At 35.4% G+C, this 72,089-nt stretch overlaps 6 protein-coding genes and 1 pseudogene across 16 annotated transcripts; 1 reads left to right on the top strand and 6 right to left on the bottom strand.

Moving 5' to 3' along the window:
• Positions 1 to 6,214: 6,214 nt before the first annotated feature.
• LOC110720985 (vacuolar protein sorting-associated protein 22 homolog 1-like) lies at positions 6,215 to 12,073 on the bottom strand. The gene is made up of 7 exons (XM_021900095.1): positions 11,892 to 12,073; positions 11,678 to 11,788; positions 11,012 to 11,147; positions 10,573 to 10,727; positions 10,049 to 10,156; positions 6,785 to 6,874; positions 6,215 to 6,696 (listed from the first exon to the last, which is right to left on the bottom strand). The coding sequence occupies exons 1-7, from the start codon at positions 11,940 to 11,942 to the stop codon at positions 6,586 to 6,588; spliced, it is 762 nt and encodes a 253-aa protein (XP_021755787.1). The 5' UTR covers positions 11,943 to 12,073; the 3' UTR covers positions 6,215 to 6,585.
• A 430-nt stretch (positions 12,074 to 12,503) lies between these two features.
• Positions 12,504 to 18,771, bottom strand: LOC110720986 (annotated as a pseudogene).
• Positions 18,772 to 21,658: 2,887 nt separating this feature from the next.
• On the bottom strand, positions 21,659 to 24,865 carry LOC110720987. Its single transcript, XM_021900097.1, has 2 exons — positions 24,495 to 24,865; positions 21,659 to 22,112 (listed from the first exon to the last, which is right to left on the bottom strand). Exons 1-2 carry the CDS (start codon positions 24,673 to 24,675, stop codon positions 21,832 to 21,834), a joined length of 462 nt encoding a protein of 153 aa, XP_021755789.1. The 5' UTR covers positions 24,676 to 24,865; the 3' UTR covers positions 21,659 to 21,831.
• A 3,654-nt stretch (positions 24,866 to 28,519) lies between these two features.
• On the bottom strand, positions 28,520 to 35,147 carry LOC110720988 (cyclin-dependent kinase F-4-like). Of its 4 annotated transcripts, none has more exons than XM_021900101.1 (16): positions 34,931 to 35,147; positions 33,301 to 33,555; positions 33,147 to 33,198; positions 32,531 to 33,063; positions 32,367 to 32,445; positions 32,221 to 32,289; positions 32,043 to 32,132; positions 31,811 to 31,949; positions 31,279 to 31,381; positions 31,125 to 31,177; positions 30,918 to 30,984; positions 30,696 to 30,804; positions 29,743 to 29,808; positions 29,586 to 29,654; positions 29,164 to 29,449; positions 28,808 to 29,019 (listed from the first exon to the last, which is right to left on the bottom strand). In XM_021900101.1, exons 4-16 carry the CDS (start codon positions 32,536 to 32,538, stop codon positions 28,808 to 28,810), a joined length of 1,350 nt encoding a protein of 449 aa, XP_021755793.1. In that variant the 5' UTR covers positions 32,539 to 33,063; positions 33,147 to 33,198; positions 33,301 to 33,555; positions 34,931 to 35,147. The 4 variants fall into 4 exon arrangements, with proteins under 4 accessions (XP_021755791.1, XP_021755793.1, XP_021755790.1 ...); XM_021900098.1 differs by having other exon boundaries at positions 32,531 to 33,073; XM_021900099.1 differs by having other exon boundaries at positions 28,520 to 29,019; positions 32,531 to 33,073; positions 33,147 to 33,555; positions 34,931 to 35,146.
• Positions 35,148 to 40,433: 5,286 nt separating this feature from the next.
• LOC110720989 (protein FAR-RED IMPAIRED RESPONSE 1-like) lies at positions 40,434 to 47,997 on the bottom strand. 8 transcript variants are annotated; one of them, XM_021900105.1, is made up of 10 exons: positions 47,787 to 47,997; positions 47,543 to 47,616; positions 44,756 to 46,933; positions 44,609 to 44,665; positions 44,422 to 44,496; positions 44,280 to 44,348; positions 44,125 to 44,193; positions 43,979 to 44,026; positions 43,743 to 43,896; positions 40,434 to 42,872 (listed from the first exon to the last, which is right to left on the bottom strand). In XM_021900105.1, exons 3-9 carry the CDS (start codon positions 46,907 to 46,909, stop codon positions 43,840 to 43,842), a joined length of 2,529 nt encoding a protein of 842 aa, XP_021755797.1. In that variant the 5' UTR covers positions 46,910 to 46,933; positions 47,543 to 47,616; positions 47,787 to 47,997; the 3' UTR covers positions 40,434 to 42,872; positions 43,743 to 43,839. The 8 variants fall into 8 exon arrangements, with proteins under 8 accessions (XP_021755797.1, XP_021755795.1, XP_021755796.1 ...); XM_021900103.1 differs by lacking the exon at positions 47,787 to 47,997 and having other exon boundaries at positions 40,434 to 40,765; positions 42,809 to 42,872; positions 47,543 to 47,697; XM_021900104.1 differs by lacking the exon at positions 47,787 to 47,997 and having other exon boundaries at positions 40,434 to 40,830; positions 42,809 to 42,872; positions 47,543 to 47,697.
• LOC110720726 lies at positions 41,016 to 41,573 on the top strand. Its single transcript, XM_021899772.1, has one exon. The coding sequence runs from the start codon at positions 41,016 to 41,018 to the stop codon at positions 41,571 to 41,573; it is 558 nt and encodes a 185-aa protein (XP_021755464.1).
• A 4,030-nt stretch (positions 47,998 to 52,027) lies between the features above and the next one.
• LOC110720727 lies at positions 52,028 to 54,082 on the bottom strand. The gene has a single exon (XM_021899773.1). The coding sequence runs from the start codon at positions 54,080 to 54,082 to the stop codon at positions 52,028 to 52,030; it is 2,055 nt and encodes a 684-aa protein (XP_021755465.1).
• Between the last annotated feature and the right edge of the window lie 18,007 nt (positions 54,083 to 72,089).

Here is a 72,089-nt window from a genome sequence, read left to right on the forward strand (position 1 = left end):
GATAACCGAGCCATAAATCTCACCATTCACCTTGAAAGAGAACGAAACACTCAAGATGAAGTTCATCACCCTGCAAATCCAACTATCACAGAATCTCATTCGGCCATCACCCTTTCCCCGAAAGCTTCATTCCACCCTATCATAGGCCTTACTCATATTCAATTTAAGTGCAACAGACCTGTTCGCCCCTCATCCCCTCTCTTCATAGAGTGAAAAATCTCAAAAGAAATCAAAGCATTATTAGTTATCAAACGACCCGGAATGAAAGCACTCTGATTTATAGAAATAATATCATTAAGAAGGGGTTTCAACTTGTTCGCCATAATTTTTTATATTATTTTATAAATCACATTACAACATCTAATTGGCCTATACTCTGTCATATATTTGGATTCATTGCATTTCGGGATAAGCACAATACAGGTCTTATTAATATCAGCAATATCAACTAACCCCTTCCACCAATTTTTGACCAGTAAAACAATATCAGACCCAATATATGCCAGAATTTTTCAAAAAATAGAGCATGCATACCATCAATACCCGGAGTTTTGTTAGGGTGCATTTGGAAGAGAGCCTGCTTGATTTTCTCGGAGCTAGGTTCGATGTCAAGAGTATCATTCATAGAATCCGTAATCACCCTTTGTAACCCCAAAAAAGCAGCCTCAAATTCCGTTGGACAATCCGAAGTGAATAATGATGAAAATTACTCGGCCACTATATTGCAAATCATCTTCTCATCCTCGTTCCAAACCCCAGTCGAATCAAACAACCCGTCGATGCAATTCTTCTTTTTCCTCTGACTAGCCTTCCTATGAAAGTATGTCGTATTTTTGCCTCCATCCATCATTTCATTTGCACAGGCCCTAGCATACCAATAGGATTCCTCTAATCTCCGAAGCTACCTCAAATCATCAACCAACTTAGCACAAGTCGTCAACATTCTTGCATCAGTATGCCCACCTTGAGCTTCCTGTAAATCCTTCTCAAGCGTTCTGATTTTCTTCTTAGTATCGCCGAAGGAAGTAGTTGCCCATCTTTTTAACTCTTGTGCACATAAGTCAATACGTTTGTGGGCAGCCAAACCCGCACCATCACTCCATACATTTGATACGACCTGAGCACAGTCATCCTTCGAAGGCCACATCGCTTCGAACCTGAAGAGCTTACCCTTTTTACCTCTGTCAAAGTAGTTCAGGGTATCAAGTATAATAGGCGAATGGTCAGATTCCTCTCGCACCAAATGTTGGACAAAAAATTTCGGGTGCAACTCACACCATCTATCATCGCCCATAAAACGATCAAGTCTCTCGCGGATCACATTATCCGATGAGTTACCCCATTGCCACGTAAATTTGTTAACCTTATACCCCAAATCACGCAACCCACAATGGTCAATGGCATCTCTAAAAGCGTCCATACATGCCTCCCTTCTCACTAGGGGTGTTCAAAAAAACCCGACCCGAAAACCCTCAAATTACCCGACGGGTAATTATTCACATTTTGCGGGTTGGGTACCCGACCCGTTAAAATCTCAAATTCCGGGTCGGGTAATGGGCCGCAAGATGAGTACCTCGGGTACCCGATAATTACCCGTTTATTTTTTTTTTTAATTTTTTTTTGTTTTGTTTTCCTGGAAGCCTTGAAATACGGAGTACTCTTTAGGGTTTAGTGGTTTACCACTCTATCTTGTCTCTTTACTCAGCTGCACACAACACTTTTTTTTCTCTCTCATCTCACTCTCAAAGCCTCAAAAACTCATTCACCTCTCCAGCTCTCCTCCTCTCACTCAAAATCCACCTCTCGTTAGTCTTTCCTCACTCATTCAAATTTAATCAAACACCATGCATGTTCAAAAATTCCATTTCCATAATCATTTGGTGGGAATCTAAACAAGCCCAAAGGTATGAAGGCACTCAAGCCCTTCGAGGTCCATGTATGGCACTAGGATTTTTTGTGTAAAGTTTATTAAATTTGAGGTTTTTGAAGCATTATATGCTTGTAATTAGAGTATAAACTATCTAACCCTTACATCTAACTTCTTCACGATTGTTTGATGAGTTGGTTTTAATTTGTACTTCTATTATTTTTATGTATTTTTTTGCAAATGAGTACATACTTGATCAAAAAGATGGCATTTAGAAGTTTACTTTACCTAATGACTTAATGTATATTCCGCACATATGTGATTTGCCAACCAAACATAAAGAATGAAATTTTGCTTCCCATTTTTAATTTTTTTATTTACATGCTTTTTTTTAAAAAAATAAAATTTCAAATACCCTATGACCCGACGAGATAAAATCGGGTACCCGGTTCGGGTACCCGATCTTATCGGGTCAGGTCATGGGCCTCTGTTTCAGCTACCCCACAAAGCGGGTACGCGACTCTTCAGGTACCTGGTTATGAACACCCTTACTTCTCACCATTCCCCCTTCCTTCTCCGACATACTAACAATCTCATTAAAATCGCCAAACATAAGACAAAGAATGCTACAAGAATTTTTCAGCGATTTCATCAACTCCCACATCAAATGTTTACTAGTATTTTCCGGCCAACCATAGATCCCAATAGCTCTCTAAATAGGAGTCCCATCCCTATTACACACATCCACAGCAAAATGGTGTGTAGAATAGGAAATAATATTCACATTTGCATCACGCCACCAAAAACTCATACCACCCGATCTCCCTATACTACTAATACACAAACCATTATCAAACTAACATACCACCATCAATGTTGGTTTCCATCAAAAAAACCACGTTTGGCCTTTGCCTCCAACACAAATCCCGGAGGGTCCTCTCCGTCTAGGGGTTGCCAATTCCCGAGACATTCCAACTCAAAAGTTTCATCGCTCTTCGGGGGTATGGATATCACCATTACACCCTACTTGATTTATATTGTTCCTAGTGTGAATAGCACTCACCTTCCTTCTCTTTTCAACACCCACACCAACAACTTCATCTTCTAAGCCTCTTTTAACATTAGCTGCTGTCAGATCACTATACGACCCAACATTGGCCCCCCAATAGCTTACATCCATTCAATTGATCCTTTTCCACTTGCCTGACACCTTGCTCCCTCCTCCCTCTTTATTTTTCAACCCTCCCTCACCTCTCACCCCCTTATCTCCCTCATTGTGAGCATCAGCACTCATTTTTATTCCTCCCTTAGCTGTCCCGTTATCCCCACTTCCTTTTCCCAGCCACCCCCCTTTATTAAAGACACCCACATTAGTGTTAATAACCCCTTGCACACCATCACTAGTAATTAATCCCACCTCCTCACGCACACCATCATTAACATCCACCTCCTTTCTCACCTCATTAATGCTCTTCAAACGAAGAACACTTTTATTATGTTGGGCATCAAAGACTTGCGCAAGAGTAACTTCCTAGACCGTTGGTTGAGGATCAACCATAGCCCCTTTCGTAGCCTCGAAATGCAACGTTCTAGCTACACCAAACGGTGCTAATTTGATAAGCTTTGAGTTACTGGAACTCGAACTCCCAACCCCTCTTATAGTGCCTAGCTTCTCACCCCAAACTCCTTCTTTTTCCTTGACAACATAAGACTTCATCGAAGGCTTCAACGGAGATGCCCTTAGCCAAGACTCGTACTGGTAAACAATCTCACCATCAAAGTCACCTTCTGCCTCCTTAACTTGGCACTCTTTATCCGTGTGGTTTAATCTACCACAAAAGAAACAGAAGTCCGCCAAATAAACGTTCATACTTAATGTCCACCCACTTAGGCTTATTTCCTTCGCCCGCAATGAAAATGCCACGCCTCAATGGCCTGCGCACATCCACCACAATCTTCATTCGCATAAACTCGCACCAGCCTAGAGGATTAGACTCATCCATCTCTATAAACCCCCCAATAGAATCGCCAATGTCACGCATAAAAGCAGGGCAGCGCTTATTGAAAGGAATATCAAAAAGTCGAATCCACATTGGAGAGTTGTGAAATTCAACTTTTGAACCCACCTTGTATCTCCTTCATTAAGAGCAACTTTCCATCGAAAAACCATGGCCTACCCTCCATAACCCTGTCTTTGTCTTCCGCTTCAAAGAATTGGAAAACAAAAAGGTTTGTGTCCACCTAATTAATGGCAATATTATCGTTCAGCCTCAAAATCATAGCAAGGGTTCTCTTCATCGATCGCCTCAACGCTAAAGGTTTTGACCGTGCATAATTTCCCCACCAGATCAAGTTAATCTGGGTATTAGAGACCCCATCAACATCAGATCCACCGCTATCGCCAATCACAACATTTTCCTCGTCTGTTAACTAGAACCTTTCCCAATCCTTAATTAAGTCTGACTCCATCATGCGACTTACACCACCAAACAGGAAACATAGGAGAGCGACATAGAAATTTTGAACGAAAAACCACCTCGAAAATCGCAAAAAACCACAAAACCCTAGACAAGGACTACGGAACCCTAACCTAGGGACTTCTTAGCCACATAAAAAAAAAATTGCAGTTTTGATTTTAAGATTTGAACCAAACCAAAATATAGGCCCATATCTAAATTATAACCCAAATCTGATTTTCAACCCCACTATATAAGGTCAAAAACAAGTTATGTTGAGTTAGGCCCAGAAAAAGTTACAAATCAAGCTCAAAACACTAGGCCCTAAAAATTGCAGTGCTATTTTTTGTTTTTTTTTTAAATTGAATTAAAAACTGTGTGGTTTGGTTTAAACCGAATAATAATATGGTGCGATGCAATTTGAAAAATCCCAAACCAAATTAATATGGTTTGGTTTCGGTTTGGACTATAAACCACATTGCAAATCGAACTTTCACCCCTCATTCTAGCTAGTCTAACTAGAATACATTGCGATTTAGGTATTGTTTTTTTTTACAAATGAATTAATTTCCTATGGGCATTTATATTTCATGGGAATTAAAATCACACATCAAATTTCCTAGGAATTAACTAAACTTGTTTGATTGTTATATGGGTATTTACAAATCATGGGAATTTTAAGTTACCAAGGGGGACTTTGGTAATAAATTCTCATATTTTGTGGGAATTAGAAATTCCCATGATTTTACACTTCCCATATTCTCACTTTTTATAGTTTACCAAACATCTCCTTTATTTTCCAAATTCATGGAAATTTTCAATTCATCCATTTTTATGTGCAATCATACAACACCAGTATCTAAAGGCTTTACTTTTCTCACCTCATTCTCTATGTCACTCATTCTTTCGTTTTTCATATCTACTCCCTTTGTCCCTTATTGTTTGCACCAGTTGATCCAAATATCTCTCACTTACAGTAGGCCCACGATACAAATAAAAGAGGATTGAGCGAGTAATAAATTACCATTTTCACTAATACTAACAACTTTCTCTCTCCTCAAGGATTTTCCTCCGGCCCTCAAAACACTTCTCTAGCACCAATCATGCTAAGCTTTAAAAGAGCTTGGAAATTGATGATGGCTGCAGCTTCTATTAATTTTGCCCCAATCTTTAATGGTGTTTGTGGTTGTAGTGAGTCAACAATGATTGTGACTGTAATATCGATTACTATGAGTCTACTAGTAGATGTTGTCTGCCCTAGTTCTCAAGGATCTACTTTAATGCAGGACAGATTTCCTATCCAAAAGGGCTCTACTAGATTAAGCTATTAACCCTCGTATAACGAAGGATTTTACAATATATACAGGCGTATGCTGCCTTCATTAGGGCTTTTTTACACTTTATATTAGTTGAACATTGCATGCACCACATGAAAAATAACACATGTAGCAAATGTACGACAAATATTTTACATGTATGTAGTTACTAAGCATTGGATTTTGAGTTCAAAAGGGCTAATGTGCCTAGTAATCTGATGGAAACTATTTAAGTTTTTAGGGCTTGGAATGAATATTTAACTAAAGGAAATTAATTTTTCCTTAAAAAAAAAAAAAAAAAAAAAAAGGAAATTAATTTGCTTGGTCCCTTGAATTAGGGCTTTAAATTTTTGTTAGACTGACTGGATGGCCTAGGCCAATACAATACACATTACTATAGTATTTTCGAATCAACTAAATGCAGATAGACTTTCCTACAAGCACTAGTAGTTTTAATTTGCTGTTTATTTATTTCTGTATATATAAACCATTGTCGTCTAAATTGTGAAAAATTTAATGCACAAGGCCATAAGCAATGGAAGAAAAGACAAGGTCTTGTGAGAAAGTAGTAGTAATTTTGGAGTAGGGTAATGTTATAACTTTTATAGATTTATGTAGCGTATTTGGAAGCCCAGAAAGCAATACAAAATCCTGTTGCTACATTGTTGAAAGAAGGTGAACAAGGTGTTACGATGGCTTTAGGACTGGTCATCTATAATGTCAGCAGCCGTAACATCAGCAACAGACCACATTTCTTGAGTAATAAATGGAGACCACGAAATTTACTTCAGAGTTGAGCATACCACAAATTATAAATTCACATCAAAAAGGAGATAATGTTATAAAGTTAGGGTCCGATAAGTGGAAGGCTGCCCAAGTAATGTATTGTGACGGCTATTATCCATGTTGTGCTCCCCTTAAGATTATAATACATGCCTTGAGAGGATCACATCGCAATAGTATCAGCTTCCACAACAGCGGAGATGGAAGACACACAAAGAAACCAGTATCGGCGTTTGCCATCTTTGTGGCCGTCATCAATCATTGCAAGACCTTCCTGCAATCACAAACACAATTCCCTAAGCACCAAGTGAAAGTTTTTAACAAGTAAAACTGAGATCAGAAGGCATAGAATAAAGACTCGCCTCTAACAATGTATCAAGAGCATCAATTGCACGCCCTGCTGACCAAGAAAGTCGTCTTTCTACCTCTTCTACGGTCACGTAGCCTTGTGCCTAAAAGTGATATACAATACATATTGAAAATAAAATTAGTCATTTAGACAAGACCCAAAAATAAAAAATGGTCAGTGAAATAGAGCAAGTTCATATGAGCACTGGTTTTCAGATGAGATGAGGTGCACAGCCATCTCAGTTTGACAACTTTACATGATTGTAAGACTTACATCAGCTATCTGAATTTAACACTGACCACCACTCATATAGTTTATCTATCCACTGCCCTTTTATTCTTATAGGCATATGAAGATGCAACTATTCATCAAGAGCACCTAGTTTCCAACTCCGACCTAGGAAGAATATGCATACGAAATTTCAGAACAGTTTAAGAGTTAATACATAACCTAGAAAACTACATGCAAGTATAAAAAGAAAAACAAACCTCCACAGGATATAATATTTTCACTTCAAGTTAATTTTCACACCTGTTAGACCTCTTCAAACTAGAATCTAAATGATGCTAGATCTATCCACCATAACAACAGAAGGCAGAATGGACAGAGGCCAAAAAAGGACCAGTAAAAAGCACAAGATTCCCCAAACTGATTTATGACAGGGATGGATTGAACCCTGTATACCAGAAGATAGCGGAGACTAGGATAAAAGAAAATAAATAATACATAAAATATTGTCTCCTTATATGAAAATTACTGCAGCATAATCTGTTTATAATATAAAGTCGAGGATTTTATAACAGAAGAAGCAACTAAGAGGGCTCTACCAGCAAATCCAATGCAGAAGCTATTAGCACTTTAGCGTTAAGATAACAGAAGTTGTAAGCACCTGTTTCAGAGGGCACACTGCATATGTACGACATAAATATCTCTGGTACCAATATAACATTAGAGATCGGAATTCAGACGGGTCAGGTCAGCTTAGACAAGATGAACTGGCCAGGAACCAGTCCTGCTTTAACTTGAATGCCTGGACCCAAAAATTATCTACCCTCTAGTCCTCTACCCACAATCCAGCAATATTATTTAATGGGCTAAATAGGATTTGCCACTCAGACCGGCCTGCCCCAGGAACCAGGCAAGGCCAGGCGAGAAACTACTCTACACATGCCATGTAATTTCTTCTTTAAGTAATTCTTATGAGACACAAGGAAAAGGAGTTAGCTTGGTCTGTCGGTCTCCTGCCTGAGTCAGATATTACTTTTCCAGAAAGAACATTGTTGGAGACGAATTATCCAACACTAAACAAAAGCAATAAGTGCGTGAATCAATAAATAGGAACAACAACATAAAGAGTCCTTTGTTTTCGTAGAAGTTGCATTTCACTAGCAAAAAGTTAATTAGTGACCTTTGAAATTGCTACAAACAAGGGTAGGACACTACCTAAAGCAAAATTACCAACATCTAACACTAATTCCTTTTCCAAATTTATTACACTAATGAAAAATCTAAGCAAAAAAATAGAATAATAGATATATCAGTGGTAAAGCAGTCCTATATAACATAATTCAACAAATCTAGGAACACTTCCTCCAGTATATGGGTTAGGAAGGTAAGTTACCTTCTAAGATCCAAATCAATTATAATCATTAGTTCTTAATTAGTTTGCAGTCACCAACATCTTAGCTTTATAAGCCATCAGTAAACAAAATAACAAATTAATGGGGAGCTTTTATTCCAAAATCCTTTATTACTTCCTAATAAAAAGATATTTTTTCCTAATGAGTTGGTTCATCCGTTCATGTTTTGTCCATAGAATGTCTCTTCCTATGGAATTTGAAATCTAATGAGCTGCATAAAGGGTTTTTCTTTTTTTTCTCTGGACTTTCTTCAAACATCCTCATTTGAACTCTAATAATGCATCTGATGACTACCATTTACCGCTTCAAACAACTGAGCACAATAAATTTAAATACAGTAGTAGCCTATCAGTCCATAAATGATACACCCTATCAATAGTTTTACATCCTCCCCTTCCCTTCCTCTCTATCTCTTGCAATCTAGTCTTACATTGTTTCTTCAGTATAAGGCTCAGAACAATCAGAAGTCAAAATAAAAACCCCCAGACAGACTACACTCAACAAAAGTATACATTCCAAGGTGCTAATCATATATCATAATAAAAACCATGATTTTATACTTAAAACTCACGGAAGAAAGCAAGTCTGTAAATAAGCACCTTATATCACAGACAAAATTGGTTATTATCAAAACCACATTGGGCATAGCTAGGATATTTTCGTAGTTCTCCATTAGAGTATGAGGCATAAAATTTTTCATATCTACCCATACTAAGCTAGATATGGCAGGAGCCACATGATATCATTGGGTAAAAAATGTCAAATATTCTTGAAATGCACTGAATAGCTATTTTGGACTGTGCTGGCAAGAAATTAAGAGATATTCTATCTTGTCTTTTTAAGATCACATAAAATGCTAGGAATCTCCAAATTGGATCTTTTAAGTTTTATCTCTCTTCCATTCCCTTTCCTCACAAAAAACTCAACAATGCTAAGACTCTTCAATTCGACAACAACATCTTTCCTTCCTTCACGGTCCCCAACACTCCGAGAGACAATACAAATATCAGGCAGAGGTTTGCAGCAGATCAATTTGGGCTCTTGTGGAAGAGACCCTCCCTTGGGTCTCTGTCTCCATTATTGCTTAGGGTAAAAGAATCCAAGGATTCAAAATCTAAAAGCTCTGATTTATATCCTCTAAACAAGGGAGTGCTCACATTTTCTGCCTACATTATACGAAGTATATGATTACAGAATTAGTCTGTTCTGATATGTCAATCTCCTACTGTTCACTCCAGGCTTCTCAATATATTTATGATTTATCAGTTGGAGACAACACAATTTCTAAAGCAGGTCCCAGGGGAAGATAAAGTTATGAGTCTGATAATAATCAATCCATACCCAGTCTCAGAGTTATCCACTGCCATTATAGACTATGGCATGTAAAAAAATTTATATACAAGAAACAAATTAGCTGTGTCAAAGCACACTTCCAAATTTCAAGCAGGTATACAGTCCTACAAACAAATCTCTGACGGGTAGGTTTTGTAAATTAGTATCCACTACACTACAAATTTACAATATTACATCAACGAAAGACAATTATACAGTAATAAGTGTGGATTGTAGACAAAACAATGAAATCACACAAAGTGTAAAATAAGCAATTTGCAAGGAAAAAAAAGACAATAAAAAACCTGAGCAAGCTCCAAGATTTCATTGTGATCCTTGTTCAACTCAGTTGGAACAGACCGTATGAGCTTTTTCTTGCCAACAGATATCACCTCGAACCCACTACCTAAAACCTAAAAATGGGAACGACAAATGTAAGTCTATTGCAATCACCCTGCATTAAGATTAATAATGTGCGAATTGAAAGCACAATGGTGCACTCAGTAGCTGCAACTAGGTGTTTTGATCTTAAATTATTTAAGTTGATTAAAGTCCCCCATTAGGATGGTATGGAATGCTCAAAGCAACAGTCATAAGAGTAATTATTTTAATCAGCACAAAATTCTGATCAAAGTCACTTTAGTTATACATGATGCATTAGCTAGGATACTTCCCATAACAAGTGCATCCAAGTAAAAAGACAATAACGTTGAAGCTAACATTGGCAGCCATGTGCACTTGCTGCACAATATCACAAGTAAATGTATGCAATTTTTCACATGTTTTGACCAAAAGAATAAGTTCTAGCAATACAAGCAACTTGCAATACCTTCAGCTTAGATATAGCACGTAAACAGTCATCCTCTGATACTGGTTCACGGGCATTTTTACGCTTCAAACGTAGAAGGTCTAATAACTCCTGCAAGTTTATCAAGCCTCCATTGAGCGATCTGGTGGCCAAACATATTTCAACAATTTGCACCCCTTTCTAGGCAACAAGAAGATGTATCAGAAAATACTAGACATGAATAAAAATGCATCACACCAAAAGCAAAGGCAAGCAGGCAAAGCATCATAATATATACTTGTAAAATTTAGCAAAGCCACAGTAAATATACTACTACCTCCGGTTTTTTTTATGTGCAACTTTGAGGAATATTTGTGAGACATAAAATATTTCAAAGTTGCACATAAAAAAAACCAGAGGTAGTATATTGAATGGTCGACAAATGAATCATACAAAAGAGCTAAGACAGCATGACACTCACCAAGTTCATAATAAAAGTCACCAATTCCCAAAAGCTCTGCCCAAAAACCCTTGTTTGAGGCAAGAGGATCCACCCCTACTTTAGAGCACATCTCATGAAATTGAGCTCTGAATGTCGGGTTTTTCCGTATATCATTCTGCAGAATAATGAAAAGTGAAAAATAGAATTACAATATCATCTCTGCTATACGCCAATTTGCACTGTTTAAAAGGATTCTTCTGCATTTGAGTTTTAATAGTTCAAGGTCCCAAGTATAAATTTTTTTTGGTTACCTAAAGCTCAAGACCATGTAAACCGTAATCCTAATGTCTACTTAGTCAATCAATGACAGTGAATGATAAAGAGAGGGGCATGTGCCCTTACTTCAACTCCCCCTACAATCACTACAAAATTTATACTCAATGCTACCTCACCTAAACATCAATAACTTTACTGTAACAAATCTCATTTAATACCATCTAATTTCAGAAACAAATAAGATAAAAATCAACAGCTCGTAAACTAAGAATAGGGGTAAACAAAATGTAATTCTAATTATACCATAAATTGTTGCTAAAATAATACTAAGAACTGAAGAACATCAAAGAAATTCAAATCATACCATAAATTGTTGCTATAATAATAATCAATAAAAATATCTAACTTAATTTTTTTTTTAAAAAAAACCTTATGTTTGCGGGCGAAATCCTCGAGCTGAGAGCGAAAAGTGGATAATTGCTCCTTCATAACATCGGTTTTCATGGAGGCTATATTTTCTCCAACAACTCGAAATTGATTCTGCAATATTATTCAAAATCAATGTTTAAATTAAATTATTTATTTTTGGGTGTTTTTAAATTAATCGAAGAAAATTGAAAGATGAAGATGACGAAGGACTAACCCTAGTAGCAGCAGATGACTGTAAACCTCCGATTCCCGGTCGCCGCCTCATTTTTCCGGCGAGATTTCTCACTCAAATAAAGAGAAAGAGGAGAGAGAATGTGTGTGTGAGTTCAGTTTACCGGTTTTACCAGTCTGATTTTGATGCCAACGAATCAATAATTTGAGGAAAGAGCCACAACGTTTCTGACTCCTTGATTTACAAAACTCACAATGGCATTTTCGTAATTAAAATTTAGTACTGTATTTAATTGGCGTGAGTATAATTTTATCATTATTTATTCGGTTAGTAAAAATTGGACATACAAAAACCTTTACTCCGTATATACTATATAGGTATGACTTTGCATTTCATTTTATGAAAAGGTGAGGCAAGCTCTTAGAAAATTACGAGTACATGCTAAAACGACTGTGGTCTAGCCACTCCAACTAAATTGCTTTCCTTTAAGCAATTTTCGAACAAGAAGATATGTGACAATCAATTTCCCTATTTTTAAAATTTATCTTGGAAACAAATGCTTTAATAATTTATTTATAAGAAAAAAAGCTAATATTATTTTGTAACTGCATCAATTTCTTTGGTGCAGCGATTACCTGCATCACACTATGCATGAAGATGAAGAAGCTACAGCTACATCTGATTAACATTATACTCATCCATGAACACTGATAAAGCAATCAATTAAATTCCGGTGGAAAGCAGAACAGTCATGCTACAACTTCTCGCAGCTACATAGTTTACAACTAATCGTTTTACAAAATTTCCAAGAATAAAAATCTAGCTCTAAGCCAGAGCTATGAGTCTACGCCTCTACAATTTCAATGGTATATCGTGATCTCTCAACAATCTAATCAATGATCTTTCTATACTGTGCTAGCTGTGAAAAGGGAGATAACAAAAGGCAGTGAGAACGAAATTAAGAGACCAAAGATGGATGTCTTCACTGTATAGTCTGTATTGAATAGTAAGTTTCTAAATTAACCTATCTATGCGGACAAGCCAGTGGCGTCCTTAGGTATCAGAAAGAGAAATGCCAGGGGGATGAATGAACAAAAGAACTGAATAACGATGCCAAGATGAAGGTTGTCAAAAGAACCCGAAGAAATGTTTAAAATCGATGCCAACCAAGCACCAACAAATGAGCCCACGGTGGATCCAAAGTTTTTTATCGACATGAATAGAGCAAACAAGGTCCCTTCAATGCCTGGAGGACACAGCTGTCCTGATAAAATCAGAAATGGCATTAACCTGTTTTCACATCAAGAAATGAAACCATGTCAATATCACAGTATTTAAAAAAATAAATAAATAAATATATATACGTAGTATATAGGAAAAGGAAAAGGAAAAGAAATCACTACATTAACAAGCAAGCACAAGTATTCCTGACACAACCAGTACTCCATCAATCTCAACTGACATGTTTTCCTCACAAATGAAATCAGAGAAGAAACAGAGCAAAAATAACAAGAGTCTTTAGAAGTGAAATCAGAATATAATGATGTCCAATGTGGTTGGCTGACTGCAACAGACAGCAAAACTATGGGAGAAAGTCCACAATCAAAATCAAAAAATTCAAAGTGAAACAAGAAAATAACAGCGTCCCATGCAACTACAATCCACTGGTTATGTGACTGTGTCTCTCCCCTCCCAATTATATAATAAGGTGGAAAAGCAGAAAATACAAAATATAATGTACAAATGACTGAATGAGTCACCCAAGATGTTGAGTAAAAAAAAGCAAAGACAGTATGCAGGATCTGATATGCGAGTTATAACAGAAGCTTACTTGAACTGGTTGATTGCGTCTGCAACTGCAGTCCCCCATAAGACCAGCATTTTATCTGAAATCCTATATGCAATATTTGCTCGAGAAACTAAAACCATGTCTATGAGAATTAGCAAAGACAATGCAATCTGGGCCCACCTGTACAGCATTTTTGACAGAGCATCAAACACATCACACACACACAGTCAGTATGACTACAGAAAGGGAAGAGCGCAATACATAAGAATAAGCATGTAGGTAATAATATTCACAAACTACTTACATAAGAGTTTTTTGCAACTTCTTTCGCTTCAAGTACTTATTGTAAATGGAAGTTCCAAGCATCAGGCCTAACCAGCCCACAACTCGTACATTTCCCAGGAAGGACGCATCCAAGTTCAACAACTCAGTCTGATAGTAGAACATCACAGTTGAAATGTTGGGGAAAGTAATGTGTGCCAAGAAAAACCAAGCCATGGGTCTAGCCTTCCAATTGAAAATAATGATTAGAGGTTGAAAAAATCCATCATGCATAATGGAAAATAAAAAAATTATTAGCATGATTCACTTCACATGAGACATGAGCACGAATGAACCAACATTCTAAACATGATCTGATCAAGACATTATGGTGAATTGGGAAGAAATGATGCCAAGGAAAGCAAGGACCATTTACCTTACACAAAATTGACCAAACTTATATCAACCAAGTTTACCAAATCAAGCCAAGATTTCAGCCAATACAACATTGTCTAAAAAAAACAGAGTCCACAGTCCAGACCATATCATGTCACCATACTACTCAAATTCCAAAATCAAGATATCTTTTTAAGTCACACAATCAAAGTCATTTACCTGTTGACGGTTATCTAATAAAATGGCCCAATAACATAATGTTTAGCTTTTAAGTGCTGATGAGTAGTTATTACTCCAAGTAATTTCCTTACCTCAAAATGATAGGCTGCCTAAAAGCATTGAATAAACTGTAACTGGCAGTAAAACCATTGTAATGCTAATGACTTATTCTTGACTTGCTTCGGAGAGTTATTGGACGAAATTGCTTTCTTTCTGTTTTTTTGGCTCTTCTTTCTCCTTGAAGTGCTAGTTTTGGGGAAACCATTAGTTAGATGGTCCACATTTTCTGCATTATCATCACCATTACTCATATGCAAGCTTGTCGAATTTGAATCTTCACTTAAATCTTTGGAATTTGCAGGACTCTCCTCAACCAAACCACAAGACACAAGCTGTAAAGCTGGAAGAATGGCAAACAGCAGAAATATGGCATCTATTTGCAAGTTATCAGTACATATCCTCCCAATAAACTCCCAAAGATTCCTCCCAAGGCCATGGACATCCAAGAAATTGACTGAAGATCTCTAGCAAATGCAGCCCTATCAAAAAAATAAATAAATAGATAAATAAATAAAATGAAGTGAGACATAATAATACGACATGAAAATATTAACACACATGCATCTGGCAGAAGCAGGCTGGCAAGCAATAGAGAAATATTATGATGTTTACAAGAGCTCTTCATTTTATTCTAATCTTGGATCAGTTCATGCAACTAGAGCAAAGAATAAGATTGACATTAATATACATACCTCTCAAACCTAGCAGCTTCTGCAATCATTGCATCAGCTACAACATCAGCCATGGCAGAGCCTATATTCTGTACTGTTAAAAATAACATGAGTGGCACTTTGGACGATCTCAGTGATGCATTTAGACCTATCATAATCCATGGCACTAGAGATAGCACTGTCGAAATAAATAAGTATGGAGTCCTTCTCCTCCCTCTTATGGGTATACAATCTGATATAATTCTGCAAACAAGAGCAAACCACAAGCATCAGCAACTGAAAGAACAAATATACAGAATGCTCTATTACCCTCATTATGTGAAGCAACAGAGGAAGGTACTACTTAGTAGTTAATGCAAATCTACATGGTAAAATTATACCACATTATTACTTTAGCAAACATACAGAATGCTTCAGTACCCTTCCCCAAATGTCATTATGTGAAGCAACAGGAGAAGTTATTACTTAGTAGTTAATACAAATCTGCATGGTAAAATTAAACTACATTATTACAATAATGATAGAAAAATTAAATATCTTGATGCCAGGAAAACACCACTATTCTATCAACAGATATTCAGAGACATCATAAAATCTTCATATGGATCAAACTACATGTTCAACATACGGAAGCATACAAATGCATGTTTATTTGGGGAAAAACATATTTCTTAAAATCAAATCCTTGGAAGTTGGTTATGCATTGACAATTCCCTTGAAAATTACCTCGTGCGAATGGATCCCTTGGCACACTACGCAAAAATGAAGTGTATACTTTGAATAAGTATGCATATGCACATGCCAAAACTCTAAGCTTGTCTAAGATAACTAGAATTGGCAGTATACAGGTACAAGTACGTCTGTTTTTATAAGAGTAGCATACTTATCAAAAGAAATAATAAAATCGTACCCATATAATGGTTTTATACTCCAAGGAAAAAATGCTACCGAGGTTACAAACTGGGATGCTGAGGGAGACAACTTCAGATCGTCCTTTTGATGATAAGAAACTGCTGTCCACACAAAGGATCTAAAACCCTGCATTGGACAATTTTCAAGGACAAAAGCCAATCATTAAAAACAACAAGGAAGATTCAGCAGCATTGCCGCAGAAATTCCAGGCCCCAACAGCACTACCACATCACCACCCCCCCCCCCAAAAAAAAAAAAAGAAAAAGGGGAAACAAAAGGTCACATAAAACTGACAGAAGGGAAGAGGGATTAGTGTTTGCTCCATTTTCCGACCCTTAAACACAATATTCCTGTCAGAACATAGTTCACCATTCTGTCATGTGTCTAAGTGGAAGACAGAGTGACAGACAGAGAGTAAAAGCTTGATAAATATACTCTAGAACACTGATGAAACCATCAGTTTAGTTCAGTAAAATGCTAAATCAGCTTCACTACACCTAAGGAGAGAAGTAATAGCCACAACCTACAGAGATATATACATTCTATTACCTATAGATAAGTGTATCGCAAAAGAAAATATCGGATATCAGCAATCAGTGTTAATTGTTCACAGGCCATATCCTGGAAGACACCTATACCCCCTCACAAAAAGGTCAAGAAGATAGAACTATGAGGCCTAATCGACATTATAACCATTGAATGAATGAGCAAGATTGCAAACATAAATCAGCACTAACATTCAGGTAAGGAACCTTCTTAATAAGAATAGCTGCTCGCAAACACAAAGGTTAGCCCTAATTAAGTATTTTTCTTTGTTCTTAATCAGACTTTGCTATCACTCTCTACAATCTACACTGGCATAGGATTACTTTTTCCTCAACATCTTCACTCTCACACCAATGAAAACATCTATCTTGTTTGTAAAACCCAATACCCAACTTACATACACCACAAGACAAACATAGATATGCACCAAGACTTATGAAGACTCATAAACATATTTAATAACCTCTTCAAGTTATTCAAATCAATGAGAACCTTCAACATTTCATGCACCAGAGCTACCTGCACAAATGTGCTGCATTCATAGCTAATTTCTCGCCCTTCTAAAGCATCAATATGTCACTAAGCCACGCACAAACTTTATATTCACCTATAAATTGGAAGCGCCACATGTCTGATCTGATTTTTTCAGCAGAAAATTGTAAGTTACCACTCTACCACCCCAGCAACGAACTTTGGGAGAACATTAGTATTGTCAAAAGCTAATTTAGTTTACAAGTCACTAAGGCAAACTACATTGTAAACATTACACCCAATCCTCTACTAGCAATGGAATAACTTATCATTGTAGCATGCTAAATTGACGTGCCAACCACATTCTCCTATTAGACTCAATATGTTTCATATGTATCCTATAAGGCTATAGATCAGCATCTCTACTAGTCTTGATCCCATCCAAAAGCAACTAAACAAAATTTTCTTAACATTACCATCAAAATTCAAAAGTTCCACCAACAATCTCTACCATAATAATTTCTTTAGAGAAATAAAAACACCCTAATGAGGCGGCCGGGTGTGAATCAAAGCTAGGGACTTCTCTACCTCCTGAAGACTTGAACCCCTTTACTTTCCAAATCATTAAAAAACATATTCTTCTACCCCATCTCAAGATTGGCTGATCCAACTGGAATTTGCCCAACTTTAACCAATTCAAATAGGCCAACTATAGAAGATTAACCATCTACTATGAACTTAATATAAGTATGTGTATGTCACTTCATAACTCCATCAACTACTTACTACTTCAGGCCAAAATCATTAAATCACAACGACTTTTCCTATAAACTGGCAAATTTTAAAAATTAAGTAGCAATAACAATGAACATTATCAATCCTAGGTCTAAAACACAAACCCAGAACCACATAATCGCAAATTTACCCCAGATAAATCTAAAATTAATGACAAATTAAAAAAATCACACCCCATTTCATAAAACTAAAATGTCATCATACCCAGAAAAAAATAACAATCAAATTTCCCAAAAAATCATCAACCCAGAAAAAAAAATAATGAAAATGATAGAAAAAATTAACCTGGGTAAAGTAGATCAAACAAATGAGCCATATGAAAGAAGCCCCAAAAGCGGATTTGAGCTGCTTCGACCATTCTATCATCGTCGATATTATTTTTGCGCTAAATGATCAGTGTCTCGACCTTTGAATAATAGCTGCATAAACCCCAGAAATTAAAATTAAACAATAATAATTACTGGGAGTTTTTTGTAAAAAATATTTCATGAACTCGTCAAATTCATCAGCATTTGAAGTTTTTCTGGTGCGAACTGTTTTCTGGCAATATAACGGGCGAAGTTAGTTTTTTTTATAATAAGGGAAAAGAGTTGTAAGAAAATTCCAGCAAGGATTGAGGGGTGCACGTGGCGGAGAATCATTGGGTGTTGTTAGTTGTTCTCTCACTTTCATTGGTTTGTTGCATGATGTATTTGTTACGGTCTACGGTCCAACTTTGTGAAAACTTGAGAGCAAACATATTGACAATAGGGGTAGATCATTCGATCATGGACGTTTACTATTTACACTTTTTACTCCACCCAAAATAAAATGTTTATGTTTACTTGATTTGATTCAGTGACTATGTTGATGGAATATACATGTATAAGTTGATTTTGAGTCATTACGATCTCTAAATAGATCAACTTCGAGCTCCTAGAATTAGAATGGTCCCTGAGGTCAAAGTCTTCGGCACTTAAATTATTGCCCTAACAATGTATATTTGAGAATATGTGAAGGGGAGTCACCTTTCCCGCTAAGGCGATATATATACTTTGTATACAGTGGTAGCATGATTTATTTGGCCCATGTTTGCTCTGGCCAAAAATTAGTTAGGTCTCAACATCTAAGCAACATTTCTTTTGTGACTTTAATTAGAGTGAAAAATTAAATGGAAGTTAGCTTAGTTGTTAAATGTAACATAATGAGGCAATATTCTATACGTGATCGAATCTTGTCTGAAGCATTTTGACTACTTTTAAACAATTTACTCAGTTTAAATAATATGAAATTTTAGAATTTTTTAGTTATTGCTTATTAAATATAAGTGAGATTGAAATAATGCATTAGCATGCATAAAATATGGTGCAAGTAAAAAGAAATAGATTTAGGGCTAGGTAGGGGTTTCGGGTTTAGGGTTAGGTTTAGCTAGGGTTTCGGGTTTAGGGTTTAGGGTTAGGGTTAGGGTTAAGGTTTTAGGGTTTAGGAATTAGGGTTAAGGGTAGGGTTTAGGGTTAAGGTTTAGGGTTTAGGGTTTAGGGTTAGGTTTAGGGTTTAGGGTTAAGGGTTAGGGTTTAGGGTTTAGGGTTAAGGGTTAGGGTTAAGGGTTTAGGGTTTAGGGTTAGGGTTTGGGTTAAGGGTTAGGGTTTAGGGTTTAGGGTTTAGGGTTAGGGTTTAGGGTTAAGGGTATTTGAATTACTGATTTGTCCTTTTTTTTGGAAGGAAAATTACTGATTTGTCCTTATATTTATTATTTTATTTTTGTGAAATTAGAAAACAATAACTGAAATAATCCAGTGAATGATTTTTACAAAAAAAAAAAAAAAAAAAAAAAAATTACGAAGAGAAAATAAAAATTAAAAGAAAAGATTCACCACCATTTCCTGAAGCTCAACCACTTAGACCGAAAATTGCCTAGAAAAATCTTGACCATTTTCAGAAGATTTCATTTTGCCAATAACAAATTGAAATAATGTTACAATAGAATCAGTGGTTAAAAAATGAAAAAAATAAAATAAAATCATCAGCCAACCAGAAGATTTCGCCATTGTCAAACTGAAATTAGGTTTAAAAATACAGTAGGTGTAAAAAAAGTAGTGGACCATTTTTATTCGATTTTAAATTATAAATTCTGAAGTAGAATACGAATTTTAGTAAATAATAGAAAAATTGAATAATTGAAATGAAAAGAAGGGTTCTTATTTCCAGAATCTGAAGACATTTTATCTTGTTTTCGAAGAAAGAGGAACAAAGGGTTTAAAGTGGAGAAAAAACAGGGGAACGAGAGGAGAAGACAGGGGAATTAGAGGAGAGAAATAACGGGAAGAAAATAAATAAATAGGGGAATTAGGAAATTAAGTCTGTATATTGTGTGGCCTTCCGTTATTATGGCTGCGCAACTAATAATTAATCTAAAAATTTATTTCAAAGAGTAAATTAGGTGATAATTTGGTTAGCTATAGGCCTACACGACCCTTGTCTTGCTGTAACTAGCATAGTACCCGTGCGATGCACGATTTATAAATCAAATTATTACTTTCGTAGGAAAAAAACAAATTTAATTCAGTTAGTAATGAAGGGCTCATTTGCTAATGATCGATACAAAAATAAAAGATTGTAATTAAATAGTAATTTAAGTTATTTGATTTTGATAATGTTATTTTATTAATTGAAAATAAATGAATAATGCTCACATAACTTATATAAGAGAAGTAGACTAAATAATTTTCTATCTCCGTAGGGAAAAAACTAAATTTTTTTTGTCATATCATTCGCTTTAGTAACTAAAATATGATACATGTTTTACCCGTTGCATTCACCAAATCTATAAACACAATAATAACCTTATATCTGACCCGCCAGTATTGTATATGATGTATTGTATGTAATATAAGGAGTAAAATTTATAGTTAAGAATTAATAGATATGGAAAATATTTAAGATAGATTAGGGAAATATGCGAATAAAAAATATCATAATAAAATGATTTGTTGATATTTTGTATATAATTTATAATAGGTAGTTGATGGCATTGACAAAAATAAGACAAAAAATAGGGGGGAAAAAACGCATGGGGAGTTTTGGAGGGAAAAAACAACACCAGGAAGTGACACCTAAAGTCTGATTTAATATTATGTTATTGATTATGCTGTGTTTGTTATACGGAGTATTATCTTAAATTTATTATTTTATCTTTGAGTATTATTTTAATTTGTTAATTTTTAAGTTTATATTAGGATGTTTTTTTTTTTTTTTTTTTTTGAGGGGATATAATGATGATTCATTACTCTAAAAATATACTTTCATGAGACATTGTGTACATCTAAATAGGTATATTTAAGCAAGCTTGTACAATAATATAAGCCTACTAAACTTTAACTAATCCGAATTCGATTCGAGCTTGGTCAGGACTCATTTAGGAGGAAAGTTCTCCCAACACATGTAGTAGTTGTGTTTTTAAATCTTGAACTCGATACCTTGGTAAGATGGAACAACTCCTTCCAACTGATTTACACACTTTAATTTTTATGATAAACTTCCAAAATGTTATGATTTCCACGTATGCACATAGTTTAAACTCCAAAATGATATTTATTGATCCCAACCTTATATGAGAGTTCAGATTAAAAAAATAAAAAAAAATGAGTTGATTTTATTTTTCTTGTATCGATCCTTGTATATGGCAAACTTCAACCTCCTTTAGCCTCAACTGTAGCAACGATTCATTATATATACTCACACAGGCTGTCTAAACAAAAAAATATATACATATATATGTTTACACAGAGAAAACGGAATAATAAGTTAAGCAGCAACTCGTCTATTTATCTACACTGTGTGCATTGCATACAGAGTATTACACACCATTATGTAGCATGTTAACTTAGCAGTACATTGGGGTATTAGCAAACTGGTAAACAAACGGCTTAAGAGTGTAGGAATAACCAGAAGGGCGCTTATAAGTGAACTTGACTCCAGAGCTGCCATCCCCAAGATGATTACACCGTTCATGAAAACTGCTGATTGGCCGTGCTAGGCATGCATCCCAGCGTTCACTTTCAGACATTGTTTCTGCAACTGTATATACTCCTTTGGAATCAGTGAATGCCTGATAGTTCACAACCTCCCCAGATTTAGTTATACACAGGACAGCCACCTCGGCCCCTGCATGAATACAATTATGAAGTATGACAAAGTTAGCTACTTCAGCTGCTACCATAGCCAAGGAACTTCTATACTGTAGTTGCCTCCTATACATTTGATCAGTACATATTTTCTTTTTCATTCATGCATTGCTAAGTCCATGAAATAAAAGAGTTAATTACACGTTTACACCTAGTTTTGGTAATTTCAGCTTCAACAAATTTGTCCTACTCTTATCTTATATTAGGAAACTTGAATGAGACATGCTCAATATAGCAGTTGAGGGACTTATTGCTGGGAACTCTAAGTTTGTTGAGGAACTTGGAGATAGAGTCTTTAGCTTGTAATAGGTTGTTTGCCCAATTCTAGTAAAGAATCTTTCCTAAAATCCCTAGTGGTCGTGGTTTTTCTTCTTGTTAGGGCCAAGAAATTTTCCACGCTAAAATCTACTTGTGTGACGTTGAGTTCCTTTAGCTTAGTTTTTACAATACCGCAAAAAGTTGTCTAGTGAATGGAACCTCCTACCATAGCACATGCCATCATCAGTAGACTAGCACCATTTGGCAGCAGCACAGCAGCAATCACGTCAACAACTACTTAACTTCTAATATGTATAATTTTAATTGACATTTGAATCTCTATCTATTATAGTACTGAATATCTTTTCCAGAATTTAAAGCATTTGGCACATTTCCTACTAATTGTAGCTTTTAGCTTCATTAAAGGCAGGATGTATAAGCTGAATGTTAAGATGAATCTATCTCCTAAGAATAATATAATGACATTGTTGGTAGAGAGAAGACACGTATAGGGATGATGGGTTGACTGTTAGATTAACCAAAATAGGATAAGAATCCCGAAGACGAGTTTTTCAAAATCACTTAAAAATACTATATATGTACAAGTTTTGATGAGTTTATAGTTTGAGATCGCTGTACAGTTTACACGCTCCTAGAAGAACATTCATGAAAGCCCCTAAGACTTGCCCTCTACTCAGCCAGGATGCTACTGCAATCACAAGGATTGTTACAGTACCCGTCTAACCACATTCCCACAAAAGCTCTTTTCAAGAGTTTGAGTTGTTTGACTTGGTAAACAATTACAAAAAAGAAGCCTTCTATCATATGTGAGTGTCCAATCAACTTCTCAAAGTTCAACTTCATCCATGAGATGTTACAGACCCAATATCCACCTCCAAAGAGCCACCTTTGAGAGTTTGAGGGTGTAAAGAGGAGAAGAGGGGACAAGAATGAAGCACAGCAGGGGGCACGTCAGCACAACGTGACAAAAGTCATCAAGGAAACACTAAGGGAGTGGCATCCTTGGTCTGATTATTGATGGTGAAGAGTACTAGAAGACATAGCTAATTAAGAAGTAGGTTACCTATTGTAATGAAGCTTGTGTATGTAAAGAAGTTATAGTAGAACTAGAATGGCAAGGATTATATGGAAATTGTGAGAGAACTTTGGAGAGAGAATTATAGCCTAAAGCTACTAGTTGAGAGTAGTAGCCGAGCTACCTTTTGTAAGCTTTCAAGATTATCAAGCAATATATCAAGCTTTCATCTTGTTTAATTCTTACAGTTCGTATAATATTTACTATCAGAAAACCAGTCTATTTCATGAGATGAAATCTTTACAAATCAATCTCAAGTCCAATGGAAATCATATAGAAAAGACAATGATCTTTTGATACAAGTTTACAGACATGGTTGAATGTCCTTGAATAACTAAGTAGTCCCACATCACTACAAGAACAATATTCAGTATGGATTTTGTCGAAGTTCAGATTATGCAACCTTACCCTAAACAATAACATGAAAGCCCCACACATTGAGCATTACAAACAAAAAATTGAAGCGCGCGAAATGGAATTTAGAATCCATTCCCATAAAAAAAAATTGGATTAAGCAAGTCTGCAATGCCGGAAGGGATTCATGAAATACATCCTACATGTATCAGCTAATTGATCACTTTCCGATCAATTGATCATTTTGACACTTTGCCACATCAAAACTATCCTCAATCAACACTATCATCATATTTCAATGAGTATAGTAATAAGCAAAAACCATATACTGTAATTTGACCAAGAAATCAATGAATTACTCTTAATTACGAATTACTAGTCAATTAATAGTAAAAATGCCATCAGAAGAAACCCCATTTTCACACTGTCGGCAGTACCTAAAACAGAACAATCAAAGTGTCGGCAACAACAAATTCCATCGAAAATCAGTACATACTTTTAATAATCCAAAAACCCAATTCATATAATCCACAAAACTCGATTATACAACATACCCATCAAAACCCCCAAAAATAAGCAAAAAAACATTATTATATACATAATCAGAAATTATAAAGTAATCCATAACACAGAATAATAGGAAAAAGGTGATACCTTGAAGAACATGATCTTCAGGGCCAATTGAAGAATCCCCACAAACATCACAAACAACTCTGCCTTTAATTTCACCAGTCCAGGCAATGGCACTGGGAGTCAACACCAGTAGCAATAAAAAGAGAGTAAAAGTGGTACCAGAAAGTTTGAAATTATGACCAAAAATGGATTCTTTCTCCATTTTTATCGGTGTTATTGATTTTTGGAAGACCAAAAAAATCCGGAGGGATTTTTTGGTTTGAATCCTGCTTCTGGTATTGCTTTGAGCCTTTGATGGACTTCAACCACTTTGTTTATAAGAGGTTTCTTGTTTCACTTTGTGTGCACTTTTCTTTTGTTGACCTCTTCTCAAGATTTTCAGTGACTTTAGCCCTTTTGGTAGATGGGAGAATTTGGACCATTATTAAGGTCATGTTAGCTCATATTTTTTGTTTATTTTATGTAAAATAAGTTAAGATAAGTTCTTTTAGTAAAATTAAGGTTAATCAAGTTTTATGTATATAAAATTACGGGACCATTTGACAAGAGGGATAGTGATAATGAGTATAAGAAGGTAGGACAAGAATAGACAATTAGTAGGTGGGATAGGGATAAAAATGATTATCCCTTGTTTGGTATGAATTGGGAATTAAATTGGGATAAGTAGTAAAATTACTTAATTATCCTTATTAACCTTTCTCCTCTCGCCTCTTCCTTCCCTTTCATTAAGGGTAAATTTTTCTTTTTTATCTTGCAATTTTTATCCCTCGATCTTATGCCTGATTACCTGCACCCCTTGTTATAGAAATAGAGGGATAAGCCCCTATTTTAATTGCATCCCTTTTATGTGGGATAACTCCTATCCTTTCAAACAAACAAAGGATAATGGGACATGAGGGATTTTAAATCCTTATCTCATCAGTAATCCCCACAAACAAACATGATGTTAATATATGTGTTTATTAAAATAATAATAATAATAATAATAATAATAAATATTTGTGAAATGAGTGAATAAATGCAATTTTAAGTAATTTATGACAAACCTAGATGAAAAAAAGTTTTGATGTACTATCAACTGTAAATGACAAAGTATGAGGTGCTTAAGTCATACTAGTGACAATGTGACATAGCGCAAATTATTCTTGATAACGAGGTCTTTTTTGCTCATGATTGATAAACTAAGTCAATCGTTGCAAACTATAACTAAATCTAAAAATTCAACTAAAACACTATATAAACCTAGTATTGAATAAGGTTTTTTTTTTTTTTTTTTTTCCCTCAATACCCTTGGAAGTACACCCACAAAAGTCAATTAAAAATCAAAGGTACAATGAAAATCAACTTAATGTCAATACAAGTTATACAACTAGAACAAAAATTAATCGACCCAAAAAATTGAGTTGCGTCTACTTGAGTAATCCCAAAAAATCCCAACTATTTCCAATCAGTTTCAAAAGGGTAAAAATTACCCAAAAATAGAAGCACTACTTGATCCATTATGGTTTGGGCTCAAATATGGGCTTGACCAATTGGAATGGTTAGGTTAATCACTCATCCATCATTATTTCTAGGCGCCGGTATTATATAAACCAAACTAACAATTTCTTATCTACCATTCCCTCTTGCTCTTGAAGCTTCTTCCATGCTATAATCAGCTATATCAATCAATCGTTTTTGTTGGGTGAGATGTTCTTGTATTCTAACCTGTTTGTGTTTCTTCATCATAAATTCATATTGCTCAAATATTATGTTGTTTTAACTATTGTTTTCTGTTGATTATCAATTGATTTTGTCCCATTTTATGCTAATTTACACGGCGATTTTAAAGTTTTCTCTCTAGTAAGTAAAGGGATTTTTTTTTTTTTTTTGTTTTTTTTTTGTTTTTGCCCAAATTAACATCTTGATGCTCAATTTACTTATTATTTGAACAATTAGTGACCAATTAATCTGGATTATAATTCAATTGTTGTCAGTTTTCATCAGTTATGTGATACTCAAGGATGGATTTTTCTAAATGATTCAAAGTTTGAATCTTTTTCATTAGATCTTGTAATTTATTGTGTTTGATAATCAGAGGCTTTTGTTGTTGTTAAGGTGATCTTAGGCTAGAAATGTACCACCTTTGTGACTTTAGTTGCTACGTTACTAGTTCAAATTACGGCCATTGGAGTTTGTGATTAGGTGTGTCATTATTTTCTTTCATTGAAGTATAGATTACATCCCAATGAAGAATGACTTATGTCCAAATTAAAAGTAGTGGACTGATACATTCATGATGAACAATGTTATTCTGAGGGATTTCGTTAATTACTTCAATATTGTCTTAGGATGAACTTAAAATTCACAAGAGATTTGGTTATATAAAGGGCTGCGTGCTAACTGGGGAGAGTGTAATTGCTTGACTCTGAAATACCTGTAGGTTTTCTACAGGGTGCCCTGCAACGCTTGCCCGAACACGAATGAATGGCATCATAGTACAGGCTTGTGCTTTGGTAATGGTTGTTGTTTCAACTAACCTACTTACTATGATCTTAACCAGCCTGCCTCCAAAGGCCATTACAATCTTTAAAACAATCGTGTTCGTTTATTGAAATTGGACTCTCAGTGAGTAAAAGAGAGCAAGCGAAATGATGAAATCAGTTGAGCTGAAATTCTTTTATGTGGAATTCATTCATCTGAACATTATGCCTTCAAAGTTCTCTGATCGCTTTGCTCTCTTTTACTCGACATTTCATTTGTTGTATTTATGTGTTGTTTTTTTGGTTGTGAGCACCAATTAATACGTAGCTTGGCGTGAAAATTTGTCAAATGCTACACGAGCTTGGTGCTAAAGCAAATTATTTCTTCTCTAATTTTGGTGGGTGCTTTTATCCCATGGCTAATCGGCCAATTGGTTAGAAGAAAAAGATGATCAACTTCTACTTAACTTTCACTAATGCTTTGTGGTTAAGTCTTTGTTCTGTCTGAGTCGCTTGCTCTGATCTGCTGAAAATGGACATCCTTGGACATATACTGCAACCTGGCTCACTCTACTGATCTGTTGAAAATGGATGGCCTTGGAACCTATACACCTAAAAATATATAGGACATACTTTGGTTCCACTGGCATTCTAAGCATCTCGTCATGGATGGTGATCGTGATGGATCAATTGCTTGACCTATTGGCCATTATTTAGCTTCAAGAATATAACACGGGTTGTATACATGTATTTTCACTTCAGCTCATGACACTGAAACTGGCCAAACAGCTGATCGCAATACCTTAGAAGTGGCTTGGAAGTTGGAATTAAGACAATTGATTCTTGTACTATGTAAACAACAACTAACTCATGTGATGAATAAAGATGGAATGTGCAAGTGATGTGACTTGGGCTATGTTTTAATTCAAATTCAACTAAAGTTTGGCTATCAAAGATATGCAACCATAAGTAAACACAAACTAAAAGATAAAATATGATTTAATATGACCTGATCAATTCTGAATTAACCAAATATCTGCTTAAATAAATAAACCATTTGAACACTTGAACATAGCCTTAGCATATGACCTTATTTATTTATTTATCATTATCATAAAACAGACAATTATATTATTAATAGGCTAAAGCCAACCAGCATCACTAAATTTACAAATTGAAAATTGATGTAAGGTCAACATACTGACCATTAATACCATGGAAGTGACCTTATTTTGACCTCATTTGGTACAAGAGCTTTTTCAAAAAGCTGATTGAGCTGAATCTGATAATTTGTGAAAAAGTTCAGTCTTTGTTACTTTCATGTCTTGCAAAAGATACAAACAGGGTTTATAAATTGTTCAGCTGAAGGCATACATCAGACTAGATTAATGTTAATTTAGCCAATTTTATCACAAACTGGCTCTGGACCTGGATCATCAGTGGTGTAAATAAATTCTTACTACCAACAGAGTAGATTAAGTGAATCTTGGTGATTTCATTTAACTATATGACTCATTAAGTTCGAAGAATTCCTAAGAGGAAGCTGTAATAAACAAAAGAAACAGCCAGGAAGGGGCATATAAGGCCAATGCAAATTCTTGAAAGTATATAATCAAAGCAATATTATCCATATAAAGTTTAAAAGTTATCATTATTTAAGTTGAAATACACAACAGGTAAACACAGGTAATAAAAACTAGATAGTCTGACATTGTCACTCCTCCAGGAAAACATTTAGCGAACACCACACCAGTAGTTAAAAAAAAAAAAAAAAACAAATTTAAAACACTATAGAATTTCCAACTGCAACTGCCTGAACTTTAGCTGTATGTTGCTTGTTGCCTTATTTTAAACCTCAGTGATAAGAACAGATCATCCTGCAACTTTTCTCGTAAAAGTTCTGCTGGGTTGGATCTCCTGAGATCGTCCCATAAACATGTTAGATTGGCCATGCCATCCTCCAGCCTTCATAGGTGGTGGTACTGATTGCCTGATTGTTTGCCTGCCAGAACCCAGAGACATGTTGGACAGCTTCTCTGCTGTATCACTTACTCCACGAGTGGTCCTACCTGGGTATATGGAGGCTACATACCAATAGCTTTGATATTAGTTTCCATAGCAAGCAAGTTTTACAAGGGAGAACAAGCAAAAGAGAAGGCAAGCAAAGATTTTATGTATTGACAGAACCTAATAACAATAGAATTAATTCAACATGAGAAGTGACCTACATGGGCTGTTCCTAGCTGGTGGCCGATATTTTGGCTGTTTAACAGAGCTCTTAACAGATTTGTCATTCTTGTTTAAATCCTTGCCATCCATTTCCAGTTTGCGTTGTACACCCGCACCAAAGGCAACATGAGGTTTCAGATTTGTGGTCTTAGAGACGGGATGAGTTCCAGGACCAGAACTCTTCCTCGCAGATTTCTGATCAAAATATCCCCTGGTTCCCAATGATGGGGGTGTTCTGTTGACAGTTGCTTTAGGCCGTAGAGATGGCGGGACATAGAAACAATTCTGTAAAAAAATATTATAAAAAAAAAAATTCAATTGTAACTCCATCTACATCATCCCATGCTAATCAAAACCAAATAAAATGTACAAATTCTCATTTCTAGAAGACTGGTGCAGAAAACATGTAAACAAATAATACCTTAAAGAAGGGATGCTGAAGGACCTCTGCTGCTGTTGGCCTCTGAAAGGGGTCCCAGGAACAAAGTGACTGAAAAATGCAATATATAATCAGTTACTGAGATAAATATCACAAGCAAGCCTTGAGCTGGATTAAAAAATTAAAACATTCACTTTACCCTAATAAGGCTGATTGCATCATCACTTGCTGAAGGTATGAGACTTGAAAGATGCACGCCAGGAAGCTGAAAAATATAATCAACATAAGATCAAGGTGCAGAAATTGAGTACTAAAACAACAAAACTTTAGCGTCAATGATTTGGGGCTGGCTAACATGAATCGTCATAAGGAACCATCCGCAAAAAAATGAACACAGAAAAAATGAAAGTGCAACAAAAACAAAACATAGGACAAATACGAGGGCAGTGCAAAGTGAAAACCCAAAATCAAGTACTGCAAGAACTAAAAAATCATGACCAAAATAGGTTGTACAATATTTTACAACACTGCACCACATTATGTAAGATATTATTTACAATACTAAGTATTAGAAGCTAACGTTTTAGAAGACAACTCATCAAACATTTTATTGGAATGCATGAGTCGGCTGCTGAAAAATATCAACTTCACCAACAAAGATAGACAAGGACAATTACAGACTAGATGTTGATAAAAAAAAATTAAAAAAAAAAAAAAAATACTACAGAAATAAGAAACTAAGGAAATTTAGCGGAAAAAAAAATAAATAAATAAAAACAAACAAACAAACTTGAGCATTGTTGGTTCACTTAAAGAAAACACGGAACTTGCAGTCAAATATTATGCACGGACGTAAGCCTCTAGAAATATTATGCTACCAAGCAAGATAGTATTCTATAAACAACAGAAAAGTACAAATAGTCCTAGAACTCCTAAATATTAGGACCTGCTTCATATAAACTTGTAGGAGGGTCTCATTGGTGTTCATCCAGGAGTTAAATTAACAAAATGCCTAGTTGAATCATTGGATGCTAAGACCTAAGATAGGGTGACTGGAACAGAAAGATATCCCTCTCACCAATCACCCTAGAAATCTAGAGACAGAAGAAAATGAAAAAAGGAATGTACACAGTCAATGGGCTTCTGACTCACCTGTGGAAACTGGTAATTCATTGATCTAGAAAGCATGAGCCCATGAGCCCAAGAGTTCTCTGTTGGAGTTCCGATGACACTGCATATTTTATAGATTTCATCTGCTTCACTGCAGTAACACCAATGACAATAAAGTACAAATACAAAGGGATGACAAGGCAACCAGAATTCATGTATTAATATGTGCTCAGTGCTCTTAATAATTAGAATTGATGCCCATACCTTAACCCAGGAAAAAGTGGACGAAGAGTAAACAGTTCTGCCATTATCGCACCCATTGCCCACATATCTAAAAGACCAAAAATACAAAAAAAATTCAGAATATCATAATTAATGACAAAGGTCCAGCTGTACAGAGACTTGGCTAAATCACTTTTTATGTCCTTTTTTTTTGTTATGTATTAAGGGGACTTTAGCTATATCACTTACCCACAGCAGAAGTGTAAGTGGGAGACTGCAGCAGAACTTCAGGAGCCCTATACCTGCCACATCACAAGTTTTTCAGATACATACAACCCGGAAAAAAAGGCAAATAAAGAAGAGATGGAACACTAAAAACAAAAACAGAATAAAGAATGCTTACCAGCGTGTGGAAACATATTCTGTATAAGGTGGCCCAGAACTTACTTCTCGTGCAAGACCAAAATCAGCTATTTTGATAACATCTTTTGATACCAGCAGATTCTCTGTAGTGAAACAAGAATAAAACACTTAGCTACTAAACAAAGTAAGGAAATTTGTCAACATTAAAGAATACTTAGCTCACTGCAACTAGCACGTCGCAAAGTTTACAAATACAACAAACTTAGCCTAAAAGTAAGGCTATCTATAAATACAAACCAATCCTAGTGATACTGGACAACACAGTAGGCCTACAAATCAATGTAATACCCAATTGAGAAAATCTGAGGTGTAAAAATTAGAAGGGAAACTACATCAACCAATATAATTTCTGAAAATGAATGGTCAAAGTTCAGAGTTAGATTGATGCCAGTTTATTTTTAAGTTTAACAACGAGCAATTAAACAAATGTAGAGAATGAAAAATTCAAAGCCAAAAATGCCTAAAATCATGTCATTTCTGACCACGACTAGTTTCATTCAGGCAGCACATACCTGGTTTAAGATCACGATGAAAATATCCACGCTGGTGCATGTAGGCAAGGGCTTGAAATACTTGAAAACACCAATTTCTGAGTTCATTTTCAGAAAAGGGCCTTCCTCTATCCTTCATAAGTTGGTACAAATTGCACTCCTGGTAAACAAAATGTTACACAGACTGGTATCAGAAATCAGTTCGATTGTACAGTGGAACAAAAAAACCAGGACCACGCACAAGAAAAGTTACCATATATTCAAACACAAAATGCAAGATATCATGCTCTCTAATAACTTCTTTCAGCTTCACAATATTTGGATGGCTCATCTTCCTTAGTGACTGCAACATTTCCAAATAAAAAACTCAAAAAAACAGAGAAATGGAAAACAACAAATTAATTAGCATGATGTAATTAAAATATTGTTACCTTCACTTCTCTTAGATTAATGCATTCATCCCAGGAATAATATTTTTTCTTCATTTTCTTTATAGCAACCTGTGAACATATCTCATGATATCAAATTGCTAATCAAAAAACAATATCCCAATTGATAGCAAAGGAATGTAACTTACAACTTCTCCACTCTGTTTATTTATAGCACGCCAAACACACCCAAAAGTTCCATCACCAACTTCCTTAATTAGCTTGTACCTGAACAAGCAAGAACTCACCTTAATTAGCAGTACTCATCACAGAAACACAGTGAGAGACCAAAATAATGAAGGAATAAACTCACCTCTCCATTGTTAAGTCAGAAAACGATAAAGCTGAGTATCTGATGAAGGTCTCTTAATTCAACAAAATTGACAAATCACTAACACGAGAAACATAAGACAACGATGCCCAATAGATGTCTGTAAATAACACTATACGATAATAGATTGTGTGGTTGTATTGATCCAGCAGAATCCACCCTTCGATTTTCTATCCCAACAGCACTGACACAAGATGTGAACTCCAGTAATTGGCTTAAGTTGTGGGACTAATCACAGTAAATTCATGACCAGAGACTCTGAGACAGTCCAAAAGGGTAAATAGCGGAGATGCTTGGAGACTCAAGAACATGTTCTTTAAGAAAATCCCTGTTTCACGTCATAACACCAAGGCTACCACAGAACTCCACAGCTGTCTGGAAATTGACACCTACTCACCTAACAGACACCCGAAGAAACAAAGAAAATACTACGGGCACAAAGAGTCTAATTTGATAGGCTTATCTAGTGGTGACTACAAAAGCAATCTGCATTCCTCAGCCTGCAATTATCAGCCCTGCAGGAGACTGTTTGATATTTAGTACCAAAATTATTTTACGTATCACAAAACTGAAGTCAAGATTAAGATATTGGCAGTACCCCACAAGATATCTTTCTGAAACTCTCGACTTGATATATACTCCACAAACCGCTGATAAGAGATTCAAAGAGGAACGAAAAGAAAGTAAAAAAAGATCAGAAGGAGCAAAAGCGGCATGAAACCACCTCTCAACACCATGAGGAGACAACTTACTCATAGGAGAGCACTAAAGATCCAACAAATTTCTTAGTAGACAATTGCATTAGGCCTCCTATACTGATCATTTAGGAAAATTTGGGCACTAGGTGCTGTTGACAAAGGAAACAAGAAGGAATCCGAGAATTGAGAACCTCCAGTCAAGAGCTTTCTGGAATGAAAGGACCTGAAAATGGAAGCAATTTGACAAGAAGTGGACATGCTCCATATCTTAGTAAAACAAACTGAACTTTTTAGATGATATTCTGGAACCTGCAAATCAAGAAGGCAAGAGGGATTGAGATTAGTTAATGAAGCTTATATAATTGAAGTATGTGACGCTTAACAAATAGAATAAGACAAGTTTTAATACAAGAGAAATAAGATAGATAGCATCCAACTCTATTGTGTCCAAGGTTAAAAATACGACGATGCCACGAGCATTGTGCCTTCAACACAAATAAATAATGGTATGTTCATGATTAAGCCCCAGTCTTCTAAAATATGCTTTCAGTTATGTGATCAGCAATATGGAATAGGTAAAATGTTATTCTTGATAAACAATTCATTGTAGAGGAAAATATCAACATATATAGCACCATAGCATGAGGAATAACATAATTTCTTTACTCTAAAAAAATAAATTAAAAATTTTGAAGTTGTCCACAGCCAAACAAAGCAGTCATTATAATTCTATTCAGAAGGTATTCCCTTCAATTCTAATCTTGAAAGCACATTTAATGGCTATACAACAGAAAACAAGCAGGCCAATGTCCAAATTATATGGCGATTTCAAACAGAACCAATCAAAATCAGAGCACAAAGTTATCCCTAATATTAATTAGTTGAAACAAAAAAATATAACTCAACTTCACAACAAAGCTAGCCAATACCTATTCATTGGTTAATTTCATATTTTAAAATATAATCAATGGTGTATCTCCTAGATTGCCATAACCCAAATCACAAAATCCGAAGCCCCAAATCATTCGCCTGATTCCAAAATACATGCTAAACTGAAAAGTTCCTTATACGACGTAGAAGTATCAGATAAAATACAATCATCCAATCTAAAAGCCCGTTATCATTCACCTAATTCGATCACATAAGCTAAAATCATTCACCTATTCGCCTAATTCAATCACATAAGCTAAACGCCAACAATCATTCACCTAATTCAATCACAGTCAAAAATCCCAGAATCATTCGCCTGATTCAATCACACAATCTAAAAGCCCAAAATCATTCGCCTAATTCAATGACATAATCAACAATCCGAAAATCATCGTCAAATAACCCAAAAAAAAAAAACTAATTGAAAAGTTCATCAATTAGAAAAACTCAAAAGTCACACAAATCCAATAACCTGAAATCATTCACATAACCCCTAATTCAATTTCCATCTCTTGATACATTGAACCAGCTTATATAAACACAACAATCCAAACTCAACGAATCAGATTACACCAAAATCAAAACCCTAGCTCCAGATCTAACTCCAAATCAAAAAAATAATCAAACAACAATTAAAAATCCAAATAACCTCAAACACAAATCAAATCAACAACACAAATCAAACCTCCAATTCAAATCAAAAAATAACAAAAAATCGATCTAGAAAAACAAAATCAAGAAGGAAAAAAAAAACCTGTAGGCCAAGCGGCAAAAGTACCTCCCAAGACGCGGAAGGGAATGGGTCGACTCCAGAGCGATAATATTTGATTCTCTCTCTCCTACCAATTTGTTTCTCTCTCTAGAATATGAAGGAGTTTCTCTCTCTAAAAATAAAAAAGCAAAGTTGGAATTGTAATTTCCCTAACATTGGAGATCAAGTGAGCTTTTAAGCCACGAAATTTATGAGACACTGACCCTACCACCCTACCGCCCGCCTTCCTTCCTTTAGCCGTGTCTTATTTATAGTTGTTTTTTCTTTTTTTTTTACCCTTTACCTAATTTTATGACTCGTTTTCCTTCCCTTTTTTTTCACCGCCTTATTTTTTGGATTTTTTACTCCGTAATTTTTTTTTTATTTTTTTTTTTTGTAATGGTTTATTGATTTTTTATTTTTTTTAGAAAATGGTTTATTTAATTTTTTTAGGCTTTATTAATGTTCTCACCAAAATAAATACTCACAACCATGAAAACTAGGTTACTAAACTAAACCAATACTTTCTCCATTCTTTTTTACTTGATCCACTTTGACTTTTACACTATTCACTATCCCTTATTTGACCGTCTTTTGTGAATAATATGTAAGGAAAAACATATTCATGTGAGATCTTTTTGAATTCGTCTCAATAAATACTATTATAATATATAACTTTTATAAATTTTACTTTTGGAGAATTAAAGTTATTGATCGTTAAAGTTTTGTATTGACAAGCGTGATAAAAGAAATAAGTCAAATAAAAAATAAAAAATAACAGAGAATGTATCTTTTAGTTATATACTAATTTTTGTTGTTTATTATGTTTCAAGTTTTCTACCGTATATACTATTCACGTTATCCTATTTAACTACTCCCTTCGTCCCTTATTTTTTGCCCCATTGTGTATATTTGGGTCAAACTTTCAAAACTTTGACCATAAATTCTCGTTAGCTTATAAGAGATAATATATTATATATACGTTGAAGACGCATTTTGGAAACTGTGAAAAGTCAAATAATGCAAAAAAAAAGGAATAGAGGGAGTATATTTTATGATTTATACTTAAAAAAAAATATACTCTGATCTTGTTAGATCCGTCTCGGTAAAAATTGGGGGTGAGCATGTGACGGTAATTGAACCATTATCATTACTAAATTGGGTAGCTAAGTGTGAGAAATCTCATCATGATTTTCCATTACTATAAACGAATAAGATAAAAAATGACTTGACTCTAAACTAACCTACCTAGGAACCTAGATAGAATCATTCCAAATTGATTTGAAATCTTGAAAACCCTGTGCTAGAAGAATATGTTAGGATATTTGGGTACACTTAGAGAAATATATCATTGGTGATATACTATCCACATGGATTTAGATAAGATTTGATAAATAATATCTTTAAGTTTGATATTGAATTATATGGTTCATGGAATATGTTCCAACTTCCAATTATCTAGATTAATTTAGATAGATTAATAAAAATAATTTTGACATTGCCACCTTTTATTCTAAAGTTAAAACATTTAAAATTTTAGAATTGAGCTTGATAAACTTAATTTTGACCAACCTACTTTAAAACATCCTAAAAATATAAATAATCTGTAAAAACAACCCAATTATGTACCAAAAACCCACTAAATAATCTTACTAAATTAAAATTTCAACCCAAATTTCCAATATAATTTACACAATTTGAAAACGACCCGAATACTGATCGATAGCTTTGCCCACCGTTTCCCACAAGGACAAGATCGGCCCTTGCGGCAAAGTACCCATAACGCGGCTTTAAATAGCACGTGGGTGACCCAAAGTAGTAAAATTGACACAAAATTTCCTCTTTTGTCTGACATATCTTGTACTCCAAGAATAATCAAAATAATTTGGTTTTAGTTTGAGTTTAGGTACAAAATTATTAAAATCTGTTTCATCGAATTAATAGCCACCCAACTAACTCATACCAAAGAAATTTCTCAAATGTATCTATTACTACTTCTATTCTTACCAAGATGTGTGCTTATCTATCCTTAGTTTTATATTTTGTTGCTATATATTATTATGATAATCTATAACAATCATGGTTTGTGATAGTATTTATTCTTATCTAGGCTTTCATGTTAATTGCACAAGTTGCTTACATGTACCACATGATTAATTACTTTATACCAAGTATAATGGAGCAATAATTAAACAATCCCCCGCATGATGATATGATAATCTCTTTACAAAAGTTAAATTAGTTTGCATAATAAATTAAATTATTAACTTTATAGTATGGAGGATGTTTCTAATTTATTTTTTCTCTTATGTCGAGCAGCATAATGTCTCAAATTATTATTAAAGCATGTTCGCCCGTACACACATGTATTTCTACTGCTCCATAAGGATTATTCCATATAAATAAACTTCATAAAAAAAGTTTCACGCTCATATTTTATTCCATTTATAGTAATGAGAATTCACTCCCTCCTTAATCTTTCTTTATCCCACCATATATATAAAATTAGTAAAATATATACTTTGTAATTAAAAATGTTTGTATATACAGTATATATCTAGTGCAAAAGTCAAATCATGACAATTGATTTTTTTTGGTTAGTAAAAGAAAGATTTAATGAACGATATATATCAATGATGTAAATCAAATTAAGTCATAAATTCAAGTTGGGAAAGGTTTTAGAATAGAAAACTCAAAGTGGAGGAAGTCATCGTTCAAATGAAGCATAACAAATTATTAGCATTCCTTTCAAATCCTTTACGAAAAAGTATCCCATTAAGATTTGACTTAGCAAATTAAATTCAGAGAAAATTATTAGGACATGCGCATGCCATGATAAAACCATGGATCATGCATGCTAGAATCTAGATTAGCCTTCATATATATTTTCTAATTAATCAAGTTATTAAACTTGACCAACCTTATCAAAAATGTTAATTTATCATAATTTTTTTTGTTACTGGCTATTTCCTTTTAATTATACATCATGAACTGGTTTTTTTTTTTAAAAAAAAAAAAAAAAAAAAAAAAAAAAAAAAAAAAAAAAAAAACATCATGAACTTATGACCTATAAATCCCAACCAATAACCTTGCAACAATTGCAAGTCAACTACTAGGAATATGAGATACACTGCAACATCTCATTGGTGACATTCATTCAAGTTCATTTGAATTTATCAAATTTTAAGCACCCCTATAATATAATTTTAAAAGGGGTAATAAAAAAAAGTTAATGTACGACTTGACATTTAGATTAACATATAAAGTTATAAACAATACATGATCAAATCATGCACGCGTTAATTGATATTATTAATGCTTTACTTGACTTTGATATTCTTAAATTTACAATTTCTTAAATACATACATCTTTTCTCAAGTTCCTAAGAACAATATATATATATATATATATATATATATATATATATATATATATATATATATATATATATATATATATATATATATATATATATATATATATATATATATATATATATATATATATATATATATATATATATATATATATATAAGTTGGTCTTACTTTATTATATTATGCAAAAATCATACTCCGTATTGTTTGTAATTATATTTATAAATTATAACTTAAGACAAGGACAATACAATACTTGTTTGCTTTAATTTTTAGCATCCTAAAGAAAAAAAAATAAAGTTCAACAAAGCTATCCATACAAATAATAATGTAACAATATGAAAATGAGCAACATATTGAATCAAGGAGAGCTTTAAGGTAACGGGATAATTACTAAACATCATTTTATTTCTCAAGAAGCCCTTTGATTAAGACCTCTAGGAATAAATCTAGGACACACTTTAATCACATTGAAGATAAAAAGTTTAGGATTGTAGACCTATTGGTAATGATAATAATGATGGAGTTTGAACCCTCTTTTAATCCTTTCAAAACTAAATTTATCACAATGATTTCAGATTCATAAACTCTAAAAGTTTGGGATATTAAATAATACATTATGAAAATGTTGCAATTAATACTCGGTGTAATCTATTCACACAATAATATAGTTTGATTCACTTTTTTTTTTTTATAATTTTTTTATTCCTATAACATGGTCTTCGACTAGACATGTCTGATAATATTTATCACCTAAAAATGTTAAATAGATAATTTACCGATTGAATAGCAGAATTCTGTTCCAATTTAGATTATGTTTCGATTGCACTTAGCTTGAACCTAAGAGGAAACACATTATTGCACCTTACATCTTTATTTCAAATTTGATGGTTAAAGTTGGGTAGCTTTAAATTGATGAGTGAATAATTGGTGTATTATGATGAGAGTAGGCTTAAAAATCAGAATAATAATGTCAAAAAGAAGTAGCAGCCAACTAGATTAGAACTACCAAAATGTCTGCAAATATTTGATGAAATTGGGCCAATAATCAATTAAATATTGTCTAGTCAGAAACACATAATAATCAGAATAAAGAATAAAAATGGGATGATTTCACAGTGGATGAGTAATAGATAACAAGTGCTGTAAATCAACCGCCCAAATTGCTCAACTTCAAAGACATGCCAACCAACAATGAAGAGAGAGAAAGAAAGAGACCCATCTCATAATATGCTCATTTGATTCCTACTTTATCTTATTTTTGCCAATAATAGCTAACCAACAAAATATATAAATAATAAATAAAATACCTAACCTAGTCAATTAAGTTACCAAATTCTTTAAAACTGATAAAAATCATCACATAATTTGAAATTCTCTACATATTAATTCAATATTAGTGCACTTAAATTATTTTGTTTTGATCCATAGAACAGGGTACTTCGTATTATTTACAATCCATTATTAATGAAGGATAGAATTCATTCCAACACTAAAACCAAACAACTTTGGACTACTATGAATTTTAGAATCCATAACTCTCTAGTATGAGATTTCATACCAATCCATTTCAACTTGATGAACCAAACATGCCCTTAAAATATTTATACTCGTATTTAAGTAATCACAATATTTTTTCGAGAGAATACATGAAAGTGTTGAGTTGGACTTCACTATCAGTAAGACACTAATCTCTAATAGAAGTGGGTAAGTCATTTGGTGAGTAATTGAGTATCTTCTGTAGCAACCACTTGATAAACAGAGTAATGATAAAGTTCAACCTATGATTAGATAATGGAGAGGGTGTTATATACACCCGGATGAGCCGTACACCCATGAGTATTTATTCTCATTTTGATAATTGTTTTTCATTTTATCATTAAATGACGAGCAAAAACTAATTTTAGGTTAGTTGGGTGTACGTTTCATCCGGGTATATATCAAATTTTAGGTAATGATGCCTGGTTTTTGGGTAAAATAATCTTTTGTGTTTATATGTTGAGGTATCCTATAGCTGCATGAGTAAATTTATAAAGGCGTCCGAGTATTAATAAGCGGGAAAGACAATTCAAGATTAACCTAACAGATTAATACAGTGTGGACAACAAAATTAAGGATTAACAAGAGATATAATGAATGAATGAAGTGTTTAACTCCAGAAGTGTAACAAGCAATATAGTATATAGGCAATATGATTGAATTCCCGGTTTCCAATCCATCAGAAATGGAAAATATGAACGAGGGTTGATTCATGACGGAAAAAGGACATCATAAATACTGAGATATAGATGAAAGATAATACATCAATGTGAGCTTTATTTGCATACTTGTCATTACATTCTCTAATTACTGTAATAAAGCGAGATAGCTTATTAGCATCAATATTCTTCCGGACTTCCGGTACAACTGAAATACACGACTCCTGATTGAACGAGCAGTACTGTGTCAAAAACAGCAGCTATCTGGAGGAAGAATAAGCAGAGGTAGGTACGAATCAGAAGCAACACCATCATCCAACCTTGCAACGCTGTGATTTTATTTTTATTTTATTTTTTTAAAAAGTGAAATTTTACTGCATTCAGAAAACTGCTTGCCCAAAAAAAACTGATAAACTTTTCATGAAATAATTATACTACGCTTTAATGCCATTAACTTTGCACAATTGCATACAGTCTTAAGTTAATATGCATGTCTGCAGATGAAAAATAAAGCATGGCATATATCAGTACGCTACATATACTCTTCTACGCCAGGCCTGCTGTGAGAAATGCTAGCAGCTCTAAGGTTTGGCATCCTCCCCCTGCTGGCATTGTGAAGCCAAATGCTGACGCTTCTGTATCGAGTGAAGGGCTTGTTGGCTTGGGTGTGGTGGCTAGAAATCATGAAGGAAAGGTCCTGTTTGCTGCTACTAGAAGAATGCACGCATATTGGGCTCCTGAAGTGGCAGAAGCGAAAGCTCTTTCGATGGTTGCTAGACTTGGCAGAAGATATGGGCTCAGGGATGTTATTTTGGAGACAGACTGTCAAACTCTCACGAAGAAGCTTGAGAAGGGGAATGTGTTTCTTTCAGATTTAGATTCTATCATTGGTGATATTTTCTCTTTATGTACTGCTTTTGATTCTATTATTTGGTCTCATGTTAAGAGGGAGGGCAACTTTGTTGCTCATCACCTAGCTAAGCTAATCCCATTTGGGGTAGAACAAGTATGGGAGAACTTTTGTCCACAAGAAATAACCCCTAATGTATTGATGGATAATCTCGTTTCTTGATTAATGCTAGCTTGTTTTTCCTCAAAAAAAAAAAAAAAAAAATAAAATAAAATAAAATAAATAAATAAATTATATATGTACTCTCGAAATTGCCATCAAATCTTTTACCTTTGCCTCATAAAACCACCATAATCAACTAATGCCAAAGTATGGGAGATCGGATACTTGGCAACTGCATTTGTCAATCCAAGACTTAGGATACATTTACTTATACATTTACTTACGGAAGGCTATTTTGACCCGGCAAGCTAGTTCTCCTAAGCAATCTAAAATTCGGCAAAGAAAACCTACAAAGTGACAAAGCTTACAAATCCGGTAATAATATCAGGTTGTCTAAAAACCAACAGCCATAAAAAATCATCTGCGAATGATATCAAGTTGTCCTTTATGGCTTCATCCCACATTATACTAAACAAATGCACTTATTCAGTTTTTTTAATCATGCTTCATATGCCTTCCACGTTTACCTTCCTTGTGCAGCTTGTGACAGGCTTATTTCAACTAATTTGATCCTAAACATTATGTCAGGGGATTGAATAAAGATATATTATAACACCCTTACTTTTTATACTTGCTTCCTCAAACTCATGCAAGTATTTTCTTCAGTAGTTTTAACTTTTAAGTAATTTTATCTAAGGATTTTTAGCTGAAACCAGCACAGCAAATTATTCCTTACAGATAGGAAACAGGTACTTGCATATAAAGCAAAAACAAATAAACAAGCAATTGGCCTTGCAAGCAAATGATATTTGATTACAATATTTCCACTTCAATCTATTCCATAGAGAAAGCTAGCTAGCATGTCATTAATAGTAATCAAGATAAAAAGCAAATGAGATATTGAAGTGGATACTTATAGGAATTAACAGAAGCCAAGATGATATATGAAAATTAATGCACAAGTCAATATAAGTTAAAATTGACTTCAATGATCCAATCATAAATTTGCATTAGGAAAACAAATCATAAGGAATCCCGTGAGACTATTAATATTTTGCAAGAAGATTATCACAAAGCTTTAAAAAAGAATCAAACAAAACTAGAGGAAGTGAATTGGTGGAGATAACGAGTATAAAACTAGGACAAATACAGGAAACCAAGATGAATATAGGTGTAATTTGTAAGTGACAAAATGGGCAAAAATTATTTACTTTAGGGAGGGAGATGGAAGGGTGGGTTAGGGACTGTAGAGAGAGGTGGAGGGGGAAAAAAAAAGGACAGACAAGAGGAAGTACCTGAGGCAAATTTGTATTTTCTCCTCAACATGGTAGTCACATGGAATTCTTCAGCCAAGTCACTCTGAAATGAAATCCAAATAAAATCATGATACTACAATTCTATAGTAACTGGGAAGTTCTGATATAGTGATATCAACAAGTCTGAACAGCAGCAACCAAAAAATCTAAAGAAGCTAACTTTGAAAAAATCTCCTTTGGTTGACCGAAAGTCTGTCCCAGGATTATGCAGCGTTGCCCAATCTTGTGGACAAAATAGTCCATGTTATTTAGTTTCCACTAGTAGTATTTAAATCCATCTTCACAAAATCATACCTTCATTATGTTGAGAAGCGGTTCAATATAGTGCCAAAGCTGGATCCATTCCTATGCTACTTAAATAAGTCAATAAGTGTTGGAATAGGACACAATATTCGACAAATATAGATCTAGTCTATAGTTTTCCCAAGGCTTTCTAGTTTCTAAAAACATTATTGAAGGTTCATGACACAGATATAACAAATTAAGTGAAAACGAGTAACGCAGGATGGGTCCATAATCCATATCCTGTCATAAACATTGCAATAATTAATGTTATTTATTCCTAAGAGGCCAAGATAGAACAAAATTTCCTAATTCACACAAACTTATCACCCTTATTGCTATAAGGTCAATGATCTTCAGCTTGCATTGTCAATATACTAGATCCAGCTTCCTTTGGTATCATCCAACAATTAACAAAATTCTACATTTGTATATATGAGCAACTTGTATTTATTAATCCTGTCTCCCCTATCCTGAATCAATCCATTTCTTCAGGGACCTATGCTGGGTATATGGAGATTTGTCCAGATTGAAAAGAAAATCTTGAGTTTGGAAGAGCACACAACGCATATCTAAAACTCTAAATGATGAAAGAACAACAGCATATTTAAAATAAGTCCATAGTAGATACCTCATATAGTAACAAGTCTACCCTTTAAAGATATCTACAACTTGATCAATACACGAAGATATCTACAACTTGACCAATACATGAAGAAATCTCATTCTCAAGTGTGCCTAGAAGCATCTCCACGCAGCTGTGCAGATCTTAAATCATGGTCATCCTGATATAGGATCAAACTACGAAGGTAAGAATCGTATAAATATAATTATATTTTTACAAACACGGCATTTTCAAAAACTTACCTGTAAGCTGTAAGAGAAGCTAGATGATGATCGAAAATCCAAATGTCCCTACAAAGTATGAAAATTAAGCTGGAGGATTATTTTCAGGAGTGGGGATCACAGTACATAGAATTATTGGCTATTAGGATAAAAATTCGAGAGTATACCAGCCCATGTACACTTTGTTGAGCCCCAAAAAATCCTTCATGATTTGGTCCTATGGAGTTTAATTGTCCCTGTGTCATAAAGAACAGATTAAGAAAAAGAACCATAATTTATATACGTAGTACATAATATCATACAAAATTTCATTATCACATACCAGCCCTGGTATACTTTCTTGATCAACATAATAATTATCATGTGGTGGCTCCATTAAGTTCAACTGCACCTGTAAATTTGATAGATTATTCGCAAAACAACAGACTACTTTGCAAGAAACTCCAAACAGTGACTTGGCATACCAGTCCTACTCCTGGCACATTCTGTTGGGAACCATAGTAATTATTGAGCGATATCCCATCAGAGGTTAAATTTTCCTACAAGTAGCAACAATGTAAATTTAAATCAGAATCCAGAGTGCACACTTACAAAACTAAATACAGCCTAAATGGTGCATTATCTAATTGGGAAAATAGTTTAAGGACAAACCATTTGATGCAAGTTGTCCTCAGCATCAGTCAGCATCACTTCTGTTTCTGAAGCTACCTGCACAACAAGACCAGCTGTAACACAATTTACACCAAAATTGCACCATCATTTGTGAGCGCAAAAATTACTCCTAACCATAAAAATTACCTTCCTCTTCTTCACTGCATTCTTTTTTTTGCTAGTTCTAGTTGAAATATTTCCCTGGTATGCTTCAACAATATCATGATCACGATAAGTGTCCCCAACTTCAATAGCACTTCTATTCATGTTATTCACACTAACACAATTTTTCAGAGTATCCACCAGTGTTCGCAGGGTAATGTTGTGGCTTTCTTGAGTTAAAGATCCTTCTTCACTCAGTTCAATGGCTTGCTTACACAAGGCCACATAACGCTGTGCCCTGGTCTGCAACCTCTCAATTCCTTCTACCATCAACTGCGTGGTTTTTGCATCTTTTGTCCACCTCCTCAATATGTACTGAGATGGTATGCTAGAAATACCACAGATTTGTAGAACAAGCATTGCGTGTCTACACAAAAAACCTCTGTACTCAAATGAACGACATAAACAAGAAACCTGAGACTTTGTTTCATCCCATGCTACAAAAAAAGTTTCATCCTTTTCACAGTCATCTACTCGATAAGTAATGGATGTTCCATCTTCACCTTCTTTCCTAGGATGACAGCCGACCACACCCAGAACTTCAACCTGAAATTTCTTGAATATTGCATGTGTATATATAGTTGACATTTGTTTCTCCCAGGGTGAAGGAGACTTCAGTGCAGGTTGCTTGTGCCATGTGTCAAAATCTGCTATAGCCTCTTCCTCATACCTATTCTGCAGAATTGCACCATATTGTTTCACAAACTCTTTCAAAGTAAGTTTTCTTTGAATATATTTGTCAAAAAATGAATTTACGCTATCAGTTCGATGAGGAGGGGACATTCCAGCCAAGAAACTATCACTTAAATAAAGAGGAGCCCATTTCTTACGATCTTCATATAGTGATCTTATCCACTCATCGTCTTGAAGATCAAACCTACCAACCATTTTCCACCATCTTAAATCAAATTGTTCATCCGTCCATGACTTGAATACGCACTCATTGAATTTTCCAGTAAAATTTTCGTGTCTCTTGGCGACATGTGCAAGCTTTTCTGGGAATTTCTCCAGAACATTACACAGATGAAAGCAATGACGTGTATTAGGTAAGACTTCCTGGATGGCAGACTTTATTGAGGGATGTTGGTCAGTGATAATCACCTGGGGTGCACTCCCTCCCATTGCCCTGAGCCAAGTCTTCAGCAACCAAACAAATGTTGACGGCAATTCCTCTGCAATCAAGGCACAGCCAAGCAACATCGCCTGGAAGTGATGGTTCACCCCCACAAAGAGGACAAGTGGTAGCTTGTCATTTGTCCTTATATATGAGGTGTCAATAGAGACAACATCACTAAAACTTGCATAGTCACTCCTACTTTTAGCATCAACCCAGAAAAAATTCCTAAGATATTGTTCTTCATTCAAATCTATTGCATAAAAAAATTTAGGATTTTCTTTCTTGACACACATAAAGTAATCAAGTAAGAATTGGGCATCTCCTTCATCTAGAACCAAGCGATTACCTTTATCAAGTAGAGAACTGTGTGCATCCCTTAGGGATCCATGATTCATAAAGCTAGCAGACTGTCTAGACATATCAACAAACATCTTCTTTGTTCGCTCACTAACAGCATGTAATATATCAATATTATTCTTCTCGATCAATTTCACATTTCTGTGAATACGAAAATAGTATGCCAATGCTGGTAAAAGTTCGTGATTATGCTCCTTAATGAACTCATGTATGACCCATTTCCCATACTTGTTTCTCTTGACATGCATGCTAGCCTTACAATCAGTCTTCTTAACACTACAACGCCGGCTACTACCAACATCAGATTCTGGAGTGACCCCATATCTGGAGCACGCAAACTTTGCATCGATAAAATCTTTTGATTTCTTTGAACGTCGACTGTTCTTTATTGAGGTCGTGAATCCCATAGATTTGGCATATTCTTGGTAGAACTTGTACGCAGCTTCATGGGACTCAAATTGAAGGTCACTATCAGGCCCAATATCAATGTCTCCTTCAAGCAGAAGACTGCTTGTCGCAGATGTACCAGCTCCTCCATCCTGATCATGTACCACATTGACAATATCAACCATATTTCCACTAGCCCCTTCACCATGACATATGTCTCTCCTTTGATCAACTATACTAGCAACACCAGGGTGACTATCCTTTGTTAGAATATCCATTAACGAGTGTATTACGATCTCTATCTACATTAAAAATACAAAATTTCCCTGCTGATCACTAACATTATAAAAGGCAAGAAAAAGATATAAAAGCAACACAACAAGCTACACCACATTATAATCTTTATATATCAGAAGAACAGGAAAGCAAGGTTTCAAATCATTAGATAACCCAAAATTCCATAGTCTGTTTACTTCAAGCCTAAATTAGGAATCGAGATTCGAGTCCCAATGATTCTTTTTGCAGGTGTTTGGTTCAATGTAGCTAAATCAATTCCAGGAAACTCAATACAAATACTAGCTTAATTGTTACACCAAATTTACAAACAAATATACCATGAAAAAACTTATCAGTAATGGAATGTTAAACAGGCGAAAAAATAAAATTCTATTTTCATAGTTTTGTCCTAACATTCAAGGATTTTGCAACAAAATAGCAACCAAATTTGAGTCAATTATCGAATTAAATTCTTCTCACTTAAGAATATGAATAGCAAAATTCTAGCATTTCAGTTAAATTGAAAGCGATAGTTCAATAATCAATCCACCTTAGAAGAACCCTAAATTGAATTAAATTAACGATTAACGCAAGATTGTGGAACTGATATTCAATGATTAAGAGAAACATCTTACCTACGCTTTAATGGTGGAGAGAAAGCTCACAAGCTGCATCTTTCAACGGAGAATTCAGAGTTGCTGCTTGCCTGCTTCAATGGAGGAAAGAGACATTTTTTTTAGAAGAGCTTATTTCACTTGAGTAATGAGAAAATACAAACATGTACTACGTATGTTTCTCAAAGGGATATTTTCGTATTTTTATGTAAATTAACAAGGTTAGTTGTGTCATTTCAGCAAAATTGATAACCCACATACTCACTTGCTGCTCTCTCTCCTCAACCATGAGAGTTAAGAATTCTTGAGCAATGGATGATTGAAGGTCGAGGAATTCTTCAACAAGGGAGGGAAAACTTACAAACACGACAAACACCTATCATTTGGGGTTAACCATGCCATAACTTTATATATATTGTTGGAATTTTATGTGCGAAAGTAGTAGTGGGTTTTTGGTTTAGAGATGGATTTATGCTTGATAATATTGGGAGACAAATAGATGTCTTACAACTCTCTAAAGATTTCTAGCTTAGGTTAGTCTAGATTTTTCTAAGATATTTTCTCCTACATTTTTCTTAGGTAGCTTCTACACACTTTAGATATTTTTACATAGAAATATTTACATACTTCCTAGATTTTTCTAGACTACCCTTTAGATATTTATTTTACAAAATATTCTAGGTTTTTCTAGATTAATATTTTTTAACATATATTTCTTAGGGTTTTTCGTTAAATTCGGCGGCGAAGCTGCCGAACATGGTCGTGTTGGGGCTGGGGTTTGTTATGGTATTAGTGGCGTTGATCATGGTGTTTGTTATGGTGTTGGAGTTTGTAATCCATTGATGATGGGAAAGGTTGAAGAAGATGAGAAAGGTTGAAGAAGGAAGAGAAAGGGTTTGAGTCAACCACAAAAAAATAATAAAATATTGGTAAATTTGCTATTATTTACCAATTTTGCCATCTTGTTGAGAAATTGGGGCAAGCTCCTTGAATAATATTTTGAGTTATTTTTGTACCATGGCCCATATGTATTTAAATTCTCATTAATTAATTAATGATAAGTACTTTTCTATAATTTTTTTATGGTCCGATCCGATTTAAAGCCCTATAATAACCGATATTAGACCAAACCAGTATTTTGTTGAAAATAATGCATAAAAACTCTATAATGATTCATTTTCTCCTTCAATGTGTTAGAAATATTTGATAATGTCATAATTCAAAAAAAATATATATATATATATATATATATATATATATATATATATATTGAACACAATTTATTTAAGGGTAATGCTATATGTAGACCTTAGGGCTACATGTAAGCATTAAATACACTCTTGAAAATTGTATAAGATTAGGAATTTATAACAAAAATACGCGCAAATCAGTGTAATTAGTTTTTATATTTTTATGATTTTCTAGATTTATACGATTTTTTAGTGTAAATTTAATCTTTATATGTAGTCCTAAGGGTTATGTATAACATTTTCCTTTATTTAATTATATACCATAAACACTAATTTATAACTACATAATTACTAGACTAATATAGTGATAGCTTGTATCTACTAGCTCAAAACCCGTTTTTTCATGAAAAGACAAATCATATTAAGGTGGATTGTCACTTCATCAATGATGCTATATTGGAGGAATGAATGGTATTATTTAACTATTATAAGTACCGCTCATTTTACTACAAATGCGCAGTTGGAAAATATCGTTACAAAGGCCCATGGAAAAAAGTGGTTTGATTTTCTCCCTATGCAGCTTAAGACATTTGTGACATCTATGCTCTAACTTGAGGGGGTTGTTAAGGACTTCATGTAAATACAAAGTATAATTTATTGTTTTATTATGTATCCTTCAATCATTTAATGTTATGTTCGAGCTTAAGGCTTTATTAGCATAATCTGCTAACTTGTAATTAATTTAGTTGAGGCTCAAACTTATTCATGATGTTTACATAAATTGTAGAATAATAACAACAATTAAGAAGAGCAATCTGAGTACTGATATGCAAAGCAGCAAAGGGTCAGATAACACCATAACATAATTAGTTCATTGCTAGCTGAGAAAACAACTGAACAAGAGACACACCATATGCAATACCAAGTAAAAATAAACCGCCATTTACTGTGATTTTAGCTTACATAAATTTACTGTAGCACAGAGGTGTACGTCTGAACCTGTAGCTGTCTCCTCTGAGCAATCCCAGGAAACAGGAGAAGAAACCGATAGCTAAAAAAACCAAGGTCCCTAAATATACCGAGGGTAAGTGCTGAAAATTGTCTGCCAAACGCCGGGGAAGGAGTTTGATCAACCAGAGGTAGCAAATCAATAGCACCTTATTGATCTTCTCATAGCCATCTTCTTTACTGATACTATTGCTACTGCTGCTGCATCTTTCTCTGGTGCGTTGATCTTCCATTAAATTTGTACGAAAGGTTTTTCATTCAATTTGACTAACAGATTAGGATTTTTTTTTCAAATGAGAGGGAAATGACAAACCATGGTTAAATGTCTAGAGGGTGCATTACTTAATAGTTTTGGCTGACAGATTGCTCTCGTCAGTTGCCAGGCTGAAAGCTCAGTTTCGTGTTGCTTATGGACTAACTTATTAATTCAATGGAGGGCTGTAGAATACATTACTTGCTCTGTGACAAGTTGATGATGGACCAGCTTGCTGACTATGATAATAGTGAGTCACAGTTTCTTCATGATGCTAATAAAAAACCTTACCCTCAGATAGCTCTTCAGTTGCAGCAGTACATGATGAGGCACACTCGGAGTTTGAAAATGGGATTAAAATGGATCTGGCCTTTATTGGTAATACTACTGATTATGATACCCAGCTATATTGTTATGAACCTCTTGCATCATCGTGGCTCAACAGAGAGGATAATGATTTTTCAGGCAAAATTAGACCTCCGTAAGAGGTTTCTCTAGTTATCAGCTTGCTAAGTTATCCATTGCAGACTGGCTCAATTATTTGCATATTGGTGAAATGGAGTCTCCAGATTTGCAAATGACAGAGGACTAAACCAAGCTATGTCATATCACTCGTGAACATGCGACTCTTATGGAGAGTCAACTACTACAATCTAAAATTGAGAAGAGTTTCAGCAAATTATGTACCAGCAGTGCCACAGTTGCTCACCCCTGTCAATACATGTCTGGTGGACATGCCCCCGTGTGGTGGATCTCAAGAAGACAGTTTTCAGGAACCAACACAGATGAATAAGACCACTTGGCCAATCTGTTTACAGCAAATAATTAAGATGATGTAAGATGCAAGGAAGAAAGTAGACACTCAAATAGGCACCATGATCATAACTACTGCTTTTGTTGCCAACACTACTGTCAACTGTGAGGCTGCCATTCACAGTGGTCCCCCCATTTCCTGGTCTGATTATGTCATGACTGGAATTTCTGGCTTGATTTCTGTGCTTATGATGTCCTCGTGGATGACTAAACCCACCAGGTATAAAACTTCGTCTTCTGCAAGCTCCACTGCTAATCTAATCAAAGACAGGAGGGAGGAGCTAAGCCATCTTATGGCTGGTGCTTCTATTGTATTTGCCTCCATGGGCATCTTCTTTAATATTTTTAGCCGTCTTCCTCCAGTATATGCTGTCAGCACTCAGCACTGTCTGTACCTGTATGACTGCTGTTTGCCTTGTTTTATGGCTCTACTTCATGTAGAGACGCGCTCTAGGAAGGAGGTAGGTACTGCCGCTGATATCAAAATTAAGAGAATTTGATTTTCTGCTTTTGCAATTCATAGTTAATGTATGTAATTAAACCTCAAGAAGCTTACATGTCATAAATAAACACGAGGCAACTAGTTACCAAATTTTCCAAACAAAGTAATGCACTTGTTTTTTACTATTTTAAGTGTTAAACCACCATGTATGAAGTATAAACTTTTCTACAAGAAAACAGCAATATATAAACCACTGCTTACCATTTGGCTTTAATCCAGAGTGGTAAACCATGATGTGAACAATGGCATACATTATGTGATTCAGAGTACCAAGGAAACATCATACTAGGAAATGTATAAGCAAAGCTAATGCATCGCTTTGTTGAAAGAATTACCTGGAGGAAATTGATAATATGCTTTCTTGCACTCGTAAATTTCAAGGGGACGAAACTGATACAGTGATACAGTACAGTTGCATTGTACTTCAGACTTCATTAATATGCGTACAAAGCAATCAAAAGTATAAACAACAAAGGAAAACATAATTAATAATAATTAGATTAAGGCCCATTGGCAAAAGATTAATAACATTAATTACATTCGATTTACTTGCATCATGCTGTCTAGCAAATCAGATTGCAAAATATTCAACCTCTAAAACGCCTTCAAAGTTCAAATCAGTCTATCTACAACTTCTCACTTTGTAATTACATCTACTTCTTTAGCCTGTACATGGTACTACCAAGCAAAATATATAAAGATAACTGAGAATGCATCTTATTCGGATTTGCCTCTAGACTCTAGATTAAGCCCACTTTTGCCGATTTGTAAATGTCAAAGATTCTCTGTAGCCTGGCAATCCGATCTAAAATATCCATTTTTGGAGTCTCAGGACTATCAGGACACTCAGGAGTGCCATTAAAAGTAGTTTGAGTTTTATTCACTTCAGTGCTAATTGGTGTTGTGAACTGACATTCTACCTTACTCTCATTTTTCTCTTCAATAATTAGTTCTTCCCTTGTACACTCTAGACTTGGCAAAGAATTCTCTGAGTTTTCTTTCGCCAGTGTTATCTTTTGAATAAGAGCATTATCTGCGGCAGAAGATTGAGGCCTCTCTCGACGGTTTACTGACAAGGCTTCACTTCTACTTTCCTTTTGAGTACTCTCAACTCCAAACAATTCAGTCAATGTTAGGCAATCATCATCTGGTTCTTCATCTGATTTCATCCCTTTAGAAAATAAAGCAGAACAAGTTTCGGATTCACTGATCTCAATAACAGTTTCAGGACAACATGGAGTTACTTGAGACCTCTTGGAACAAGGTTCAAGTTGATCAAAACAATCACTCATTGCCACCCCTTCGGATTTTGGACTAAAACCAGGAGGCACCAACATTGATATCTTCGAAGATTCTTGACATGGTTTTGAATTGGTTTTGGCATCTTTTCTCTTTCTCAGACATTTAACGTTGTCCTTCACATCTTCTAAATCCTTCCACCACTCCAAGTAACTCATTGTAACATCCGACTTAAAGAGCCTCGATGGAATGTACATCTTGACATCTCCAACAGGTCTATTGTAATCATTCCAGGCAAGATTTCGGGTGTCACTTACCCTAGGGAAAACACAAGGGATGTCTTGATCAAGCCCAAACTGCATCGAAACACGATGAGGAAGATATTGCTCAACACAATTTAACCCAACCAACTTACTATTTCTTACAATCCTAGCATAAGACTCCAAATCAATAGAAACATCAGAATTAACAGACACCCAACTAGCCTCTTCTACATAGAGTTTATCACATATCGAGCCATTGCTCAAACTCGTCGTGTAAGGCCTCCATCGAAAACTCTCCATAGCAGCATCAAAAGCCAAACCAACATCATTATTTTTTGGATTTGCAACTTTGTGCCACTTCTGTAATCTAATACCATCAGTCACAAAATTCGGTTTAGGACTCAATGTAGTAAATCTTTCCCAAATCCAAACCTGCAGCAACTGCAACGGCGAAGACAGACATAGTCTGCTTACACTGCCACCATCAACCTGATCACCCAATTCTCTCAACCACACAATCTTTTCCTTCAATAACCTCAAATCTTTATATATACTAGCAAGAATAGCAGGAGCTAATGAAATTTTCGTACCTCGCGCTAAAAGTATAGCAATTGGGAAAACACCCTTGTTGATAACACCATCAGCTTGAGCAGGCAAGACATACCTTGACAGCCAAAGAGTTAAAAAAGCTTCATGCTCGAATTCGCTCCCCCTTTTCATCCAAATATCCATCCACTGATAATGGGATACCTTCTTAGACTTACTATTATTGAGTTCAGAGTATACTACTTCCAAATTACGCTTAACTTCCTGCAATTCACTTGAAGAAATTTTACTCAAAACAGAGTCCCCTGTAACAGAGTAACCACCCAAAACCAAAATATCCTCTAAAGTTATAGTAACTTCACCCCAATTGAATACAAATGTGTTACTTTCTGGACACCATTTTTCACAAATTGAAAAGACAGAATCCCTGAATCTAGGTATTTCATATTTAGAACCGATGATTGGTTCATAAATTGAAGTGTTTTTCCAAGTAGATTGAAATTTAGGGAGCAATTTATCAACCCAATTACTCCAATTTTTAACTGGGTTTTTCCAGCCATTGAAATTGATTTTATAAGAGAGAGATTTAGCAATTTGGGTAATGGGTTTAGTGGGGGTAGAAATTGGAGGAGGGTTTAAATGATTTTGATGTTGTGAAATTGGAAATGAGGGTTTGAGAAAATGGGCAATTCTGAAACAGGGTTTTCCTCTAGAAAGTGAAATCATTTGTGCTTCTCTCTCCTCCATTAACGTTTCCATCTTCAACTGTGTGACTGTGTGATCGTTGATCAGAAATTTGGAAAGATGGAAGTTTGAAGGATTGAAAAGGAGAGAGAAAAATGGATGGGGAAGTATTGGGTTTTGTGCAAACTGAAAAATGCTTTGTGGTGGGTCAAAAGTTGGAAAAAAAGGCATGTTAAAATCAAAGACTTTTGTGTACCTTCATGTGTTATTTCAGAGTATCATTTTGTAATAAAGGTTTTTCTTTGAAATATCGGTTGCAAACCTTCATGTGAGGGGAAGAAAGAAATCCGAGAAGTGAGAAACATTCGAGAGAAAAGGGAACTCAAATCTGCAATCTTCAAATGCACTACTCATATCTCCTTCATCAATATTGCCAATTGTGTTTCTTATACTTCTTCTCCATTTAAGTACATCAGTTTGGCGAAAGTAATAATAAGAGTGTAATAATTAATCATTAAAGTGCTTATCTAAAACCAAGTTCCATTAAAAAAAAATAAAAAAAAGAAAAACAAAATATGCGCCTTTTATGAGTTACTCGACGTTCTGTAAGAGATTTTATACTTCACACAACAAGCGTAAGTAAAAAGATAAAACAATTGACTAATTTGATTCATTGACTTTTTTTTTGGCGAGATGATTCATCGACTTCTAAATGTATTAATAGTAGGGGTGAGTACGGATCGGATATCCGTATTCGAAAATCCAGATATTTGATATTCAATATCCGACCCTTTTTATAATACATTTAAAATTCTAATTATTTGGCAAAAAATATTTGTTCTTTTTTTGAAATTACTTGTTGTAGAGGCCAATTGATAGTAATTAAACTTCTAATAGGAAAAAAAATAATAAAAAAATGCATTATCTTATTCTAAATTCTCTATAAAGTTAAGTTTAAATAATGTTTAATGGCAAATATTTCATCTTCTTGTATATTGACATTCAATTCGTAATTACTAATTACAATTATTCATATTTTTTGAATTTATTAATTCCACAAATTTCAAATATTGTAGATGTGTCCAGTAATATTGTAGATGATTAGATGTGCCCAGTGTCGAGACTCGAGACCCACGAGGCTTGAAACTTTGAATGATTACAATTGGTAAGTTGCTGTCCTGCCGGATGAGTGAGAATGAACGACGAGGTGTTGGTTGTGAGGTGAAGCCGCAGAGGCTGTGATTGAAGAGATCTGAGCAAAAGTGGATGAGATTGTCATATAAGATGATGTTTGTTTTTGTGAGAAACCTAATAGGAAAGAGAATAGAATTAAAGACAAATGTATAATTAGGATCTAGACTGATTAGTTGAGATGCTAGACTATGACCTTGTACTTTTGAGCTTATGAGCAAAGCATAGCAGATTAGCAGGGCTTAACAAACAGAACAATATTATAATCTTTGCTGACACCTGTTGAAGATGTATTATTTGTTTTGGGATTTTTTTTTTTTAAGTATGAAAAAATAAACAAATTTAGAAATTATTTGTCAAATCGTGCATTGCATAAGACTAATTTAGTTTAACACTATTTTTGTAAACAACAACAACAACAATATACATCTTTTCTAAAACGGTAAGTCTTGTATGTGGCTAGCCACACGGTGTGGCCACATTGGTTTATAAGAGTAATCTTCATATATATGCATGAGTAACCCCGTTTATTCATAAAAGTAACCTCATTTTGTCCATAAAAGTAACCCAAATTCATTATATGAGTCATATCAAATAATTTAACAATAAGTAACCCCATTTGTTCATTCGAGTAACCCTTGTTCTTGTGCTTTAAAAAATGAAAGAATGATGCCACTTATTTATGAGAGTAACCTCCTTTTCCCATTTAAGTAACCCACATACGTCAAAGTAACCCTATTTGCTCATCACCATGACCCCTATTACTTAATTTATTGTCTTATATGTAAAATGGTCACACTATATGGCTAGCCACAAATAAGAATTTGTGTTTCTAAAAATTTTGTTACAAAATTACTATATACTCTATACAAAATATACTGTAATGAACATTTGAAGGTAAGTATTAAGTACTACATATGAAGTACTATCATATTTAAATAAATAATATGTACTCCGTATGATATACAAAGTAACATATATAAAATATATTTTATACAATAAAAGATATGAAAATAATTGATGTGAATATTTTTTTAAGAAAGTGAATCACAATTATATGATTTGGTGAATTAAGTAAGTGAATCACATATATTAAGAAAGTGAATATTTTTTTAAGAAGTGAATAAAAAAAAATTTAAAGGGAAAAAACAGTACCAAAAAAACACGTATCATTCTTGGTGTCTGTTTTAGTATTATATTATTGATACTTAACATACAGAGAGAGTGTGTGTGTTTTAATTTATACAAAATTACTTAACTTTATACCTATACTTAACAAAGACACTAAAGTTAGCACCTATTGCATGCAATACTCTCTTAATACTACCTTTAGTTGGTTCTACTTCAGCTTGCAAAAAAAATAAAAAATAAAATAAAGAACTATAATTTTTATAAAATGCATAAGACAACTTTAATTTTATACATACCTAAGCTATATCTTATAATAGAGACATCTGGTTACTCATGCAATACTCTCTCCATAATAACTATTTAGTTGACACACTTTGAGCAGCACATGGTTCAGGTAATAATATAATTGATTTTTTTTATACATAACAAAAGCACTAAATACATATTTTGTTTGTATAAGTTGGAAATTAAATAAAGTGATGCAAATTTTGTACACATCATTGCTAATATCAATTTTAAGTGCAGAAATATATATCCTATATATGTAGTACTCCCTCAATTTCTGAAAGTTCGACTCACTTTGCATTTGCGCGGTCTCCAATGAACATCTTTGACCATGAATATTTTCGGCCATGTATAAGTGAAAATTATAAAAAGTTGATATTTAAAAATTTTATAATAAGGAGAATCTAATAAGACCCCTCATACTAATTTATTTCTATTGTATAAATCATAATATGTGGTCAAAATTATTTTATTTTGACTAGATGAATAGTAAGTGAGTCGAACTTTCAGAAAGGGAGGTAGTATATTTGTTAACAAAATGATTTTACTATCTTTAAATTAAAATTAAAATAAAGTGAGTATGACCAAAGAAATAAGCAAAGGATAATATCATAACATATTGTAAAACATATTATTTTTATGTATAGTATATATTACCTTACTCAAGGTCATCACTTTTGAAAAATGTGAATTACCTAACATAAAGGTATAGAAGATACTTTGAAATTAAAAAAAAAAATGAAATTTATAAGTTAACTAAACATGGAAAAAATATTTTAGGTGATAGAATATTGTTTTAAAAGATTTGACAAAAAAAAATTTTAAAAAAAAAGAAAAAAAATTTGTAGGGAAATTTTTAACCAAACATGAGTCACTTTTGATCTTTCTTTTAGTATATAGTTATTATTATTATTACAGGTTGAAGGACTCACAATTTTATTTTATGTTAAATGAAATATGACAGATGATGACGATTGAAAGTTTTAATAAGTTTTAGTAAATAATCTAATATACGAAAATGGTAAAGGAATTTTAATTTTAATTTTAATTTTTTTTACAATGTTGAACAGGTTGATTGCCAGCATCACTAATTAAGATACTTTGAATTAATTGATTGATATCTCTTGGACTCGTTTTTCAAATCAAGATATGTAATTGTGCTTATTGGCAAAGTATTCATCATGAGCATCATCTAAGGATTCTACTCAAAATGGAAATTGGCAAAGTAAGAATAACTTAAAGCTCAATAATGTCCATAATGTCAATACTCTCTGGCGCATTGTGTTAATGATTTTGCCAATCAAGTGATTTGTTTCTTTGTATAACATGATTTTTACTTGATTATTCATGGGCTAATTGAGGACAATTTTTATTTTTTTTATCATAGAAGATTCTTCCCTTAATTTTGTTGATCTTCCTTGATCTTTTCCTTTTTGTCTATAGTGTGATGATTTCCTTGATATTCATATTTTCTCTTTTTTTCTTTGATTGATTGTTGACCTTTTGTCATGTCTTTCGTAAAAATCTTGACTCAATAGGAATGATAATATGCACTTTCCTAACCATAAAATGATTAAAAGGATGAAACTAATGCAACTGTATATATTGTAAGTAGTATATTTTTTGGTGAACATATATACGTAGTATATGAAATGAACAAAGTTTGGACAAAGTATCAACAATAAATGAAAAATGTGATAAATAGTAACATTAAAAGCTCTTTGAACTAGAGATGGCAATTATAAATGAATATCCATAAATCCGATCCACTCGATATAAATAAATGGATGAAAATCCGCGTTAAATGGATGAAGGGCGGATGACGGATGAAATGGGTGACAGATCGGGTCGGAGGTTCAATACATAAATGAAAAAGGCAATATTGTACAAAATGTTTCGCCCTTCAGGTGGGGCTCCGTTCCATCCATCACTCAATCCGTCATCCATCCGATATAAAACTTTTTTTTCAAAATTTTTTTACCTTATATACTTTAGTAGTACTTAAATATATTTCTAAAATTATTAAATTTGATGTTATTATTATTTTTATAAGGGTAACATCGATAATTTTGATGTATTCGTTGAAAAAATAACCATCACTCGTAATATTAACCATCAATAATTTTATTTATTTATACAAAAATAAATTATTTCATCACCCGATAAGCATCCGATCCAGCCGTTTCACCCGCGGGTGACGGATGGATCGGATGTGGGTGACGGATTTTGCGGGTGGCGGATGGATCGGGTGGAGTAAGCGGATGGATGCGGGTGGAGCTCCATCCGACCTGAATCCGATCCGTTGTCATTCCTACTTTTAACAAGCTCTATATTTGATTTTTCATGTAGGATGCCTAACCCCGGTATTAAATTGGGTACGTACAACCTCAAACAAGACTATTATCCAAAGTCTTAGAGTTTTCAAAACATAACAATACTTTTAACATGAAAAAATTATAAGATAAAAGACAACGACTAACATAAAGTGAATTGATATGACTTAGTTACTAACAATTCATAGAAAAAAGACATTGATGAGAGTATCATCTACCTATGCTTATTTAATTTTGCCTCTAGTTCTCACCTGTTTTGGCTGCTCTTACCAAGTCAACAATCTTCTGCAATCTAGCAATACATACATATCTTCGTCAGAGTCACGAGCACCATTAATGCTGGTTCGAACGTCTTTGTCAATAATGATAGGACTTTTGATTGAACTCCCAGCTTTAGTCTCTATTCCATTGTACATTCTTCACTTCACTGTTTTAGTCTTGATTAACTCTGACCGCGCCGCCAACAAACTCTCCTCGATTCAAGCAATGAATCTCATCAGCCAAGAAAAAGGCCCCTGTAATTGAGAATCCTCCCAAAACCATAACATCTAATGTCATCGTCACTTAATCACACCAAAACTTAATCACCTCCAACGTAAACTTAATCACTTGTTATAAATAACTTTGGAATTATTTTTCAAATCCTTTTTTTTTTCTCCAAAAATTAGTCGTTTGAAATTAATTTACAAAAATAAGTTTTTTAACTTCCTAACCGAAACAAAAGTTCATCAAACAACAACTCGTTTAAACACACAGCATCACTTGCTACACACCCCTTAATTACTCACACCAATTTACAGCAGCCCATCCACCCAAATGCAACCAGCAGCTCTTCGCCACTCACCAACTCTGCTCACCATCGCTACCCAATTCCGCCATCTTCGGCGTCCTCAACCACCAATTCATACAACCCCAGCCACCAGCAGCCTCTGCGACGACCTGCACCTTTCCAAACGCCAACAAACACCAGCAACAGCCAACGATCAAAGTAGCAGCACCACAAGTCACCCGCAAGCAATATGCGAACCCCCAATTCGCCAATTTGGCTCACAAGTAGCGGCAATTAGCAATTAATGCTCCAATTGAGGCCAAATAAGTTAGAACCTTTAGAGCGGTCACTCTATATTTCGAAGCGGACTGTCACGGATCATCTCCCTTAGATAGCCATGAGCGTCATTTGGGTCAGTAGGCAACAGGGCATAATCGTAGCTAGGGGGCTTGCCCTTGGTGCCCAGCTGAGCACCTCCCCTATAGAGCTTTATTTAGCCCAGGTGGTGTAATCCTAGTGAACACCTAAATGACAGTAACACAATAATGGGCCATTTGGAGGCCCAAACGAAGTCCAAATGGGCCCAATATCAGGGGTCCACCGTATTTTAGGCCAAGGAAGACCATGGTGGTGTCGTTTTTCGAGATGAAGTCCCAAAGTACAAGTTTTGGCAGCAGGTATTCCGGAAATCGTGAGGTGCTTCTAGAAGGTTACGGAGCTATCTACGAGGTTCTTTGGAAGACTATTCTAGAGTGGAGGACTCTAGAATAATCAAGGAAGGTCTGGTACATATTAGGAGTCTTCTAGGTCTCTTTACATATGTACATAACTTTGTAAAGTTCTAGAATGTTCTAGGCTAGTCTTTAGCATTCTAGACTTAGGAAGTGTGTAGAACCTCCTTGTATGTATGTTCCTTTGGAGGTAGGAACTCTCTAGATTAGAGAAGTCTAGAACCCTCCATTTGAGGAGGTTAGGAATATTCTAGATAGTCCTTGTAAGTAGGATGGAGCACTATAAATAGGCTCCAAGACTCATTTGTACATTCAAGTTGAGAGCAATACAAAAAGCATTCCAAAAGCACTTGTGTTCTCTTGCAACTCAATCTCTTTCTCTCAGACACTTAGAGAGTGTGAGGAAAACTAAGGCACGAGGGTGCCAAGTGAGTGATCGGGCATACTAGCAAGGGTGATAGCTTGTGTGCTCAATTGTCTACGACACTTAGTCGTAAATTCGGACTAAGGCACTAAGGGTGAGTGCTTAGTTCAACCAAGGGGTCTTGTTAGCACCAAGGGGACGTGCTAGCAAATATATTTTAGTAGCACAAAGGGTTGTGCTACGTGGGCACAAAGAATAGTGCCAAGGAAGAAAGCCTGACTTGTCTTACGACGGACTGTAAGCAAGTGGCGCACGGTGCGTGACTAGGGCAAAGTAGTCAGCACGTGACAGGACGCTCTCAATTTGTTCAATTTTTAGAATCGAGGCATGAAGCTTAGAGCGGATGCTCCAATGGGTTGCACGACCGCTCCATCGTGGGCTTGTCTTTCTTAACACGTGATTTGTGCGTGAATGGAGGTGCTCATTAATATCGGGCGGTCAAGATTGTTTGCTAATGGTTGTTGATGACGATTAACGATGATCGATGATGCTGATGAATAGTGATGAAGATGGATGATTGTGATGATAAAAAGCAGAGCAACCACGAACGAGAAAGCAGGGGAATTGGGCGTCATTGACTCATTTCAATAACCAACATTTTTCGAATTAAAGCAAAAAAGTAAATTAAATCAGCTAATTTCCTATTGGTTAACCTTAGGTGATTATGTTTTTAACCCTAAGTGACTAAGTTTTTGTCCCCCATATAATTTTCCTCATCGGAAAAGTGTCTTCAATCACCAAATTGCAAGCAAAAAAAACTTGATCACCAAAAGGTGAAATTGGTGAAAACTTGATCACCAAATGTTACCTTAACTCAAAAAAACCCGGTCATTTTCACACTTTACCTTATTTAGCAATGCTAACACAGTAACACTTGCAAATTACCCAAAAATAGAAATAAAGTGAACTACGAATAAAGGAAAAAAAAAGAGAACGGAACCATTTCCCCCCATATTTATCCAACACTTTTGCAGGGAGCAAGTAAGAAAAACAGAGGAAAAACCCCCAAAAAAAAAAAAAAAAAAAGATGAGTAACAAGATTATGGTTTTGAAGCTTCTGGAAAATGAAATTGAAAATGAAAATGAAAGTGAGATTTTAGAAGATGAATACACCATTACTGAGGAAAGAGAAGAACTTATGATTCCACCAAATTCAGATGGAAACTCAACTTTAAGAAAAGCCCATTTTCTTAAACCTCTATTAAACCCCAAGATTCAACCTTTACCCAAAACCCCATTTTTTCCAATACATAAAAACCCTAACATCAACTTTAAAGCTCTCAAAAAAATTGTGTCTTTTAAGGGTAGATCAAGGCCACTAAAGGGATGGAAGTCATGGGTTGATGATTTACAGCAAACCCATCAATGGATTTGGAAGAAAGTTGGAATCTTTGATGCTATCGCGGCGTCGGCTTATAACATTAGATGGGATACTGAGTTGATCATGTGTTTAGCTGAAAGATGGAACCCTGAAACTAATACATTTGTGTTTCCATGGGGTGAATCCACCATTAGTTTGGAGGATATCATGGTTTTGGGTGGATTTCCTGTTTTGGGTGTTTCTCCTGTTCTTACCTCTTTTCAAAACAATCACAAGTGCAACAAATATGCTGAAATTGAGGGTAAATTGCTCAAATCTTTTTCTGTAATTTACAAAAATTCCTATAATAGTTTATCTCATTATGGATGGATGGATCATTTCAAGGGAATGGGAGGTGAAATTGAGCATGTTGCATTTCTTGTTTTGTGGTTGTCAAGGTATGTTTATTCCAGTAATTATTATACCAGAATTAATCATAATCTTATTGGTTTTGCTATTAGTCTTGCTATGGGTACCAAGATTGCTTTAGCACCTGCAGTTTTAGCTTCAATTTATAGAGACTTGACTTTGTTGAAGGAAAAGATTGTGTCTTATAATATGGAAGGTGTGGATGATGGTTCAGAGCTTGTAGTTTGGGCACCATTTCAATTAGTGCAGCTATGGGCTTGGGAGAGGTTTCCGGAGTTGAGTCCGAAACCGGTCTCTTTAGTTCAAGGTGAGCCGAGAGTGGCTCGTTGGCACGAAGTAACGAAGCTCAAAACTCAAAATTTGAGGTTGGATGATGAGTCTGTTGCTGACAGTTTTATATGGAGGCCTTATGTTTTGAGTTTAAAAAATTGGGTGTTACCAAAGTTTTATTGTAATGATGAGATGTGGGTGTTGATAGATTCTGAGGTGGATGAGGAATTATTGTCATTTGTGAGGTGTTTAAGGGCAAGTGAATTTGTAGGTTTTGATTGTGTGATGCAATACTTGCCTCATAGAGTAGGATTACAATTTGGAATGGATCAAGATATCCCAGATTTTGTTGCTAGATCAAATGCTGATCACGAACTTGCTTGGAGTAGCTATGCAAAATCACTAGAAGGTTTGAAGTTATACATACCTCCTCGATTGTTTGAGGGAGATGTGACAGTGCAGTATTCTAGGTGGTTTAGGCCTTTGGATCTTGATGATAAACTGAGAACCTATGTAAGGCGGAAGAGAAGGCGAAGGAAAGTTAGGAAACTATCTCAATTACTAGGAGGCAGTTTTGAAAAGGCCTCTTTCTGTTCATCTTTTAAGGGCATGACATCTCAAAGGCCTCTGAATGTCGATTATGGAGTTGCATCAAATGTTACATTGAATGGACAAGAGGATGCAAGAATGTGTGCTCATACTCCTGTTGAGAAAGATGAAGGTAAAAAGGAGAAAGGGAGCTATTTGATTACAATTAGTGGCAGCAAGTGTTCAGAGGATAGCCATTCTCAAAATGCGGATTCATCAATGGCCCTCAATGAAGCTGGAAATGTGCAAGAGGCACCTATAGTCCCAGAGGCTAAGAGATTGTGTTCAGTGCTTGCTGAGGACAATAATCTCGGCAAAGATACTGTGGAAGTGGTCATGAAGCAAACATGCAGTAGCACCTGCTGATGTCAAAGAAGGGAATGACATTGGCAGCCATCTTAAGGCACGATTTCTTGAGCTTGATTCTAGGATTAGTATGCTGGATAGAATAGTTTCTATGTACAAAGTGGCTAAGTTTGGGTCCTCGTAAGCTAGAATTTTGCATTTTGGTTTAAAAACAGTAACACAACATCATATGAAATTTACTCAGTTTTAGACTTACTAAATTGATGGACACAGTGAGATGCAGCGGACAATTGAATCCAAAGCTGATGATCTGTATATATAGCTCTTTGGTCTTTGAGTAACAAAAATCCTTGAATTTCAGTTATGCTTGCAGAAACTTTAAATCGAAGAATGTTAGATTAAATCATGTTTTGTACACTATGGTAAGCTTCATTTCAAACTGACTCTAAATGGAAATGCAACGTTATATCTGAATCAAAGGCTTTTCGCCGCATAACAGGTACTACATATATATGGTATATACTGAAGCGTAACAGTATATGGTTGTTATGGTATGCTATTGTTACTTCATTAGGATATACAAAGTATTTGAACATGATCATACTAGTTACAACTTACAATCATTGTGCAAATACTCTGGAGGTACATCTTGTTTCGCAACTTGATATTGACAGACTAACAAGGAACAAATATATACAGACTAACAAGTATATATTAACAGTTGAATCTGTAGCGACCTTTATATTCCGATGTCTCTCACCAAACAGAAACCTGACGAGCATCCTTTTATTATGTTCTTGCAGCACAGCAAAGTATTCCTGAGGCGAAAGTGTTGCAATTTGAAATCTTTATATTTTTCTCATGAACACAGGCTGAAGATTCAGAAGAATTACTTTCGATATGACAAGGCTCTTTGATCTCATCTGTGTTGCTGTCCTATCTGCACTAATGAACTCTGACTAAACTTAATTATATTGAATCATGAGATGCTAGCTGAATTCTTATGTAAGTGTGATTACTTATCCAAATTTGAATATTTCGAAAGTACATGCTCAACACTTTTAGCAGGATAAATGTTGCATATCATAGATGACGAGTCAACGACTATGTTAGAATTTTTCGTAACATCATTGCTATAAAGAGAGTATTACATGCTCCAGGATAGATTCAGCTTTTATGTATTTCTTTTCGTATACAGTTTGCTATAAAATCATAAAATTACTTTACTTTTAGTATTAGTAACTCATGGTTCATGAATTCATGTAAATTTTGTTACCTGAAAAAATGAAGAACATTGCAGATTGCAAGACCAACTAACTCACACAAACTAGCTTCATGGCTTAATAAAGTATCATCAATTTCCAGTTTTGTACAGAAACATTCAAATTAATTTTTAGAAAGGATATCACAAGCTGCAATGAGATGTAGTGATCAACAATAATTTCTGTTTCACCAAGTTACCCTTCAAACCGCATTAATAGATGACTATTCTGTTCCATTTTTACCCTTACAGTACAATAAGTACAATAACTAATGATTGGCAAGGGTCCAACTAGCGCATAACCTCACTCAATTAGCTATCGATGATAGGGTGTCAATTCGGGTAACCGAATGGAGTTTGGATTGACCCACAAGGCCACAACGAATCGGGTATGTTTAGGTCAAGGTTACCTATTAACCCACCTTAGTTTGAGTCGGGTCAACGGTCAAGATCTAGCTCTCGTGTCAGGGTCAAATCAACTTCAAATCGATTCATATTCGGTTCGGATAAATTCATATCAAGTTCAAATCTAGTTTGACCATGTTTCGGGCTTTGGGTCGTGATTCAGGTTCGGTGAAATTCAGTTAAGTTTGATTAAGATAAGGTTGATTCAGTATTGGGTCAACTCTAATTCAGATCCTTTTTGGGTTTGTTTGCATTTGCGTCGGGTTGATCAAATTCAATATCTAAATAAGGTCATTGTTAAACTTTAGTAATTATTGAGTTATACAGTATTATTGAGTCACTATTAGGTCATTTATGTGTCATTTTTCATATTGTGTCATTAAAAATTACAAACTATTAGTTTTCTCTTTAAATCAGTTCTTGTGTCATATAAATCTTTAAGCCAAATTAAAATCCAATTATTGATGACTTACTTATTTAAGTACGACAATAAGTAATTAACGACTAATGACTGGTTGATAGATGATAGCCACATATTGATTAAATTGAACTTGAGTATAGTAAAAACTCAAATTGATTTGATTGAAGAAATACACTTACTCTGTTTTTTTTTTTTTTTTTTTTTTCACTTGCACTATACCTTTTGGGCACGCAGTTTTAAGAGATGATTTTTTTTTTCTCACTTGCACTATACCTTTTGGGCACGCAGTTTTAAGAGATGATTAATAAAGGTAAATGAGCACTTTTATCAAAATAATTTTAGCATGAGGATTAGAGTAGGATGAGGTATCATGTGTAAAAAAAATTCGTTTACATTATATAATTTTGACCTCAAAGAGCATGGCACAAGGTTATGTTGCAAGAAAATAAAAACGGAGGAAGTGTATTTTATTTTATAGTATTACAAATTTAAAATTGCTATGCTCACAGCGCACCTTCCAAAGGAAAAAAAAATTATCAATTATATGAATCAAAGTAAAAAAAAAAAAGGAAGGTCAATAATAGGTTGCATTGGCTTGGGTTTAAAATTATGTTTGGTTTGAAATCATTTAGGGTTAAAATTAAATCGGGTTAAAATTAGGTCAAATTGAGATGCTAGGATGAGAACGACAGTCAAAAGTGTATAATATTAAAGAACATTCAACTTTACTAAGCTAGTTTGAAGGATTCACTAATAAATTAAAGAACAATTGATGATGATCCTCGTTAGTTTTTAATCTTTACGCTTTTACCTTTTTTCTCCCAAAATACAGAAAGAGTCCAAACATAAAGATTAAAAATGACAGAGGGAGTAGTAAATCTAATCTAGGGTAGGTAATTGTTGATAAACGATTTTCATTGTTTTGACAATGTTGACTGGGTTGGTTGACATATTCACTATTTTAGGATAGAACTAGTTGATTGACATCTTCACTAATTAGGATATCTTGAATTAGTTGATTGACATCTTCACTAATTAGGATACTTTGAATTAGTTGATTGATATCTTTCTTCCCAACAAAAACTATCGGTAGTCATAGGATTCGATTTTGGGCTAAATTTCGAAAATCGTTCCCAAAACCACATTTGCAACAAATACAAGGGCGCACATAGCACAAAATTCGACACCTTTCCATGGTCCTGATCACCCAATGCTCGAATAGCCGCAATCTTTTCCTTCAACAACTTCAAATCTCTATATATACTAGCAAGAACAGCAGACGCAAGTGCAATTTTGAATCCTCTAGATAAAAGTATAACAATTTGAAAAACTCTCTTGTTTATAGTACCACAATCATTAGTAGGGAGAACATACCTAGATAACCACAAAGATAAAAAAGCTTCATGCTCAAATGTATGCCCTGTTCCCATCCACTTGTCCATCTATTGTTTATGACTTAGCCTCTTAAACTTTTTCTTCAGCAACTCTGTCCGCACCACCAACAAAGTCTTCACAATTGCAAGCGATTTTTTTGAACGAAGCTCACTAGAAGTTCTCTTATCAAGCATCTTTCTGATCGTCATTGTTGTATTGGTGCGCGGGATATCACACGACATTCTCTTACTTCTAATTTGGCTGTTTATAATGAGGCTGAAGTTACTTTTTCGCGTATGGGGATTTGGTTATGTGGAGTTTGCTACAAAACGCATACGCATCGTACTAAGTGTTGTCATAATACGGGTGAGATTGTGTCGCCCCCGGATGAAGGAGATGGTATTGTTCGTTTTGTCCTTTATGGTTTCTCCAAGCCACAAGCTCCCTATTCTCCACCTCGGCTTGGGCGCATGGGTGGTTTGGTGCAAGATCAACATTGTGGTTTTGATGTGGCTTTCCTTGATGGTTTGTTCTCTAGGGGGTTTCGCACTGTGAAGTCTATCCCTCACAGGTGTCGTTTGGGGTTTTCTCGGGTTTTGAAAGGTGCTCTTGATAAGGTGATCTCTAAGCCTGATGATATTTCTAATTGGGTCTCTTTGTTGGTGTTACCTCTTTGCACCCTTAAAACCTTTTGCCCGTGGAGTAGTCGTGAGTCTCGGTCTTCAGTGAAACGTCGGCATCAGGAAGAGAGTATTTCCCGTGCTATTTGTTCTTGGAGTGCACCCGATGGTAGTTTGCAGCTTGTGAGGGAAACTCTGGCAGAGGATTCTCCTACTTTGTCGGTCGTTGATGTTGAGGACCTTGATTTGGAAGAGCGTAATATCAAGCAGTGTCATCGGAAGATATGCGATGGTCATTACATCGCCGCAGTCCGGGTTGTTTCTCTTCAGGCGTTGCTCCTTATAATGAGGCCACTCTTGCGGATTTACAGTTAAAGCACCCTTCTTCTCCAGCTTCATCCTTGCCTAATATACATGTTGATCATCTTCATCTCGTTACTACTTCTACTGTAGTTTTGGATCGGATAAAGAGTTTTCCGCGTGGCACTTCTTGTGGTAAGGACGGTTTATGTGCTCAACACCTTATGGATTGCTTGAGTGGTGCTGCTGTGGCTGTCTCAGATGAGTTAGTTGACTCTATTTCTGGGGTGGTTAATCTCTTTCTAGCTGGAAGATGTCCTATGGAACTAGGAGAGTATATTGCTAGTGCTCTTCTCACACCTCTTTTCAAGCCTGGTGGTGGTATTCGTCCTATAGTTGTGGGTACTATTCGGCGGCGTCTGGTTTCGAAGGTCGATGCTGTTATGGTTGGCCAGTCTTTAGGAAGTTACTTTGATAGTCTCCAATTTGGCGTTGGGGTTTCTTCGGGAGGTGAGGCGATTCTTCATGCTGTGAATCGGTTGATTGAGGATCGTGGTTCCGATGTTGGTCTTCTATGTTGTTGGTGGATTTTCAAAATGCCTTCAATCTAGTTGATCAAGCGGTCGTGTTACGTGAAGTTCGTCGTCGTTGTCCGGGCTTTTCGCAATGGGTTGAATTCTACTACTCTAATCCAGCTAGATTATATTACAGGGACCACACTTTATGGTCGTCTCAGGGGGTGCAGCAGGGTGATCCCCTTGGTCCTCTGCTTTTTGCTTTGGTTTTACAACCCTGGTGTGTAAAATCAAAGACACTTTTGATGTATGTCTTCAGGCTTGGTACATGGATGACGACACTGTTATTGGTGACACGTTGGTGGCGGGGAAGATTCTGCAGTTGATTATGGAGGAAAGGCCTCGTTTTGGGTTACATCTTAACATGGAAAAAATTGAAGTTTTCTGGCCTACATAAGACCCTCGAAGCAGGCTTGTGGGTGTCTTTCCACCTAATATTGCTCGACCCTTGCGTGGTGTTAAGTTACTTGGTGGTCCCGCTAGTTTCGATTCCGGTTTTGGAGGTGACCTTGTGATGCAGAGGGTGACCAAGACCATTGCGCTTATGGATAAGGTTGCTAAGCTTGATGATCCTTAATGCGAGTTGTTGTTGCTTAGGGCTTGTACCAGAGTTTCTAAACTCTACTTTGCTTTGCGTACTTGTCCCCCTAGTACTTTTGAGGTGGCTTAGCGCACATTCGACGAGGCTCTTCGATCTTCCTTGGACTGTATCGTTGCTGCTTCAGGGCCTGGGTTTTGCGATTGGCAGTGGCGGCTTGCCACCTTGCCTTTTGCGTATGGAGGGCTTGGTGTTTATTCCGCACGTGATGTTTGTCATTATGCTTTTCTTGCTTCGCGGTTATAGTCTGTTGGGTTGCAGACAAAGCTTCTGCGGCATGCTGGCGTTGTTGGCCTTGGTCGAGCCTTTGAGGATCCGTTGAGCTTGTTCAATAGAACGGTGGAGTCTGACATTTTGAGTAATCCTAGTGAGGTCGCTGCCCCTAAACTCATGAAGAAATTGTCAGATATATATTTCACAAAGGTTACCGATTCTGCAAAATCCACCTTCTTTTTATCTCCTCGTCAATCAGCATTGTGGAAATCGCAGCAGGGAGATCACACCTCTGCTTGGCTTCGAGCGGTTCCTATTTGGGGTTGGGTCAGACGATGAACGCAAAGACTTACCGATGTGTGTTGTGCTACTGCTTGGGTGTTCCATTGTTCTTTGTCTCGACGCCGTGCTCTGCTTGTTCAAGGGTTTTTACTGGGGATTTTTTCGGTGATCACACGGTGTCGTGTGCTGCTATAATGGGCATTAAGAATTGGCATAATGTTGTGCAGGATACCCTTGTTGATGTTTGTTATCGATTTTGGATTTCAGCTAGAAAGGAGGTTGACATTGGGTTGTCCGGAGGGAACGACGGGGCCCTAGCTAAGACCTGCAGATGTGTTACTTTATTCTTGGGATCGTGGTCGGGATGTCTGTGTTGACTTGACAGGGTCATCTCCTTTGACACAGTCTGGGTTATCTGACTTTGTTCCTGGACGGGTTGTGGCTGATGCAGCTTATCGGAAACGGGTCAAATACGAATCCAGTTGACGGGCAATTAGATATGGCTTCCTTCCTTTCTCTTTCTCTACACTTGGGGAATTAGAGAAGGAGGCGATAGCATGGTGAAGCGGATCCAGAAGTTCTCGAAGATTCAAGATATTGGGACACGTGTTGCTGCTTATATCTTCACTAGAATAGGATTTGCTATAGCTAGAGGAGTGATGGCCCATATTGTATCTCGGCTTCCCACTAATTTTTTGTAGATTGTAATGATATTAATGCGATAAAAATAATAATAGGAAAGGTTATGGAGTTGATTTTGGTGGAGGGGCCTCGTCTTGGCCTCCATATAAACGTTGAGAAAACGGAAGTTTTCTGGCCCACGGAGGACCCATGTAGCCGTATGGTCGGTGTCTTTCCTCCAGATATTGCTCGTTCTGTACATGGAGTTAAGTTGCTTGGTGGTCCTGTCAGTGCGGATTCCTCTTTCTGTAGTGAGCTTGTTTTGCAGAGAGTGTCGAAGACCATTGTGCTAATGGATGCTGTTGCTAAGCTTGATGATCCCCAATGTGAGTTATTATTTCTTCGTTCGTGTACTGGGGTTTCAAAACTCTACTTTTCTATGCGCACTTGTCCTCCTTGTCTTTTTGATATGGCCCTTCGAGCTTCTTTGGAGCGCATTGTGACTACTTCGGGGCCAGGTTTTGGTGATTGGCAATGGCGACTTGCCACCTTACCTTTTTCTTATGGTGGATTGGGTGTCTATTCAGCGGGTGATGTTCGACACTATGCTTTCCTTGCGTCGCGTTTGCAGTCAACTGGTCTTTAGGCTTTGCTTATTCGCAATTCTGGTATTGTTGGTCCAGGATCGACCTTCGATGGAGTACTTAGTCTTTTTAATAGGAATGTGGAGACTGACCTTATGCGTAACCCTAGTGAGATCGCTGCCCCCAAACTCATGAAGAAATCGACAGATATATATTTCACGAAGGTCACTGCATCTGTAGAATCCACTTTCTCCTTATCTCCGCGTCAGGTTGCCTTATGGAAGTTCCAACAGGGGATCACACTTCTGCCTGGTTGCGAGCGGTCCCGATATCAGGTTTGGGTCAGACTATGAATGGTAAGACTTACCGTTGTGTTCTTTGCTACCGGTTGAGAGTTCCCTTATTCTCCGTTTCGACACTGTGTTCTGCTTGCTCAAGGGTTTATGATGGGGATATTTATGGGGATCATGCAGTGTCTTGTGCTGGGATGGTGGGTATTAAACATCGGCACAACGTTGTTCATGATACCCTTGTTGATATTTGTTTTCGCTCTGGGATTTCTGCAAGGAAGGAGGTTAACGTTGGGTTGACTGGAGGGAACGACGGGGCTCTTCGACCAGCAGATGTGTTGCTTTACTCCTGGGATAGAGGCCTTGATGTATGTGTTGACTTGACGAGCTCTTCTCCTTTGACACAATCTGGGTTGTCTGACTTCGTTCCTGGTCGTGTTGTGTCGGCTGCGGCTCAGCGGAAGCAAGACAAGTATGGGGCGCGTTGCATGGCTATTGGCTATGGTTTTCTTCCTTTCTCCTTTTCTTCATTGGGGGAATTAGAGAAGGATGTTGTTGCGTTGCTGAAGCGGGTTCAGGCGTTCGCTAGGGCTCAGGATATTGGTGCTCGTGCAGCTGCTCACATCTTCAACAGGATCGGGTTCGCTATAGCTAGAGGGGTGGGTACCCAGATTGTATCTCGACTCCCCACTAATTTCTTGTAAATCGTTTGACTTTGTAAGTTTTTGTTATAATAATAATAATAATAATAATAATAATAATAATAATA

The sequence above is a fragment of the Chenopodium quinoa genome, unplaced genomic scaffold, assembly GCF_001683475.1.
Source record: "Chenopodium quinoa cultivar QQ74 unplaced genomic scaffold, ASM168347v1, whole genome shotgun sequence".
In the NCBI taxonomy this organism is placed as follows: Eukaryota; Viridiplantae; Streptophyta; class Magnoliopsida; order Caryophyllales; family Amaranthaceae; genus Chenopodium; species Chenopodium quinoa.

Excerpts from the sequence above, each read along its gene's own strand:
- LOC110720985 (XM_021900095.1), bottom strand. The coding sequence starts at position 11,942 with ATGAGGCGGCGACCGGGAATCGGAGGTTTACAGTCATCTGCTGCTACT. Across the intron at positions 11,789-11,891 it reads AGTCATCTGCTGCTACTAGG|AATCAATTTCGAGTTGTTGG; the intron begins GTTAGTCCTTCG and ends ATAATATTGCAG. Across the intron at positions 10,157-10,572 it reads GTGCTATATCTAAGCTGAAG|GTTTTAGGTAGTGGGTTCGA; the intron begins GTATTGCAAGTT and ends TCCCATTTTTAG.
- LOC110720987 (XM_021900097.1), bottom strand. The coding sequence starts at position 24,675 with ATGGAGAAAGAATCCATTTTTGGTCATAATTTCAAACTTTCTGGTACC. Across the intron at positions 22,113-24,494 it reads TGAAGATCATGTTCTTCAAG|GGGCCGAGGTGGCTGTCCTG; the intron begins GTATCACCTTTT and ends GTATTCATGCAG.
- LOC110720988 (XM_021900099.1), bottom strand. Across the intron at positions 31,950-32,042 it reads ATTTTGTGTTTGAATATATG|GAGTGCAATTTGTACCAACT; the intron begins GTAACTTTTCTT and ends TTTGTTTACCAG. Across the intron at positions 29,450-29,585 it reads TTCAGCATCCCTTCTTTAAG|AATTGTTTCTATGTCCCGCC; the intron begins GTATTATTTGTT and ends ATTTTTTTACAG.
- LOC110720726 (XM_021899772.1), top strand. The coding sequence starts at position 41,016 with ATGGCATATATCAGTACGCTACATATACTCTTCTACGCCAGGCCTGCT.
- LOC110720989 (XM_021900105.1), bottom strand. The coding sequence starts at position 46,909 with ATGGATATTCTAACAAAGGATAGTCACCCTGGTGTTGCTAGTATAGTT. Across the intron at positions 44,497-44,608 it reads AGGACAACTTGCATCAAATG|GAAAATTTAACCTCTGATGG; the intron begins GTTTGTCCTTAA and ends TGCTACTTGTAG. Across the intron at positions 44,349-44,421 it reads ATGTGCCAGGAGTAGGACTG|GTGCAGTTGAACTTAATGGA; the intron begins GTATGCCAAGTC and ends TCAAATTTACAG.
- LOC110720727 (XM_021899773.1), bottom strand. The coding sequence starts at position 54,082 with ATGGAGGAGAGAGAAGCACAAATGATTTCACTTTCTAGAGGAAAACCC.